The sequence below is a fragment of the Rhodamnia argentea genome, chromosome 5 (genome assembly GCF_020921035.1).
Source record: "Rhodamnia argentea isolate NSW1041297 chromosome 5, ASM2092103v1, whole genome shotgun sequence".
Classification (NCBI taxonomy): domain Eukaryota; kingdom Viridiplantae; phylum Streptophyta; class Magnoliopsida; order Myrtales; family Myrtaceae; genus Rhodamnia; species Rhodamnia argentea.
In genome coordinates this window covers 11,355,290-11,427,079 of record NC_063154.1, presented here as the reverse complement: position 1 = coordinate 11,427,079, position 71,790 = coordinate 11,355,290, and the positions used below count along the sequence as shown (strand labels likewise).

General features: G+C 39.5%; 5 protein-coding genes across 8 annotated transcripts; 1 reads left to right on the top strand and 4 right to left on the bottom strand.

Annotated features, from left to right (window-relative positions):
* The first annotated feature begins 5,960 nt into the window (after positions 1-5,960).
* LOC115726948 (protein NLP2-like) lies at positions 5,961-10,836 on the top strand. Of its 4 annotated transcripts, none has more exons than XM_030657045.2 (5): positions 5,961-6,004; positions 6,358-7,361; positions 7,891-7,938; positions 8,010-8,979; positions 9,845-10,836. In XM_030657045.2, the coding sequence occupies exons 2-5, from the start codon at positions 6,465-6,467 to the stop codon at positions 10,714-10,716; spliced, it is 2,787 nt and encodes a 928-aa protein (XP_030512905.2). In that variant the 5' UTR covers positions 5,961-6,004; positions 6,358-6,464; the 3' UTR covers positions 10,717-10,836. The 4 variants fall into 4 exon arrangements, with proteins under 4 accessions (XP_030512905.2, XP_030512906.2, XP_030512907.2 ...); XM_030657046.2 differs by having other exon boundaries at positions 5,974-6,000; XM_030657047.2 differs by lacking the exon at positions 5,961-6,004 and adding an exon at positions 6,061-6,187.
* Positions 10,837-17,637: 6,801 nt separating this feature from the next.
* LOC115726958 (probable serine/threonine-protein kinase PIX13) lies at positions 17,638-20,967 on the bottom strand. The gene is made up of 6 exons (XM_030657061.2): positions 20,476-20,967; positions 19,773-20,098; positions 19,073-19,208; positions 18,803-18,945; positions 18,528-18,651; positions 17,638-18,441 (listed from the first exon to the last, which is right to left on the bottom strand). Exons 1-6 carry the CDS (start codon positions 20,540-20,542, stop codon positions 17,993-17,995), a joined length of 1,245 nt encoding a protein of 414 aa, XP_030512921.2. The 5' UTR covers positions 20,543-20,967; the 3' UTR covers positions 17,638-17,992.
* An 8,537-nt stretch (positions 20,968-29,504) lies between these two features.
* LOC115730512 (metallothionein-like protein 4B) lies at positions 29,505-30,352 on the bottom strand. The gene is given in 2 exon segments (XM_030661135.2): positions 29,505-29,799; positions 30,023-30,352. Coding segments are annotated over 2 exon segments (258 nt in total). The 5' UTR covers positions 30,106-30,352; the 3' UTR covers positions 29,505-29,624.
* Positions 30,353-39,514: 9,162 nt separating this feature from the next.
* Positions 39,515-40,736, bottom strand: LOC115729220 (protein EXORDIUM-like 5). The gene has a single exon (XM_030659696.2). It carries the CDS (start codon positions 40,678-40,680, stop codon positions 39,571-39,573), a length of 1,110 nt encoding a protein of 369 aa, XP_030515556.1. The 5' UTR covers positions 40,681-40,736; the 3' UTR covers positions 39,515-39,570.
* A 26,736-nt stretch (positions 40,737-67,472) lies between these two features.
* On the bottom strand, positions 67,473-68,509 carry LOC125315073 (germin-like protein subfamily 1 member 7). Its single transcript, XM_048279036.1, has 2 exons — positions 68,348-68,509; positions 67,473-68,225 (listed from the first exon to the last, which is right to left on the bottom strand). Exons 1-2 carry the CDS (start codon positions 68,457-68,459, stop codon positions 67,672-67,674), a joined length of 666 nt encoding a protein of 221 aa, XP_048134993.1. The 5' UTR covers positions 68,460-68,509; the 3' UTR covers positions 67,473-67,671.
* Between the last annotated feature and the right edge of the window lie 3,281 nt (positions 68,510-71,790).

The following is a 71,790-nucleotide window of genomic DNA, read 5'->3' as shown; positions in this document are numbered from 1 at the left end:
GGCCCGAGGAACATGCGTATAACACAAACACCCAAAAAATTTTAAATTCTTTACATAGGGTTTAACACCATACCAGGCTTCAAAAGGTGTTGACCTCTCTAAGGCCTTTGTGGGCAATCTGTTCAACAAGAACACTGAAGTATTAGTTGCCTTAGCCCAAAACTTCTTAGGTAACATCTTCTCCTACATCATATGTCTAGCCATTTCCATAATGCCTTTGTTTTTCCTCTCACCGACCCCATTCTATTGAGGTGAATAGGGGGCAGTGAATTGCTGCATAATGCCTTCTTCCTCATAGTTTAACTTAAACTTGTGAGTAGTATACTTAGAACTATTATTAGACCCGAGCATTTGGATTTTCTTCCCACTCTAATTCTCATCTAAGGCGTTGAACTTCACAAACACATCAGCAACTTCAGACATGGCTTGCAGAAAGTAAATCTAGCTCATCCTAGTCATGTCATCTGTGAAAGTAATGAAATACCTGCTACCATTAAGAGATGACTCAGACATAGGTCCACATAAGTCCATGGGGACTAATTACAGCTTCTCACATGCTCTTCAACCTCCTCCTTTGAAAGGAAATATGGCTTGCTTGCCAAGAAGACAAGATCTGCACCGTGGAAATTCCTCCTCCAAACTTGGCAAGTCATCCGCCAAGCTATTCCTCTACATAAACCACATGTTCTTCCAGTGAACATGTCCAAGCCTTTTATGCCATAGCTCTACATTTTCTTCTTTGCACTTCAAAGTCATTTGTTGCATTTCTTGTGGCTTGAACAGAAGCACTTGTCCTTCATTGGCATTCTAAGCACTTTCTTGCTATCTGCATTATCAATAAGGCATTCCTTTCCTTCAAACTTCACCTTACAACCCCTCTCAACTAATTGGCCAACACTCAACGGATTCTAGTCAATTTTTGGCACAAAGAGAACATCACTCATCAGCTTCACCTCCTAGTTTCCTTCAATAGCCACTGTACCCTTCCCTTGCACTTCGATATATTGTCCATTGCCAATTTTGACTTTGGACCTAACCGACCTGTTTAGACTCCTAAACAACTTCAAATTGCCACTCATATGATTGGTACAGCCACTATCCACCAGCCATGCATCATTCTCAACAGGAGAACCAAAATAGGAAGTCACAAACAAGCATTCTTCCTCGGTCTCATTCACCGCTATCTGTGCTTCTCCCGCTTGCTGGTGATTGTTCTCTTTGCAGATTGCTTCCATGTGACCCATCTTGTGACATCTTCTGCACTTAGCATTAGGTTTCCTCCAGTATCTAAAGGACTGATGAGTAGTTCCACCACAGTGTTGACAAGGCTTCTTGTTCTTCTTCCATTTGCCGGACCCACTAGAAGTTCCTTCTTTCGCTTCAAACTTGGAGTCACCTGCATTTCCTTTGGATTGATTCCATTTCTTCCCTTTGCCTCCATCATTGAACTTCACTTTAGCTTGTAGTGCACCCTCTACCGGCTCTTCTCTTCTCATTAATCTTCTTTGCTCCTATGCCTGCAAGGCATTTAACAATTCTGCAAGCTATATGTCGCCTAAATCTTTTGCATTTTCCAGAGAAGCTATGGTGGCTTCAAACTTCTTTGGAAGAGACACTAGGATCTTCCGAACCAGCCTTTCATCCTTCAAGTCAGTCCCTAAAACTCTAATCTTTTTAGCTATCTCAATCAGCCTATCGTAGTATTCCTTCATTTATTCCGAATCCTTCATTTGTTGTCTCTCAAACTCCCTTAAGAGATTCAGCACCTTCATGCTTCTTATCTTCTCATCTCCCTCGTATTCATCCTTCAAGCAATCCCATATTGCCTTTGCAAAATCACATTTCATGATCCTTGTGAAGATAGGGGGTGAGACAGAAAGATACAGGCAAGACTTTGCCTTGGCCTTCCTTGTGGTTCTCTCTTTATGGAACTTTATATGATTCAAGGTCGGATTGTTTGCAAGTGGAGGAATCTCATAATCATTCTCCACAGCCTCCTATAGATCATGGCCCTCCAAGAATGCTGTCATCTTGATAGCCCAAGCTTGATAATTTTCCCCAAGAAAGACCGGAGTAGCCATTGCAGAGAATCCACCCGATCCCGCCTCCATCAACTTTGTCTTTGCGGGCTTGCTTACCCTCACCTCACGGTTTGCGGGCTCACTTACCCTCACTTCACAGTCCCTTAAGATCCCACAAAGGCTCTAATACCACTCTTAATGCTGATGAATAATCAGCTATCACAATTTTCTGATTGCACACAGAGAGATGGAATAGAAGACAAAAAAACATTTTTTTTTTAAACTATCAAGTACAAGCTTAATAGGAACCTGTTTTGAACTACCCACAAACATGCAAAAACTGACTTGTTCCACTTCCTAGAAAATAGCTAACAAACTAACTACCTAACAAATCAAACTTGACTGCAAAACAAAAAAGACTAAAAATGACAAGAAAAACAACAGCAGCACTGGGACACAGCTCCCACAAAATCATCTCCAAGGTGTATTGGCTGGCATTTGAAAGGAGCTACATTTTCTTGGTTATGCATCTCGACGAAGTATGCATGGCCTGCTGTGCATTGAACACAGGATGTTATCATGTCAGTTTACGAGGTAAGTTTTGAAATGTGGATGAAAGAAAAGTGCAGTCCGCAAAGAACACAATCTTCGTTATTATCATGTCAGATTTAATCCTTTTCCTACTTGAACGGTTAAAGAGACTTTCAGATGTAGTCAAGATTTTTTTGATCGCCTTATGCTTTGTCAACAGTTCCATTGCTACTAGCCTACTACCGCCACTAGCTCCATGCCTTTATCGATCGATAAGGTTAGATCTATTGGGAACAACCAAAAGTATCCTTTGAACAACTTGTGCTATGTACCCCTGTTTCTCAGGCATGTCCTTTCGGTTTCCTCTACGTACATCTGAGGATAGATCGACTCGCGCATTCACAACTGCCATTGCAGAACAAGGCAACTAGATTCAAGTGGAATAGGTGAGAGCATTCAAACTAAAAGCTCTCCGGCTTAGGCTTCCAATATGTCAATTGCCAACGTCCACAAGAAGCAGCGATTGATCGAGAATCAAACTTGGTGTTATAACAAATGCGCAAAGCAAACACAGAATACAAGAATTTACGTAGTTCGATCAAGGTGACCTACGTCTACGGGCGAGGCAAAACAAGATTCCACTATAATCAAAGAGAGTACAGATTACGTAAGTCGGTCTTATAAATTGAACAAAAGTATACGGCTCACTAGTCTCTCACATAAGAAAAATCCTCAATGCCGAACGAAAAAAAAAAAACCCTAGTCGCAGTATAGATAGAGCCCAAATTTTTTTTCTCGGGGGCATTGCCCCCGAACCCTATAGAGATCTATTCGCACCACAATAGAGATTTGTTTGCTTACTCCAAGTTGGGTTGGGCCTATCGGCCCAATTCTCCGCGTCACGAACTAAATCTCAATTTTTTCTCCATTTTTGGGCCGCACAAAAATATGTTGGGTCGGATGATGAATCGGACCGGATACATAAAATTCAAGACATATTTAACACTTGGAATGCGCAAGTGGGACACGTAGCCTCAGAATAATCATCCTTGACCACAGTATAATGCAAGAACAATCACGCTCCAGTTTTCTGTGGAGCACGTAAGGGCCAATTCATTACTCTATAATCATCATCTATAAACTAATTGCAATCCAAGTCATTCCCCCTTATTTAAATAGAAGCACACACTCAACAAAACATCAGCTGACATATACAGGCAAGAGAAGTAACAAAAGGCCCGATTCTCTTAATCATTTAGTGTAAAATATGTTGTCATTGGTTCGCTATTAGCTTTCGCTGAATCCGAAGCCCTCCAAATTTTCATGAATATTAGGATGAGATTGTGTTGTGTGGGCTATTGAAACCAAATCAGACCTCAAGGCGCTTCTTTTTGATATTGTCATCTTCGGTTTAGGTACAGAGTGATGGGGTCACGGTCTAATCATCTTGTCAGCAAGATTTGTTCGAAATTTTCACTCACGAACCTAATTGCTAAGAGCATCACTTGAGCCTATAATTGCTCAGCTTTAAAATGGAAATGGGTTTGTCAGTTTGGCAACTTCCTCTTACCAGGAAGGCCGAAGCAGTGGCTCACCGACTAGACTTACACAAAAGCAAATGGATTATGTGCACTTTGCTGAGGACTACCAGAATTTGCTATTATACTGATCAATCAGTAGTATTAGCTTAAGCAGCATCAATTCATTTCTATCAGTTTAGTATTAGTGCTTCCTCATAAGAAACACCTGGTAGGACCTCCCTGCTTGGCATGCTCTTGAACTTATCAAACTTCGGGCTGACCTGGCTTCTTCGTGCTCAGATTTCAGGAGCATAAGCAAGCATCTTCAATCATGTTCGTCATGTGCGGTAAGTTGAGATGTGGGATTTCTCTGAAAACAGTCAAAAAGATGATTGACCTTGAGCTCGACCAGAAGATCCTAATGATCCAGTATATATGTGAGATATGGAATAATCTTAAGGGCCGGATGCATCCGACCAGTCCAGTTGGAAGTCGGGTTAGCGGGCTGGCGGGCGGGTGGGCGTCGCCAAATGACGATGCAGCTATGACCAATAAGAAGGAAAAGAAAAAAAGCCATCTTTAGGTGTGCTAGGGACAAGTAAGACAGATAAAATAATAAGAAGGGTGGCTAAGGCCATGTGCTTGAAGATGCGGCAACTCGGGCAAGAGAAGTTGAAGAAGAGGCCTTTGGCCTCCCAAGCAATTTGAGAGGCATATGTAATGTGGCCAGCATGCGCAGCTTGAGGAGTGACCCCTGAACCTGAATAAAAACTAAACTTTTCTTGGAGTCTGCGAATTGGTTACGGCTTCAATCTGATGCAAGTCGACAGACATGTCAAGAATTGATTGCAGAGGCCGAAAAATTTCATGAATTTGTTTTTTCGGGGCGACCACTCACGCTTCCATCGAGTCGCCGTGAATTCTTGAACCCGGTCATATCTCAATTATATTATGTTTGAAGCCAGTAATTATTCGGCTTTTTGTCGGTAATTCTTTTATTTTTAGGGGGCTTTTTCCCTAGCAAATGCTTGAGCTACAATGCATGCTCCTTTTCATTTGAGCATGTTGTTATTCCTGTCATGAGCATAGTTTATCATAGATAGCACGTGAAAAATGAAAATTCGATCAATTCTTTTTTCTTAGGGGAATTCTAAACTGATACTAATTTTCCGAAATCGTGTTCGAGAAAAGGAGAAAAGACGAGTGACACTACAATATAGGCGGATTCGTCTAGCACTTGGTGATTAATTGTTCTCGTTGCTTCTACCACAAAGAACCTCAACATGCTGAACAGAACAAACAGGAAAGGCCGCAAACCTCTGTTTCAGACAATACATTCAAAGTAAACTGATTTCACTTTTATATCTAGCCAGTGAAATGGCTTATACATGAATTTTGGTCAAAAGAAAATGTGAGGAAAAAAAAAAGATAACTCCTTTGCTGTACTTCCACTTGGACATAGCTTGCTGGGAATCTTCCCTTGAACAGCACCAGTTCGCTGAACCCGGTCGGAACCGAGGTTTCCTGTAAATCATTTTCACGTCAGAAAGAAGGAAGAAAAGCCGTAAAAGGTTGTGACTCTCACGAGGGGTGGGGGAAAACAGAGCCGTCACCAGAAACCCTCTCTCTCTCTCTCTCTCTCTCTCTCTCTCTCTCCTCTCTCTTGGACACTTTAAACAATCAATAGGAGAAGATTCTGTTGAAGCTGCGTGTTTGTTCGGTGGGTCATGACTGAGTTTAGGAGATTCCATGGCAATTGGTGATGCCATGGCATTCAATTCCAACACTTTCTGAAGAAAGCAATAGCTCTTCTCTTTCTTGCGTGTTCGTGTTTGTCTTTGGGCGACCAAAGCCCTTTGGCCTGAGACTTTCTGACTAAGCGTCTGAGTTAAGATCTTTCTTGCTGGTGGGGATGAAGATTCTTTTGGGTGGGTGAGTTTGTCTTGCTCTCGACTCGGCACTGTGTCTTTTTTTTTGTAAAGCGGCACTCTGTCTTTACGTCTCTCTTTCTTTTGATTTTGTACTTTGGAGTGTCATTTCTGGGAAAGATGTGAACTTGAGATTTCGCGTTATGACCATGGTTCATGGGATATTTCCTTCCCTGTTGTCTTTCTGGTACAGAGCTGTCTTTTTACAGACCTAACTTAATTTCTCATTGGGGATGATGAACGAAGGCTCATAGAGCTAAAATCTGGCATTCGAATTGGTAGCTTTCCTTGTATAATGCTTTTCTATCTGCAATTTCTAAGCCACTTTTGTGTACAATGTTTGTCTGGATTTAACAGATTGAGAATTGGGATTCAGGGCTAAACCCGCGGTGGAAGTTCATTCTCCATCTCCACTGTCGCCTGTAATTATTTGAGTGTCTACTTGACTCAAGGGACAAGCTACGATGGAAAATGGTCCCCCAACTCCCCAATCTCCCTTCGAGAACCTTGCTGATGTCGAAATGGACTTGGATTTCTTAGATGAATTCTTTCTTGATGGTTGCTGGGTAGAAACAGCTGATGCCTTCAGCCTCTGCCCTCGGAGTCCGACTTCTGCTGCTCCAAATGAAGCCCCGAACCCTTCGTTCTCAGAGGAGACACATACTAGTAATCCAAATACCGACTCATATCAGAACGTATTTCAAGACGAAACTAGAGGAAATGACTCGTCTGGTATTCCACCTTCAGCCGATCCCCAAACTGGCGAACTCGTGGAACTTCGCACTCAAGATGCGTGTTGTGTCAGAAATGCCACATCTCTGGGCCAAGTTCAAGGTACCGAAGTGAGTAAAAGATTGTGGATTGCGCCGAAGAGCAGTCCGGGTTTATCTTCATCTATAAAGCTGAGACTAATGCAGGCTATCAGTCACTTGAGCAAATCCATCAAAGACAAAGATATGCTTATCCAGATATGGGTGCCGGTTAGGAAAGAAGGCAGGCGGGTGCTTACTACAGATAACCAGCCCTTTTCGCTGGGTCTCAGCTCAAGAAGCCTCGAGATATACAGAAGTGTGTCTAAATCATACCAATTCTCAGCTGAAGATGATTCGAAAGACCACCTTGGATTGCCGGGCCTTGTTTTTCTAGGAAAGCTTCCTGAGTGGACTCCTGATGTCCGTTTCTTCAGTACCGAAGAATACCCCCGCATTAATTATGCGCGGAAGTACGATGTTCGAGGGTCTCTTGCGGTTCCTGTCTTTGAACACGGGAGCGGGACGTGCCTGGGTGTTGTTGAGGTCGTGATGACGTCTCAAAAGATCAATTACCGTCGTGATCTGGAGAATGTTTGTAAAGCTTTGGAGGTTGCTTCCTTTCTCCTAGTCTACGTTATCTTGAAGTTCTCAAAGTTCGGCAGAGGAAAATTGTGGTAATGGTATCTATTTGTCGAAGGTCGAATAATACTAAAACGAGAAGGATATGAGAAAGCTAAAATCTGCATAGATAAAACTGATCAAACCGTCTTTCCTCCGACATTTTTATTTATCTGCATTTCATGGTAACTTCAAATTTCTGATGCCAAGGTTTTTGTGGTGGTTATTATTACATCAGACCTCAGTATGTACATATTTTAGTCAACAAAACAAAAGATAATAGTTTCTTGTATGTCTCATTTTGCAATTCTCCTTTGAGGAAGAGTCGTTATTTTGGTACTATAATTCATTAGGGTGAGTCAGTTATCCCTCATGGTTTCTTTTAAAAAGTACGAAACCTTTCAAAACCACCAAAAGGTCATGCATAACTCTACCCATTTATAATATTAAGTTGTCAGTTGTCACCTGTGAAGTTAAATAAGAACTTACCTTCTTGGCCTCACAATATTTATATTCGCAGGCTGTTGATCTTAGAAGTACCCAAAGCTTCAACCCCTCTACTGTGAAGGTACAGAAAATTTCTACCTTCCTAAAGCCCGGAATTCTGTTTCCATTTCTCACAGGTGGTTTACCTTTTAGGTCGATGTGTTGTACGAAGCAGTAATACCACGAAGTCTAGAGGTTTTGAAGTCTGTGAGCAAGACATACAATTTGCCACTAGCCTTGACTTGGGCCTCGTGCGTCAAGCAAGGCAAAGAAGGATGCCGGCATTCGGACGAGAATTATTCTCTCTGCCTCTCCCCCATGGACTCCGCTTGCTTGGCAGCAGATCTTGAAATGCTTGGCTTTCATGAGGCATGCTCTGAGCATCACCTTCTAAAGGGCCAAGGAATTGTTGGAAAAGCATTCACAACAGATAAACCCTGTTTCTCGAATGATATAACTGCCTTTGGCCATACCGAGTATCCACTCTCACACCATGCTAAATTTTTCGGGTTGCAATCTGCCTTGGCTATTCCCGTGATAAACATTTACACGGGATTGGCTGAATTTGTACTGGAGCTTTTCTTGCCGAAGGATTTTGGAGACATGGACCAGGGAAAGCAGACACTGAACTTGCTGTGTGCTGACATACATCAAACATTTCAGAATTCTCAGTTTATGACTGAGAAAGAACTTTGTGGGGCAATCGTTTTGCCTGTTAGAGAGATAGGAGTTGCCACGGAGATGGGACTTCAGAAGAAAGAAACCGAGATAGTGTCCTCTTCTAGGAAACAAACCTCTTCGGAAGAGTCATCCTGGATTGCTCACATGGTGGAGACTCAGACGAAGGGCAATGAAGTCTCCATTTCACCAACTTATGACACGGGAACCAAAGAAGCATTCAACATAACGACGGAACATCAGGAGTTCTGGCACCTTCAGCAGAATTCTGAGCACATCACTAGTGTTGAGGGCAGGAGCAATTCTTTATCTTTGAGCCGGCACTCAAGAGGTAGTGGAAAAGCTGGTGAGAAGAGACGAACTAAGATGGAGAAGACTATTAGCATGGATGTCCTCCGTCAATACTTTGCTGGAAGCCTCAAAGATGCTGCAGAAAAAATAGGAGGTAGCATTTTTCTGTCTCTCTAAACTGCAAGCTTCAAAATCTTGTTTAGATTCTGTCGAGATGAATAAGTTTAACCACTCAATTAAGTACTTTAAAACGGCTGATTCATAAATTGCTCGAGCGTGCATTATCCTTAGCAGGAAACTGTATCCTTCTTTAGAACCTGAACTGGTAGTCTCAAATCCACCAAATATCAATTTAACTGAGCTCCAGTGCCACTATTCCAGGAAAAATAAATGGTTAGGTAAAAGCAATTTCTGGGGTAGTTTCACGTTAGGGTTTCCCTTATATAATTTATCCCAAGAACATACAGATATCAACGGAGATTCTCAAGTTCCAGATTTCACTTGACTTTTCTCTTTGAAACTTATGCCCTAGCAATGCGCCAGTATCGATGTTGCAAATGTCACATGACCCTACAAATCAGTTGCTTACTTCCCACTATCCTCCTCATTCAAATTTGGTTTTTCTTCTACCATTTCTTCTGATAAGCAGCAATACTCTTTGCAGCATTTGTTCATGTCGTGAGCTCAAGGAGAGAAACATCTGCGAATATCCTCAGTCATCTCAATCACCCTAACTATCTAATAAAATCTTGAGCAAAATTTACTGTTTACTCCATCGTGCTTGATCTCCATATAAGATCCTTCGAACTTATTAACCATACAATTGCTCTTTTGGGTCTTTTCTCTTCTACCGGGTGCAAATCCTCAGCAGTTTCCATTTCCAGGAATTGTTGACTTTGGAGCAGCAATAATAATTCTGGTGACAGTGGATGGCAATAAGCAGCTTGTTCATTTCTTTAATAGAGATATGTGCTCTTCCTTACTGTCGCTCCTTAACCATTTCAGTTTATGTCATGCAGTGTGTCCAACAACTCTCAAAAGGATATGTCGGCAGCATGGAATAACCCGGTGGCCTTCACGAAAGATCAAGAAGGTAAATCATTCCTTAAAGAAACTTCAGCATGTAATTGACTCAGTCCAAGGAGCCGAGGGTACTATCAAGCTTGGGTCCTTTTATGCAAGCTTCCCTGAACAAAGTCCCAAGATCACCGGATATGGATCCAGCTCATCAAAGCAGAGTGGTCCTCCAAAAGAAACAGATCATCAGCCTGATATTAACATAGATAGTTCTGCTGCCACTACTTCGAAATCTCCGTCCACGTCATGCAGTCAGAGCTCCACTTCTTGCTCCAGCGGAGAAATTATGCATTCTACCACCATTGTAGCCTCAAGCGCTAGAGATGGTCAAATGATTGAAGACCCTTTAAACCTTCTAAAGAGCACTGGCAGTCATCCAGAATTACATGTTCCACCAACAAATGAACCCAAGATTCCCGTGACACCCCACAGCCACAAATCATTTGGCCAGCATCCCTTACCAAACTTTCAGGGGCAGCATCTTCAGGATGGGCTAATTTTCAAAGTGAAAGCCACATTTGGGGAAGAAAAAATCCGGTTGGCCTTGCAACCAACATGGGGTTTTGCAGATCTGCGACAAGAGATTGCAAAGCGTTTCAGGATAGATGATGTTGGTGAAATCGACCTAAAATATTTGGATGACGACACGGAATGGGTTCTTTTGACATGTGATGCTGACCTCGAAGAGTGCATGGATGTTTATAGAGCATCCGAAGGCCACACCATCCGTATATCCGTCCATCCGGTTTCCCATTCACACAAAAATTCATTTGAAAGCAGTGGGAACACTGGCCACCACAAGCATTTTCTATGAGATGAGGTTTCCATGTATTTCTTCCACAAGATCGCATTGACTTTCAAAAATCTGGGCATGCCACTCAATGTACAGTGCAAGCAGATAGAACAATTATAAGAACAAGTATGTTCTCTCTTCCGGTGACTAGTATAACAGTGTTGAAATTGTTGTTGTCTCACATCCATTGTGAATGGGTTCTGTATGCTTTTTATATTCATATGGTCTCCCTCCACCTATCAGCTTAAACTTTTAAGTTAGACTTTCTAACATGATATCCAAACCAGTGTTATTCCTTTTCGCTTATGTAGGCCCATCCCCATTAGTCAATTTTTACGTGCCGCTCGTAATCTTACTTGCATATAAAAGGGAGTGTTGAAGTTATTGTTGTCCCATATCCATTATGAATGGGTCTTATATGCTTTTTATATTCATGTGATCTCCCTCCGCCTATCGGCTTAAGAAACCTTGTAAATCAAAACGATGTTAGTGAATGAGGAACTCCCTTATAGTTTAACGTTTGGCAATATGCAGACATACCTTCAATAGTTTCAGTTAAATACATTGTCTAGTCATGGTGGATAAGTTAAATCATCATAAATATTATGCTAAGACAAAGTGATTGCCAGACATGAATGAGTAGATTCCCACTGTTTGAACGAGGAAGCTTCAGTTCTCGTGCTTTTTCTGCCTCTTGAATCTTTGTTGTGAGGTCTGAGAATACGATTAATAGGGTAAGAGTCCAAGCCTCTGATTGGAAATAGCAATGCCAAGGCGTTTCCGTTTGTATATAAGCTGGGCATGCCACAGCAAATTGTCGTTACACCAAGCTCCCATCTCCTCTAGTTCATGTTCAGTTCCCAGACATAAGCTAAGTCAACTAGATTCCACTGTTGCCACTTACAATCGCATTTAACCATCTTTGAAAAAATTCAACAGGATATGCATAAGCTAGCAATTTTCCATCCTTCAAATAAAAAAGTTCCATGTTTGTACTAGCAAGAACACAACCTTTTCACGGAACTTGAACAAGAAGAAGCGCAAAAATGGTCATTTCCGAAAGAGCTACTTTTGACACAAAGGAGACCCATGATAAACATAAAGGGAGAATGTACAGAGAGATTCGAGTATGTAATATTGCCCTTCCATTGGGTTCAAGCAGAAAGTGCAGAAGAGCCTCCAAAATGCTCCAAAAAGCACTAGGGGCTGTACTAGTCCGCCCATATTCTTCTGCTAACTGATGGGAGAAAGAAGAAAGAACCAGAGGGATACAACCGAGCATACTAAACGGGGGGACGATAGTGCAACCTCTAGAGCTTCAGTGAAGAGTTGAGAATCGAGTGCTGTATATTAGGTATCATAACAGAAGAAAAATGACGAGTGAAGAGATTATAGAAGGTAGAAACTGATCTTTATGTGGTCTCTGGCAGTGAAGGATTCCATTATCAACATTTTTATGCTTAGAGAAAACAACAACAAACACAAGATTTTCATACTATTCAGACCTTCCAGTTTCGACCAAATATTAGGCAAAGCTTATCAATTCATGCATGCAGAATATTAATCAATTGCGTGGGAACGATGATTTGGAATAGAGAGTTAAAGCGAGACTAGCTAACCATACCCGAAAACGTTAGATGAGTACCCCTCCAAGTGTTCAAAGTGTGTAGTATGCTGTCGACTGAAAACAGGACTTGGAATATATCTCAGATGACCATTTTGCCGCTCCCACTCTAGAAATTACTTCATACATACTGCCGCTATCCTAAGAATTTCCTTCTGGAGATTTCAGCAGTAACAATTACTGCATCATCCTCCTCCTCTTAAACATCGCACATCTTCCGATCAGGCTTCCTACTCTATTCTCCTTGTGGCCAAGGAAGTTCTCTTCTATCAAGGCATTCAGCTTGACGTTTTATTTGTCAGGTGCAGCTTCACGGGAAACCATAGTCTGCGAGTTGCTTTCGCCATACCTGGCTGTCATAGATCGCATCCCCTGCAGTTATGCACCATTATTGTAACCATGTCCAATGAGTTCTAGCAGATCTCCGGGTAACCCAAAGATCGCATTATGGTTCCATTTTTCCCGTAGAGCAATCCGTGTGATTCCTACCAATTATCCTAGGAATGTTGCCTCCACTCTCCAACATGTAGTCCTCACGCAACCCGCAAGCGTGACCCCTTGACCCCTCCGTATAAAATGCCACAGGCGAGTAAATCTGTTTAATGCATCTTCGAATTTGCCAGTTTATCATCAAGCCCTGAAACAGAAATTGTTGGGAACAGATCTTGTTCCAAGTTTCAAAGTATGCATGATAGGTTATAGGTTCTAAAACTTAGAGAACATGTTCCGATGGGTTGGTTTTAGACTCCAGGTAGGTGAAATCTAAAACCTATAACCCGTAACAAGTTTTTGTGTTTTTCTTGGTTTTATATCTTTGCGCAATTCTCCGGTATTCCATGTCGTACGATGACGAGTATGTAATTTGAAACCACTAGTTTGAACTTCTATTTCTAGTAATATTTATTGACTAAAACTTTTACTTTGTTAATATTTCATATTTATCCGTGTTACTAATTATGAGTTGTGGTCAATAGATTATAGCAACAAATGGTGATCATTAAAGGTAATGATTCACTACAATCGTTCAATTAAAAATACAAGTGAAATCTAAATAGAACTTGGAACCGACTCTAAAACCTGTGACGGGATAGGTTCCAGATTTCAAGGTATGCATGGTAGATTTCAAGTGCCAAAAATAAAGAACATGTTCCGATGGATAGGTTCCATATTTCAAGTAGAAACCTGTACGGAACCCGAAACCGCTCACCTCTATTTTATTCCATCCCCAATAGAGACAAAACAGTAGGAAGGAGAACCCATTTCTTTGAGCTCGTTGTTGCAATTTCTTTTTCTTTCCTTCTCAGGTTATTTCAAGAACTTGAGAAGACATTTTAAGATGCCCCGGAACCTAAAACCACTCGCTCCCATTTTATTCCATCCTCAACAGAGACAAAACAATAGAAAGGAGAACCCATTTCTTTGAGCTCGCTGTTGCAATTTCTTTTTCTTTCCGTCTTAGGTTATTTCAGGAACTTGAGAAGACATTTCAAATGGAACCTATACGAAACCCGAAATCGCTCACCTCCATTCTATTACATCCCCAACAGAGACAAAACAATAGGAAGGAGAACCCATTTCTTTGAGCTTGTTGTTGCAGTTTCTTCTTCTTTCCTTCTCAGGTTATTTCAAGAACTTGAGAAGACATTTTAAGATGCCCCGGCCCAAAAGAAAGGGACGATCATGGATCACTAGAAAGGAACGAGTAATCCCGTTTATCATCTGAGTAGGATTCTCGTCGGCCTCCCAAGATCCTCCGAATTTGGCAAAGACTGTACCTACGATTTAAATAAGTGATCAACCGCTTGCTTCCTTTTTCCGGCCGACAGACATCAAACAAGGCCAGATGGTGAATGCTCCTCAGTCCAATTATGGATCCACGACTCGAGCATTGCTCACAATTTTCAACCGCATACCGAGGAATTTTGAGCTGCACCATAAGTTGGCTCGACAAAAAGCAAGTCACGGCGACTTTCTATTGTTCATCAAATCTGGATTTCTCCCCATTGAACTGGCTACTAGCAAAACCAGTGATGTTCAGACCCAATATGAAAGCGGGCAACGAGGGACTCTTCCAGCAACTTGTGCATAGATGCAGACTTCCTCCTACTTATCCACCAGCTTGAATTCCCCAACCGAACTGCATATGATGTCCAATCGCGGCATTAAATGACATCCTCTTCAGAAATGCATCAATTACTCCAAACACTGAAGCGACTGAGCAAGCGTACCTTATGATGCCTGTCCACCAATCCCAAAAAGTGCTTTAATCATTGGGTAAATGGCACAAATGATCCCTCAATTTTGACCCAACGTGCAATATGATCCTTAAATTTGTTAAATTTATTCAATTATGATCCTGGACTTTTGGTTCATGTTCAACTTAGTCCCTAAACTGTATGAAAATATTCTATATTGTCCCCGAACTTGTCCTTCAATTAATTTAAGTTCAAGGACAACATTAAATATCTTCATAGAGTCCGGGGATTAAATTAAACATATACCAAAAATCCAATGACCGTATTAAAAGTTCAAGGGCGACATTGTAGATGAAGTTATGTTTAGAGATCACATCGCAAATTAAGTTCAAAGTTCATAGACCATCCGTATCATTATCCCTTTAATCATTCATAGTCCACATTTGGAGTCTTGGCAAATTCAACACTATGAATGTGCATTGACTCTAACAAAAATTTTCTAACATATATGGTCACATTACTATTTTTCTTTTTTCTGCTCTGGTCCTATTCTATTTTACCGTGTATGCTATGTGTGTGCGCAGGTTGCAAAACCATACTCCCTTCTCACCCGTCGCCACCCCAACTCCCCCCGAAAATGGGAATTTGAACCCCTCACCTCCCCCTTCTCAAGTAAGAAGAGTAGACACTAGGGCAAACCCTCCGTGGTTGATCACGTGGCTAGTTAGAGAGGCCAAACATGTCATATATTATTAAGTGACAGAAATAGAAGGAGGTACCCAAAAAAATTATTCAAGAAAGATGTGCCTTTATGGGAGAATAACTTTTTCCTTTTTTAGCAACACAACTTTCCCTTTTTGCAACAATCCAGAGAACCCGAATCTTATCCGGTTCAACTGAAATGGTCAGATCGGTCTGGGCAGTTTTTGACCCCTAACGGTATGAGAAAAAAAAACGTTAAGTTAAGGAGTAAAATGGTCCCTTTTTGGGATTGTGAACCGGAACGAAGGCCTGACTGGTACGCGGTCGAACCTATTAAACCAATCAGTCGGGGTTTTCAAATCATTAATGAGGAGCGTTTTCCTTGCATTTTGTCGAGCATATTGAATAAGAAATTGTTCAATTTTTTAATCGATTAGTCACATTGATAATTTATAAATTCTTCTTAATACGGCCATTTAATGAGTATCGAAGGGACATTATATAGGTCATTGTGGGCATAAGGACACTCCAAATGCCAATATTTATATACGGTGCTCACTTTGGTGCCAAATTTTTTTTGAATCGCTTAAGTGCCAAATTGAAGAAAAAACGATTACTCAAAGAAATTCGCACCGGAGTTGTCACCTAAATAATCGTTTTTCAAAAAATTTGACACTTAAGTGATAATAAAAAATTAGCAACAAAGTGAGTGCTATACATAAATATTAGCACTCGAGATGTCCTTTTGCCGGTCATCGATAAAGTTGTTAGATACTTCAACTTGTATTGCATTTTCACAAAAGGGTCATAATTCTATCTTGAGAATAATTACCAAAAAAGTGTTAAATTTATTATAATTATGTCAATTCAGTCCTTTTTTTTTATCAATCAAGTCATAAACATTTTGCATTTGTGTCAATTCAATCTATCCGGCCAATTTTGATAGGAAATCTCTAGCACAGACGACGATTATTCTACGTGGCGCGATCTACACCGACTTACACAATTTTCAATTATAATTCAATATTTTTTAAAATTTCTTATTTTTTTCCTTTTATCTCTCTCTCTCTCTCTCTCTCTCTCTCTAACCGATTAATGGACCTCGACGACCGGCCGCAGTCGACCCCATGACCCCGGCAAAGCTCGCCCTAGCCGGCCACAAGCGAGGGCAAGCCTCACTAGCCCCTGGCGAGGCTTGACCTCACCCTCACCTATGGCCGGTCCTTGAAGACCGGCAACCAACCAAAGGAAGAAGCAAGGGAAAAAAGAGAGAAAAAAATAAAATTAGAAAAATATTAAATTGTTATTAAAGATTTTCCACATTGTGAGATTGTTTCTAAAGGGAATTTAGCTGACAAGGGGACCCGCTGGCTTTGCTATTTAACTAAGGAACTGTTTTTAAGGGAAAATGTTACATAAAGTCCACGCCCATCTTTAAAATGTCCTTAACCCTGGGGCCAATTTCTTAGAAGTAAATTTTTCGCAAAGGTCCTTGTACTTTTTCACCACGGTCAGAGAAAGTGGCCTCAGCTTATCCCCAAACACCAACAACGGCGTGGGTGTGAATTAAGTACACTAGGATCATGTGAGGCGAGATCACATTCATCGTTATACCAAATGGATCTCACATGAAACTCGCCTCATCCGACGATGTTCATCAGTTGGGTTCACATGTACTGGACGCACCTAAAGATTCCGAAATTGATCAACACATCTCACCAAGTATTTGCGGTCATTATATCTTCTTCTTCTTCTTTTCATTTGTGTCGAGTTTAAAGAATCCGTCAGGCATCAATCTCTCGCATCTCAACTCAAATTTAGGTGTCTATATGAGTATTGCATATCTACTAGGACTCAACTCACATGGACAAAACGATCCTGCTCAGAGACGAGCTTCGAAATGGAGAGCAAGTCTTTTCAAGGAGGAAAGGCAATGGTGATTGACATGAATGGCCTGTCCCTTCCAAACTTTCAAAAAGAAGCTGAAAAATGTCAACCTTTCCTTAGTGCTCTCAAAAAGGACCAGACCAGACCCAGAACGAGGAGGTTGAAACATGTGAGTCAATGCATCCCCTCAATTCCAACCCCAAAATAGGAGCCACCACAGTGGAAAAAGGATCATGATGCCCAAACCAAAGTTTTCCGAGAGGTTCCATGGGGCCAGAAAATCGTACTCCCATTGGAATGTCAGATTCATCTTCGATCTCGAGCGTTGGTTCTATTCGCCGTGGAATAGGATGTTCTTTGAAAGAGCACCAGTGTCTTGCCACACGACCGATTTCTTGATTATGGGATGACTATGTGGAAGAGCGATTTCCGCGATCTTCAAATGTTGTGCATACTATTGCCTGTGAGAACCACAGATGTATTCTTTCGACTTCGTGACAGAACGACACGAGCAGCATTCACTAATTCTCTTCCAGGACACGAGACACACGTTAAAAAGAAATAAGGGAATGTACATTTTTCCACCCGCAACTTCACCACTAGGATTACAATAATGCAGCTCTCAGACTCTTCTTTTTCCCAGGAGACAGGGGAAAACCTCCATGTCTCCAATGAAGTCTCGCTACAGTGGTACAACAATTGGCAAACAGAGCCTTTTCGAGGGACTACTGAATGGGGACGACACCCTCTCGTGCGAAAATTTTGGTACAAACCTATCTCCATAGGATCAAACAATCACTGTTCTCTCCAACATATCAACACATCACTTGAATAGAGTTGAAGAAAGTCTTCACCGATCGATGACATGATTCTTGGGTTCATAACAGTTTTACCTTGCCAGAGGCGAATGTTGGTTGGCTTGGCCCTTTTCCTGCCTCTGGTGCAGAGGGGACCGGTGGTGCAAGGGCTCTTGGCCACGCCGATGAGCCAGAGGATGAGAGGAATGAGCCCTGGGCTCGATTGCTCTCTCGCTAGAAGCTTTGAGCTGTTCTAGTGTCTCCACAACTTCTTTCATAGATGGACGGCATTTCGGCTCAGGGCCAAGGCAACGTAAGGCGAGCTGAGCCACTTGGAATACGGTTTTTGCAGGATATTTTCCCTCCAGGTTAGAGTCCATAAGGGATTTCAGCTTACGCCTATCAGCTAAATATGGCTTGACCCAGTCCACGAGATTATGTCTTCCACTTGGGCGATTGGGATCGAGCGCCCGCAACCCCGTGAGTATCTCCGCCAATACCACGCCAAATCCATACACATCGCTCTTGACATACAGATGCCCTGCAATTTAATCAATCCACACAGGGTAAGATCACGTTGCTCGGACAATGGTCAAGCATTCGTTTGATCATAAATTTATCAATTACCTGTGGCCATATACTCTGGCGCAGCATACCCGTATGTTCCCATGACACGAGTAGTCACATGAGATTGACTAGCAGAAGGACCCAACTTCGCCAATCCAAAGTCCGATAACTTGGCATTATAGGACTGAAAAGAAGGAAAAAAACTTAGTCAAGTGAGAACATGTCTGACAAAATTTGTCATGGGTAAGTACTTTATTGCCAATGCATCGCTGAGGGAGTTTTTGACGACTCGCTGATGGGTTTTCGCATCTAGTTCAAGATAACATTGTTCTTACCCCGTCGAGGAGTATATTTGAGGCCTTGAAGTCTCTGTATATCACTTTCTTGTCCGATGTATGTAGAAATGCAAGGCCTCGAGCAGCTCCGAGGGCGATTTTGATCCTTATTTCCATTGGAAGAGGCTGAACAGCCGAGCCCCCTACAAAGATAATTCCCATGGTCAACTAAAAGACCGAAAATTACCTGTGGTTTATCAAAACAACATAATGTCCTCATTAAGCTGACTTTGCAGCGCCACAAAGCTTTCTACTTTAAGAGGTGCTTACTTCCGAATAGATGGTTCTCTAAGCTGCCCTTCTGCATGAATTCATACACAAGGAGCAGCTCTTTGTCTTCATAGCAGTATCCCAATAACTTCACGAGGTTCGGATGAGAAAGCCGTCCTAAGAAATGTATCTCGGACTGCACAGCAAAACAACCAAAATTTATAAGGAACGATACCAGTTGCACCTATGAGCAAGAAATAAATGAGGGCCACAAAATTTTTCTTGTTTACTTGATAAACTAGTTTGATTAGCTCACTCTACCATAAACATGTTATCCTATTCTGCAACTGAATTTTGTGAAGACAATGAATTGAGTTGAATCGGCGACACGCCCAAGAAGGCAGAACCCTCCCACATGTTAGCAACTCCGGTCCTAAGTCTTTTACCTCCTTAATTTTGTTCCGGAATCAATTAAGAAGTGCAATTTTTTAGTACAGAAACAGCCTTATGTTTGTACATAAAAGGCCAAAAGGGCGTGAACAACTTCGGAGAATTTAAAGGTACACTCCACCCACCGGGTCCATAATATAATAAGTACGCGAAGCAATGAAATCTTACAATGAGACCAAGTGACATTAACAAACTATGCGAAAAGATAACAACAAAGAAGCACAATCTGAAAGACCACAGGAAAAATAGCATCTAAATCATCATAGAACATAAAGATTCCACATTGTCTTTCTGAGTTTTGGAGATTAACCTGCCATTCCTCAACACCCTGCAGGCTTTCGGAGTTCAATTTCTTCACCGCGATCACAGATCCGGTGCCGCTTCTTGATGAGGGCTTCTCTTCGAGCCAACCTTTGTACACTTTGCCGAATCCTCCTTCACCGAGCACCATATCGACTCTGAAATTCTTGGTTGCCACCTTCAACTGCGAGAAAGTGTAGATCTTCAGACTCGGGTGCGCCAAGATCTGCCCATTAGGAAAAGCCTCATCCCCGCTTGACGCGGAGAACCGGCTGTTCCGAGAGAGATTGCTGCCTCCTGAGGATGTGGTATTACTGGTTGTCTGGGAGATGACCTCTACAAGCACACAAGCCCAAGCAAGAACACCAAAGATAATTAGAAAGTCAAGAAAGACTGGTGGCATCATTATGAATTGAGACAACTAAGAATGAGTAAAGACAACCAAATCAGCCCAACTGCTGGCTAAGGAAGGACATTTAAGAAAACTACAGGGACAAGAACCACAAGCACAGTAAAATTGAACAGATGTTGGCACAAATAAGTCGCTTGAAACGGGATAATGAACATGGTCTGACCAACGAAAAACAGAGAGAAAGTACAAACCCTCAAATCATAGGGTGAAGCAGAAGAAACCCAGATGAAAGATAATTGGATAGACCAATCAAATTCACACAGACAACAAAAGATTAGCCGCAGTAATCGTCGGTGGGCACCTGAAGTGAAATGATCAGGAGTCACAGAGGCTGGCTCTTCAGCTGGAGAGCCACAGCAATTCCCCATCTGAACCTACTTATTCTATTCCTCCCTTCCTTCCTTCTTCTTCTTCTTCGGGATCTTATGCAGACTGCGAGCCGAAACGAACCTTCTCGTATCCAGGTTCAAGCAAAAGAGGAAAGCTCAAACTCACAGAGAAAGAGCAAAGCAGCAACCTCCTCAGAGCAACAGGGTCTTCTTCTTCTTCAACCAATTGATCTCTCTCTCTCTCTCTCTCTGGTCTTGCTTCCTTTTCAATACTCTACGTGCCTAATTCACCGTTGACTCGAACCCCTCCTCCCTCTTTCCATTACCACTCACCTCCGGGTCCATCTCCACGCCACTGTGGTTTTTTTTTTTGTTTTTTAAATTACCATCTTGGTGTAAGAAGAACCCATTTCACATTCAGCAGTTTCCTAACTCCTGCAGCTAAAACCAAGACCGAGTCTTTTGTTTCTTGTGGCATTAAAATAGTGGCAAAATGAAGAATAAAAGAGAGCGGTGTCGGGGTTGAAGTTGAAGAAGGGGGTGGTCCGCTCTTCCGCCGGGGAGAGGTGGTGAGGAGGTTTCGAGTCCAAGTCAACTTGCCGTGTCCGAGAAATTTCGCCCGGTCAAACTTGACAAAATTTCAAGCCGCAAGAAAGCGACACTGCGAAAATGAAATTCCAACAAACAAAAATGAAGTTAATATTGGCGGGCCAGCTGAAGCATCGAATGGAAATTGGGAACCTGCCCGGATATTCCGCTTTCATATATTTTTTTATTTTTTTGCCTTTCTTTTTTCTCTTTTTTTTTCCTTTATTTTTTACTCACAGTCCAAATCTAAAGTTGTGTTAGCGTTCCAAGTGACTAGTAGAATACTCAAAGATATTCATTCCCACCAAAAAAAAAAAAAAAAGTACTCAAAAATATTTGCATGATGAGCGAGTCTTGAATTAAGAAGGAATGAGTGCACTAGTAATCCTAAAACTTATCACGAAAGTGGAATTAAGTACAAAAATTTTCAAAAAGCATAATTAAGTCCTAAAACTTGTCGAAAAGTGCAGTTGAGTCCTAAAACATTAAAAAAAAATACAATCAAGCCCTAAAACTTGTCGGATTAGTGAAATCAAGTCATTCTCGCGATATTGCACTATTTGAAAGTTTTAGAATTCTATTGCATTTTCGCGATAAATTTTAGGGCTTAATTACACCTTTTGAAAGTTTTAAAACTCATATTGCACTTTGGTGATATATTTTAGGATTTGATTGCACTTTTTAAAAGTTTTAGGGATTGATTGCACTTTCATGACAAATTTTAGGATTTTTAGTGCACTTATCCTAATTAAGAAAGGAAATTTTTGAAGATATGTATGTAATTATGTAAAATGAATTTAAGAGTCCTTGTAATAAATCTTGTATGGGATTAAAGCTATTGCGTAATTTATTTTGTTATTATTCATCCGATAGGAAAATAAGTGTGTGAAGTCATGGAAACTACTGAAAATTGAGGTGTACTACTTTTCTTTATGCAGAGTACTATGTTTCGTATGATCCTAGTAGTCTACTTTTAGTATATTGATAGGTAATATGGATTGAACTTTGTTTATCTTCTTCTTGAAGCTGTCTATCTCTTTTCCCCCATACCCTAAAGCACGAAAGAAAGCTTGAACAATAAATTTTGAGTTATGAACAGATTTGACCATGCTCAAATTTGTGTATAAGGTTAATTGTCTTAATGGTATGGTAAACAATAACCATCTACATGTAAAAAAGCATTGCAAAGAGAGAGTTGTCGTCGAATTTCATGAAGAAAGAAAAAAAAATCAAATTGCATGTTTTATATACTGTGGAACCCGAACCAAGAGCACCGACACACAACACACACGACACGAACGACAGCGATACGTCATTTTTCAAAAAATAGAAAATTTCGATGCATTGAGACATGTTGCATATTAAATGTATATTTTTCTATGTACATGACAAATTACCACATATATATAAAAATACCAGCATTGAGTTTCTTCTTCTTTTTTTCTTCTGCGTCTATTAGGGATTCACGATTAAGTTTTTTTTTTTTTTTCTAACCGGGTATATTAAATTTGGGGCGGCTATGTATACGACTCAAGTAAGTATATATTTTTTATAAATTTACATTTTGACCCATAATTTATCGAAAATGCTTAAGATTGATCACGTGCTTGTTGAAATGGCGTCTTAGAATGCCGGACTTGCATGCCGCTGGCATGTCCGGAGAGCTAACCACGTGTCAACTGCAATGTTTTTAAAGATAATTTCAGAAAAAAATAAAAAAAAACAATGAGAAAGTTCTTATCAGTCAAATGCAACCGAAAATGCTCCCTAAAACATTATTATATATAATACTATCTTTGCCTTGATTGCATGTATAAGTAGCTATTGAAAAAACATTATGGCAATTGTAATGGCATTATAAGACAACCCATAAAAACCATTTACAAACGCATATTTTGTCAATTTTAAAGCATGATAATTTTCATAGAATCATTAATGAAAAGAAAATTATCCACTGCAGTAATAACAAGCTGTAACAAGAGATATTGTCCGTTCAGCTGCTTGGCTCCCTTTAAAAAAAGTTACTCTTTCAAAAAAAAAAAATAATTGTGCTTGAATTAGACAATAAAATTTTTCCACTATATTAAAAAGAGAGTCATATTCACTAAAATCATCTATATATCAAGGCATAAGTTTCAATGTTTAGTGCAAGAAGCTCCAAATGACTAGTTGACATGATTGATTGTTGTTTTATCATCAATAGTTACATTTAAGCAATTTGGATCCTCATCAATATTGTTTTCCATTGTGACTACACTACAAAAAACAATATAATGCCTTCATCAACCCCAATATTCAATCTTTGAGTAACTTCTCGTAAATTTGTACCGAAAATTGAAGTTGAAAAATCCACGATCATGACGGCTATCCAGGGAAATAAGGTTAATAATTGGCCAAATAGCTCATGTCTAAATATTTTCGTGAACGATAAAAATATTTTCATCCATTTATTTTTATAAGCATTATAAGAGATCTTTTTTTGGAAAGATATTTTTCGAGAAACAAACCAAACCTAAAATAGTTCACTTTCTGCATATTTGTGAACATTGCAACGTCATTGACTGACCTAGATACGTACGAAATCACACAATGCAATAACACTTTAAAGTCTCTTGACTCGAGCTAAGTAGTTTGGTGTAGTTTCCGACTAATTCATGTCGGGCCATCATTCAGTTTCTATCTAACCGCTTTTTTTTTTTTTTTTTTTGGGTCAAATCTATCTATCCAATTGGTGTTTAGCAATTAAGTTAATGTTTTCTGAAAGATTATCGACATGAAAGATGTTAAAACCTAGTTTATCCTAAGAAAGTTGCTGAAGGAAGCTTTTTGCTACGCAAGCTACTCTATGATCAAGATACCGTGTATTTGCTTCGATGCTGAATAGCACTCGTGCCGTGTGCAGTCAATGTAACTCCAAACCACCAACACAAAGAAGTGTTTCTAGTGACAGATTACCTAATTAGATAAAGCTTTTGCAGCAAATGAATCGTCATAAGGTCTCTTTCAATACCAATTCAATCATACACCATTGTAGAAAATTGCCATGCAGCCCTTTCAGCAACTTTTTATTGGAAATCACTAACACGGCAATTCAGTTATAGCCGACTGTTCCCTTTATAGAACTATAGCTAAGTTTATTTGATAATTCTCCGTGGCGAATAAAGTGTAACGCTGTGATCTATTCTGCGACCGCTTTTTTCCGCATTCGAGACGTGCTCGATGGAAAAACTTGGTCGACCGGGCTTGGTTTGTACGATTGAAGCCGGTGATGAACGGACTTGAATTGTCAATTCAAGGACCAGGGATTATACAAATCATGGCACGGAAGTTACGTCGCCTTCCAGGCATTTTAATGGATAAAGGTACCACCATTCAAGGTTGAGAAAAGTCAAGAGAGGAGAGGAGCTTCTGAGACATTGAAGAAAAAAGGGTGGACCCAAACTCAACCCCGAAAAGAAAGTCCACGGTCAAATTTGGCTAGTACGGGGAGGGCCAATGAATTCAACCCAACTGATAAGTTTGCCGCCTCCAAGAATGAATCGAAAACCCTAACCAAAGGTTACATGCATTAATCTGCTATTATTATAGCAACAACGACGACGACAATGATCATGAAAATGACGATTATTTCGCGAATAAATACTTCAGAGGCATTTGTTTTAAACAACCGATTAAAAAAATCTACAATTTCTAAAGCTTTCTCAGCTTATGCACGACCCGAGTCATTTTTTGATGTTTGAATTATTCTGAATTAAGTACGGAAAAAATTACCGAAAAATTCCTAAACCTATTGTTATTGTGTTAAGTCAATCTTAAATTTTTTAATTGTATTAATTGAATCTTAAACATTTTCACATTTTGTTAATTGAGTTCATTCGGCCAATTTTGTCCGCAAATTGATGATATAGACATTGGCTATTCACAAGCCTTTCTACATGGCACTGCCGACGTTGACGTGAAACTTTTATAATTTTTTAGAATTGTTGTTAACTTTTATGTATTTTCCTTTTCTTTTTATTGTTAAAGGGCCAACGAGATGTCGCATGCCACCACCCGAGGTTCGGTGATCTCCGTTGGCCAATGGGCTAAGGCGAGGGGACCCTCGCCCAAATATGAGGAAGGGCCATGAGCCCTTGCCGGAGACTAGGTGAGGGCTGCGAGTCCTTCCTAGTCGTGGCGAGGGGCATGGCCCTTGCCCACCCGGGAGCGAGGGCCATGAGCCCTCGCATGCCACTAGAGGAGGGCTCACGGATCTCGTCAACCAAGTGCGAGGGCAACGAGCCCTCATTCACAGTTGGGTGAGGGCCACGACCCTCGCCAATAGGGTCCTCGCCTCGCCCTTGCCCTCGCCCAACGGCGAACAAAGGTCACTAGGCCTCAATCGATGGTCGACAACCTCATATTGGCCCTTAAAAATTTTCACATAAGCGCAAATCATGCTACATTGAACGGTTGATATCCATGCCATCAATTTCTAGCCGGATAGATTCAATTGAAAAAATGTAAAAAAAGTTTAGCATTGAATTGATACAATTAATAAATTTATGACTTTTTTTTTATAATTTCTCCCATTAAGTGTGCTCTAGCAGATTTTTGGAACATCACCGGATCACCCTAACAATAGTTATAATAATAGTAATAAAGATGCTAGTGTTGATATTGCAGAGAAGACAGACGAGATTGAAATATGAGAGCCCTTGTGTCGGTCGAAGAAGACCTTGTTAGTCAATTACTCAATTAGCAGTCTGAAAACGTTTATGACCCTGAAATTTCGTGTCGTGATGACGAAGTTACTCCCACAAAGAAATGAGCTCATCCAAGCATGGAGCGAAATAAGTCAAGGAAAAACATAAATAAGTCAAGAACAATATTTTCTATCCTTAAATAAAAAAACAACACTCAAAAGTGAAGAAAGATATTTTTTTCTTTTCAAAAAGAGAAAAATATTTTTCCTCACGTTTACTCTCTTCACTCTTTCACATTTATTTTTTTAATTATTTTAAATAAAATTCTGAGTATTTAATTATTTTTACTTTATTAATTTTCTTTCCATTATTTTTTTCTTTCTTTTTTTGCTTTTTCCCATTTGTTTTTCCTTTATTCTTCTGCCGGTTGCCTGCTAGAGGCGAGGACGAACCTCGCTGGCCTCGAGCGACGATCCACCTTGCTAGATTTGGTGAGCTTGATCTTGCCCGCCTCGCCAGATCTGGCGAGCTCGACCTCGACGTGGGCAAGCTTGCCTCGTCAAGAACCCTGAGAACATCAACCCCGCCAGAGCCAGCACGATGCAGGCCTGCTCCAAGACCGGAATATTCGGTGCGGGTAGTCCTCGTTCTAGCCGAACACGGATGGGCCCAACAGAATTCCACCCTTCGAATTTCATTCGAAAAATAAACGTAATTTACTTCTACGTGAAAAAAAGTCAACACAGAGAGAATAAGACCATTAAACACTAACGACGATCTCGGTGATGACTTTGGGTTGGCGAAGGGGCTTGAGGAAGAAGGCAGAAGCGAGAAACGACGAGGGTGAGCTTCGTTTGGACGATGAGGAGAGGGAAGGCATAGTTGAGGGGGTTGTTGCCTCGCCAAATCTGCGAGTCTCGGCCTCACTCAAGGCTGTCGCGAGCTCGACCTCGCCAGCCTCAAGTGAGGCCGAGCCTTGCAATGGCGACGCCCGAGGCCTCGCCCAATCGGCAAGGGTCGAGTTACCAAATCAACGAGGCCCGAGGCTCCAACTCGCTAGGGGCTAGTCGCCAGCCACCGCCATGGCCGGCAATCGGCCCAAGAAAAAGGAGAATGAAAAAAAAATAAAAAGAAAAGAAAAAATTTGAAAATTAAAAGTTTGATATTTTTAAAAAAGAAGAAAGAAGAAAAAAAAAAAAAGAAAAAGAAAAAAATTAAAATGAGTGCGGAAAATAATATTCAATTTTCCACACAAACGGCGAAAAAATTTTTCAGCTCATTTTTAAATTTTAGTCAAACACCACGAAAAGTAAGCGGTTCGGAAAATATTTTTCTAAAAATATTACGAATAGAATAAGACTTACGACAAATACGTACAACCGTCAGTCAAAAGGGAAAAATGCGATACGTTCACATTTTCCTTTTTTGGATCCTCCACCTCATGTGTTGTTTTCTCTCGAGACTGATCTCTTTCCCATCAATCGATGATTGAGATGTTGGAGATACCAAAATGGGGTCGCCAAAATCGAGATAGAGAAAGCTAAACTTTATGTCCTACTTTGAAAATCAATTTACAGGGAGATGTTGACTAATTGAGCTTCAATCTTGAACTGGAAAAATCCATGATCGGATTCGCCAGGTAACTATTCAATGACTGCAAATCGTTTTGAAAAGTGGGATGACTCGGAGGAACTCGAAAGCTCTTGCCGATGGCGACTTTGGTTTTGAGGTTAATCTTAATAGTCTCATAGTTTATGTCAAGTAGTTAAGGCAAAACGCTCCCTTACCGACTTATTTTTACATCCCACAATTTCAGTAGATCGCTTAATCACAAGGCAAGCCGTAGAATGTATCGCAAGACAACCCGAGGCGGAGGGAAAAATACGAGGTACTCCCAGGAATAGATCCGGTTGAGATGGGGCGGGGCTCGTAGCTTGGAGGATTAGAGCATGAAGCACCTATACTTTAAAAAATTGCCACCAATTTTTTCAAAATTAGCAACATCAAGGCCACTTAGAGATCTATCACCAAAATTCATATCTTCATTAATATCCTCATATTCGTGCAGAACAATAGCAATCTCAGAATATTGATAATATTGAGGAAACCAGCAATGATTTTTGGACGCATGGGTAAATCTGGGACAAGAGTGAAAGTTGGAGATTTTTTCACACAAAAAGAAAAATGCATGACAGAATTAGGATTAGACCTAAAGTTGAGAATTTTTTAGGGAATTAACCGAATTTAAATTGATTTGCCCAATGTCACATGTTATAGCGGACTTAGAAATCGACCAATTCTACAAGAGCTAAAACGGGCCAAGGTCTTTCCAAAACGACATAGACCAGCGAGGTCGCTGTGCATGGTCATTGAGGCCCATACCCAAAACAAGATCGATCCAAAGTTACTAATTTGGGTTGGATTGATATCGAGATTGGTCCGATTCGGATTGATACCCTCTGAAACCAAAAATATTAAAGTCTAAGGTTAGTTTGTTTCGAAGAATATTCATGGTAAAGAAAATTGCTTTTCAAATAGTTATTTTTGAGCGACATGTTTCCCCCTTTTGGGTTAGGAAATTCATTTTCTTAACTTTAAGTATGCGGACATGTTTTCCACATTTTGGGTTAGGAAATTTGTTTTCCTAATTTTAAGTATGCATATTTCCTTTGCCCGTAAAATGATTTTTCGTTAATTGATTAACAAGTAAAAGTCTAGAAAACTATTTCGTAAACAATTCTTTCACTCTTTCATTTTATTTTTTTTTACATTTTCATGTAATTTTTTTGCTAAAATTGTCTTTTTAGGCACTTGTCTAGAAATACAGTATTTTATGTGCTTGGCACATAACAAAATACGTATAAGTTGGAGAGCACCATGTGAGAAATACAAGTCGGTGATAGGATGCATTTTTTGATCCACAATATGGTGCACTTAATATAATTTTTTTTTTTACAAAAAAATTCAAATAAGGGCCCAAAGCGCCTTTATTTTTTGAGATTAGGGCTTAAAATTGATCTTATTTCAAATAAAGGCTCGAAATGCTCTCTTTATCTCAAAGAATGGCCCGAAGTGGACATTATTTTAAATAAGGGCATGAAGTGACCATATCGGTTTCAAAAAAGGGCACAACCCATTGGTTAGAGATATTTTTGTCATTTAACATTTTTCTTTGTTTTTTACTTTTTTCTATCTTTCAAAAATTAAAAAAATTAAAATTAAAAAAACTACAGGCGCATATATTTTCTATTTTTTTGACTTTTATTTTTTTATGTTTTGATTTAATTTTACTAAAAATTAAACAAAAATTTTTTTATTTTGACGGAAATACCCTTGATCGGCGAGCTCCTCATGCCATTATTTGAGATCATTAGGGCACTTCAAGCCTTTATTTGAAACCAATACCACTTCAAACCCTTTGGTATTTCAAATTCTTATTTCCTTTTTTTTTTTTTTTTTTTTTTTGCATTCATGAGTTGCCAATTCTGAAGATGAAGTATTTCATAGTACCGCATAAAAAAATAGTTATCAATTTTGCGGTAATTTGGCATCTCTCGAATAAACTATGTCTATACTTCCACGCTTATCGGTTTTTGCCCTAAAACCGATAAATATGTGAACTCATCCTATATTCATCGTTTCCTCCTTTCTAGAATGTTTGTTACGAGGTTTTTCATAATACATCATTTCATTTATCTATAAAAAAAAAAAAAGGAAGGTTAGACTTATTAGAGCCTGGCCTCGTTTTATTCTTGTGGAAAATATTTACAATCAACAAACACAGCCCCCAGACACTGAAAAGGTACCCTCTCCCAAAAAAAAAAAAAAAAGGAAAAGCTCATCCAAACTCAGGCGGCGCACGTGGGGCACGTGCAGCCATTGCCGCAGCGGCAGTAGCGCCTGTCGGTGCCGGTGGCGGCCTCCGTCTTGGTGCATGCACAAGGGTTTCAGCTGCAGTGCTAGCCGCACGTGCACCGCTTGTGAGCATCGTCCCCGGCCGAGGCTTCACTGATCGACGTGCACCTGTTCAAATCAAATGAACAATCATTTTATCCACGAGGATGCGTAGTTCAATTCAACTCAGGATTAAAAGGGCATCGACGTTAACGCGTAATTAAGGCATCACAATTTATTATACTGTATACCTAACTCATACATGATCCCATCGATCCACAATATGTAAGTGTAGTTAATGCATGGCATTAAGTACCACGAAAGACAAAGCAAAAATTCTAATGAGGCGCACCTGCAAGCACCGCCGCCAGGACAGGGGTCAGGACAGCCGCACCGGTCGTTGCAGCCGGCGGTGGTTCTGCTCCGATCTGCCATCTTTCTCAGCTCTTTCTTTCTTTTCCCTTTGTGGCCGCGAAGGACAGAGTAACAGCAAATGCAGTCATGGAAGTGAAGCCCTTCCCGGAATTTTATAGAAGGGTAGGGTTTCCCGGTTCTTCTGCATGCTTCCTCGTCCCACGGAATGCCAAGTGTCTCGAGATCTATCGGCGAGCTCGACACGTGGCGGATTCCGGCGTCAATGGCGGTTGCAGAGTTCAGATTATATAGGACCTTGACCAAGCGGATGAAGTACACGGAATTGGATAAGCTTTGCAGTTGTTTCTAGCTGGTCAATATATTCGGTTTAACCAGATGATTGGTCGCGCGAGAAACTAGTTTATATATCACATGGATTGTTGAAAATGTCCAAAAAAATGCCTAAAAATTGCAATTATTTTACTCATTTTATTGTCTCTCGCCTTGCTATAATTAATAAGAAAGTACTCGACTTTCAAAGCAATAACAAAAACATATAACAAAAGAACCAATGCATAAAAATTACAATATTTTCTCAATTTTTTATTAAATAGGTGTCAATTGAGGCCACAGTTTAGTAAAATCTTATAATGTTAATCCACAAAATTGTGCGAGTTTTTTTATGCTAACAAAGAAGGATGAGAGGGGACGGATGGCGTAAGTGCCTAACATCGGATGTTACTGTTGAAAAAAATATCGGAGGAAATAAAGTAACAATGTAGTCGGACTTTGAGACGGGTAATCACTCTATTTTAGGATTAATTTGCCCCACAAAATTACTATAGGTTTCTGGCAAATTCCCTTCAAAATACAACAAAGTCACGGTGAGAATACCGATAGCAATTCCAGTAAATCCCCTAAAATTCTCTTCGAAATAATGGAAAGATGTATGTTTCTCTTTTGAAGGAAAACAAAAAAAGAAATGAACAGAAAATGATCCATTATATAATATGAATAGAACACACCTCTTGGTATCCAAACTACTCATACGGACACACCTATTCATATCCGAAAAATTGCAATTCGGACATAATTATTCGTATGTGAAAACCATCATTCGGACACAACCATTCATGTTCGAACAGTCATAATTAAAAAAAAATAATGAAATAAACTTATAGAATAATTAATTTTGAAATTAAAAAAATTACTGATTATGGCTTATTTTCGTCCACGGCGATTTAAAAAAGGCATGATGAGGTCTAGCCCACCCATCCATTTCTTCATTTAAAAGGATATAATAACCTTTTCATATTTAAAGTATTTTGCACTCTCTCATCCATCCTATGTGGGACAAGGAAAATGCCTTATTTGTTTGTTTTACAAACAAACACCAACCGTTACCGCTAGGGACCTCGACAACCTACGACGACAGAATGTGTGGCTAGCAGTTGTATTAGATTATCTTCCCTAATGGACCATTGCACACAATACTCAAAGGTTGACCTCCGAAAGTGCCAAACGAACACGAGCCCGTGTTAACTCACAAAGTAAGCCCTAGCCCGTGTTAACACACGGTACTCAAACTCACAAAAGTTCGGAGTCTCGACCACTTGAAAGTAAGCCCTAACCCACGTAAGCCATCACCTTCATGGTTGTGACTTGTAAGGTTAGGTGTTATCCAACCACATCCATAATTGGTTACATTTCATTGTCAGGATAAAGGGCTGGATAAGATAGAATATATTCTATCTTGTGTTTGATTTTTGCCCAAAACAAAATAAAGTCGGACATAAATGCAGATATAGCCGTGGAAAAAATATCCTATAGGGAAGGTAGGATAACAGTGGATATGATTTCTTATATCCGTGGTATAAAAGATATTTCTCTCGAATATCAAACTTCTTGAATTCATAAAAAAAAAATAACAGTTAAGTATAAATAATAGTTGAACTCCAACATAAAAAAAAATAAAATTCAAAATAACAAAAAATTACAATATTTTTTATTTTATTTATTCCTTTTTTTATTTATATAGTTGAATTTCTTTCTAGTCTAATAATATAAAATATTTTAGGTATTCAATACTATTTATATAAAAAAAAACAAGTAAATAAAATCAAATTAGAATAACTCAGATTTTAAATGAACAAATTCAAACTTGAAAAGGCTTTATCTAATTATCAAAGAGTGAGGAGAATTGAGATTTCTAAAACACAAACACCTTCTCCATCTCCTTCGACTCTGTCTCTTTAGTTCATGTTAAGGATTCACACTCCTTAGTTTTTTAGTTCATGTCAAAGCTCCATGAAAATGATGAGAGTCGAACCTTTTCTCCTTCTTAGCTCTTTGGTTCACGTCAAAAGTCCACAAAAGCATCAAGAGAGTCAAAGTTCCTTGTCCTTTGTAACTCTGTGATTTGCGTTGAAGTTTCATGAAAATAGTGAAAGAGTCGAGGCACTATACTTTTCGGAATTGTGAAGGCAAAAGGCAAAATAATTGTGTTCTCTCTATCTCTCTTACCAGATTTTGCATTCACTAGCTAATCTACCTCGTTGAGGTTGCTGTAATTCATTTACATTTCTTGTCATAGTCGAACCTATAGCTCTGGAATGCTTTAATGAGCTACTTCGTTGTTTAATATCTACATCACACAACAGTAATTGATTGATTGATGGAGGTCGTCTTCATTTACGCATTTATGGATTCTTTAGCAGTGAATCACGAGAAATTTTTACAATCTCTATTTATGCATTTTCTAGTTTATTTACATTGATATGCCGTTCAAAGCAAACAATGTACAAATTAATATATAATAATATTTAGATTTATCACTGCGATTCACCGGATAGAATATAGCCAAATCATTAGATTTCATATCTTATCTTATACGGATTATAAATCTAGACGATCAAACACAGTATAATAGAATTGATATATGATGGGTTAGGCAAATAGAATTGCGAAAAAGCACAAATATCTTAAATGTGATCTAAAGCAAGAGGAAGAGCATTTTGAACTTTCTTGACACTGCCCACGAGTCGAATGCATCTTTCCTCTTTATGAGTATTTCCTCCATGTGGGTTCGATGCACATGTCTTCTTACTTTTCTTAGCAAAGGCCAAGCGGGGCATTGTTAGCGTTAGGACGATGGATGAGGAAAATGCGAGCAAAAACTACCTTTCATACAAATTATCCTTAGTCTTTGAATATCTCCAAATGATACCCATAACACATTTATCAGAATATAATATTTTTCTCACAAAATATTGCAAACTGATGCTTGTAACACATTTTCTACAAAACTATATCGTTTCAGAAAAAAAAAATCTCAAACCGGTACCACCGAAATTTATCCTCCACATCGGATCCTAAACTACTAACATATGTCAGATTTAAATTGAGGGTACTATTGACACCTTAAATTTTGACTAATCTTTTTCAGTTCATTTTCTACATAAAAAATTAGAACTACTTTTAGTTCTAAACAAAAATAATCAAATCAAATTTTTTATGTTTATTTCTCGCATTCATGCATTGCATTGGCATACAATTGAACTAGCAGAGCATTTGAGCTTAATTTGATGGGTGTTTGGACTAGACATTGGGTGAAAAATGCATCAAGAAGGTTTGGATTTGAAAGAAATATTTCCTCGGGGACTAGATTGCAAATACTTAGAATTTCGGGGACCGAAATGCAAATACTTAAAGCTTGAGGGTCTATTTGCAAATAACCAAGAGAAGGGAAGATGATGAAGAGAGGATGGAGAAATTTGGATATAAAAGAGGGAGAGTTCTTGAGATTGGAGGAGAGTTTTGGTGATGGAAAAATTGGAGAGTTCTTGAGAGAATTTTCGTGAGATAGAGAGGTGATTATCCGGAGTTCCAATCATGTCGGTAGCCTGGAGCGGTTTCATGCCAATTGATCTTACGTTGCCATTTGTACTCCGATATACTCATTTCAAGTACCACGAGGTTCAGCATTCGACCATCTATCACTAGCCTCTAACGGTGCGTCAATCCGATGTCTAGAGCTTCCCGTCCAAGCCTTTGAAGTTGTCCCTCTTGCTACCCGTTTCAACCTACTGTCCGCTAGTTTTGAGCTGCTATCCAGCCGCTGTTTAGCCTTGATTCATGGGTAATCACCCTCCATTTTCATTTCATTTGAGGAACTAACATTGCTATTATGTGTGATAGATCAATTGAAAGTGGTATCTAGTGAATTGGCCTCCGAAAAGTGATAGTTTTGGGCGAAAATTCCAGCTTGTGCACGTGCAAATTTTTTGCTTAAAAAAAAAAGAAAAATAAACTTCAATGGCTACCCCTCGGAACTCACAGAGTTTTTTTTTTTTTCAAGCAAAAAATCTGCATGTGCACAAGTTGAAATTTTCTCCCAAAACTAGCACTTTTCAAAGCCCGATTAACTAGAGACCACTTCCAATTGATCTATCACACATAATAGCAATGTTAGATCCTCAAATGAAATGAAAATGGAGGGTGATTATCCATGAATCAAGGCTTAATAGCGACTAGACAGTAGCTCAAAACTGGCGGACAATAGGCTGAAATGGGGATAGTAGAAAGGGTAACTTCGGAGACTTAGATAGGAAGCTCTAAACATCGGATTGACATAACATCAATGGCCAATGATGGATCGTCGAATGCTAAACGTCGTGGTACCCGGCACGAGTCGATTGGAGCATAGATGGCGATGTAAGATCAATTGGCGTGAAACTGCTCTAGGCTACCAATGAGATTGAAACTTCGGATGATCACCTCTCGATCTCACAAAAATTCTCTCAAGAACTTTCCAATTTTTCTATCACCAAACTCCCCTCCAATCTCAAGAATTCTCACTCTTTTATAACCAAACTTCTCTATCCTTTCTTCATCATCTTCCCTTCTCCATCTTCCTTTCTCCATCTTCTCTCCATCATCTTCCCTTCTCTATCTTCTCTTCCATCATCTTCCCTTTTTTTGTTATTTGCAAAATAGACCATCAAGCTTTAAGTATTTACATTTCGATCTCTGAAGTTTTAAGTATTTGCAATCCAGTCCCTGAAGTTCTAAAGATTTGCAATACAGTCCTTGAGAAAAATATTTCTTTCAAGTCCAAACCTTCTTGGTGCATTTTTCACCCCATGTCTAAGCTCAAATGCTCTACCGGTCCAATTATATGCCAATGCAATGCATGAATGCCATAAATAAACATGAAAAATTTGATTTGATTATTTTTGTTTAGAACTAAAAGTAGCTCTAATTTTTTATGCAAAAATGACTGAAAAAGATTTGTCAAAATTTATGTGTCAATAGGTACCGATTAAAGAATTTCCGTTATATGAAATTAAATTGCAGTAAAGGTGTCATGGGGTACCGATTTGGGATTATTCATGAAATTAAAATTAGTTTGGGACCAATGTGTCACCGAGTACCAGTTTGAAATTTTTAATTGTATTAATCTTTTTATAAAGAAGATTAATTGTTTTATCATTTTTTTTACCCCTGAATTTTCATTCCTCACTTTTTACCCCGCTCCCAAACACAACGAGTTCTCCAGCTCAAAGGGAAAGTGAAAGCCAGGACCACCCCTTCTTTCCTCTTCTCCAGTTAAAGGACCGATTAGTGGGCCCCATCTCACATGGAACAGTGAATGAAAGCACCAAGATGTCCGGTTTAGATATTGGACAACTACATTCATGTGTCCATCGAAAGCTGGAATCAGTGTTCCTAACATTGTAACATTATAATAAATAGGGAAAATGACGCAAATTGTCTCAAAATTTTGACTCAATATGCAATGCGACCTCTAAACTTTTAATCCCAATATGATCTCTAAACCTTAGCCCAATGTGCAATGTGGCTCATGAACTTTTAATTTATTCAATGTGATTTATATACTTTTGGTACATTTTCAATTTAGCCTCCGAAATATATAAAAATATTTAAGGTTATCCCTAAACTTAAATTAACGGAATGGCAACATTAAACATTTTTATAAAGTTTCGGGACTAAATTGAACATGTACCAAAAGTTCATGGATCATAATACACAATGGGCTAAAGTTCATGGATCGCATTAAACTAATTAAAAGTCTAAGGATCACATTGCATATTGTGCCAAAATTCTGAGACAATTTGTGTCATTATCCTTAATAGGTAGAAAACATACATAATAAGTGTGATATCACTCCTTTTGCCCATTAGCGACAGAACGTAGTATACATGCTGATTTTGTTTTATTTTTAAGTGTGAATATATAATAGAGATTAACACGATTCCTAAAAAATTATGACATAGCAATACTAGTCTTTCATTTCGATTTTTTCTTGTGCTTTTTGCTGCTTCTTCTTCTTCTTCTTCTTCTTCTTCTTCTTTCAATTTTCTAGAAACATTGGTTATTACATTCGCCCTGTGTACGAGAAATTTGTTGATTACCCCTCCTTTGTGCAGGGAGTACCAATGCCAACGAAAATAACTTTCCTGGCGAAACAAGTACACGGATGCAAATTCTCCGAGAATCGAATGCTATTTTCCCATGCGATTGACATTTCGCTCTAATCAAAATTCCTATAGCCATGGCAACATGCCGTATGTTGTTGTCTTTTGATTGCTCGGAATCCACGACTGATTATTTCATCAATCAATGTTGTGACAATCGGTGGTCAATCCTAATTCCGAAAGGGTTCATAATTTCGATGCGCATAGGTTATGACTAATTTAAAGTTAGGGATTATTATACAAATGGTTCATGAACTTCGGCTGAATATACAATATGATCCCTTAACATTTAATTTGCTAACCGTTGTTTCTAAACTTTGGTCCAACGTGCGGTGTGATCTCCCTAAATTTTTAATTTATTCGACGTGGTCCCCGAACTTTTATATAAATGTTCAATCTAGTTCCTGAATTGTTATATTTACGGATTCAGTATAGTCCTTTGAGTTACTGAGCGTGTACAAAAAAATTAGGAATTACACCGAATAAGATCACATTATATATTAAGGTGGTTCGATGTCCAACCTTTCAAAATTTGCACTCTCTTCTGTCCTATCTATCCTCTTCACGGAGGCAACAGTTGCCCTCCAACCAAAGAAGGGACCCCACCCCAAACCAGAAACCAACACCTTTTTTCCAACCCCTTGGCTATGGACTGTAAAAAGTGATAGCAATCAATCATCCTGGTCAAGTAGCTCTTGTGGGGCCCTCGCTTACATTAGCTGTTGATCACTTGAATTTGTCCCCCGGGCATCAAGCATCCTGATTGAAGTTCAAGTCGCCCTTTGATGCTCTTCAATCATGGTGCCCACCTTCCTTCGTCCTTTAGGCTTCTGGATTTGAACAATGGAGAGGCAAGTGGAGGTCAAGGTCACCCTTGGAGTTCAATTGAGTCCCCCCTAGCTTGGTGGGTTTTGTTGCTTGTGATAAAAATTGTAGCGATTGCTTGACTTCACTTGATGATCAAAAAGACGATTTCAAGCCTCCATGCGAGCTCGATCCTGACTTGCCGATTCATCTTTGATTTTGGAGTGGATGGATTGAGTTTGGATTTATTTATTTGAGCTCGAACCATTTATGGGTATGCTTAGCTTATTTATGCCTGGCTCACAAAGATGGGAGAGCAAAAAAATGGACGGAAAATTCACATGATTATCATGATAGTAACAATTCAACTTTTTTTTTTCTAGATGGAGCCTACCTTTTGCTCTCTTTTGACTTTGGTGTTAGAGTTGAGAATGGCAATGTACAAGTATTACTATTGCTTAATGCATTATATAATTCACACCCATATCAAGGGTTTTGGACTCATATGCAATACCTTAATACTGATTATGAGTAGCTTTTATTTAGGCGCGTGCAGATATTTTTATATGAAGGATTCTTTTCATCAATAAACATAAATTTATTACCAAAAGAAATCCCAAAAAAAAATCACAATTTGAGAATTAATTATATGTGAAGAAGGAAAGGAAGAAAGACTACCATTATCATGAACCCCATATAGACACGTATATCGAAATTGGCAATCCATGGTTATTCTTGCACTTGTTTGTTAGCAAAATTTATTGCAAGAGCATTACGCTTTTGCGCTTTTATAGTCACTTTTCTAAATCAAATTTAATTGTAGGGACAAATTTAGAGATGAAAAGTGAGACATCGAATTCAAATACGAGAACACACCCTCACAAAATGTAGGATGTTTGTTGGGCAATCACCAGAAGGCAACATTGAACTTTGACAATCAATTATATCTAATTTTTCCTTTACTTTTTTTTTTATGTCAGCCTAAGAGTGCTTTAATTCTCTAAAAAAAAAAAAAATGGATACCGAATTTGACAACAGGCTTTATATGTATGGTTAATACCACAAAAATCTCAAGCCTGGTATACCTATGATAATGTTACGCCAAACTAATGCCGATACATCCGACAAATTTATCATCCGTTAAATTTTACTTTTAAATTGCCGAATTAGATGACACGTGATAATTGACTGGCGTGTTAATTTGGGGGTTTTATCCTCTATTTGTCACAAGTGTACTAATTTGAAATTTTTTATTATATGAACCAAATTTAAGAAAAACTAATTGTTACATATGTATCAGTTTGGGATTCTTGATAGTCAAAAAATTAATTTGAAAAAAAAATTATGATAAGTATATCGATTTGAAATTTTTTATGTTAAAAAAATTAATTTTGGATAAGTTTGTTGTAAGTATATAAATTTTAAATTTTTTGTGGTATTAACTCCGGCATTAAATGTAGAACTTTTCACTGCACCAAATATATATATATATATATATATATATATATATATATATATATAACTTTTCAAACACGTTTCCTAAAAATGGTTTTTGTTACCATGAAAAAGAAAATCCAAAAGACTAATAAAATCCCGAGAAAAGATCCTGCCGACCAGATGATCCAGATCCGTGGGTTTTAGATTTTGACCATGCTTGCAACCGAATTGGGTTAAGACCAATCGACTTAAAATAGCAAAAGAATGGACTGGCATACGACCCTTGTCAATTCTTGTCTTAGTAAATCCAAATTGCCCGTGAAGGCATAGTACTGACTAGATTAACAACTTTAACGAGTGCTTTACCACTAATTAATTGCTGACAAATTTTTTTCATTATCTCTAACTCTAGTCTGACAAAGACTCTTTAAGACTCTAGACAGACGAGGGCAAGAATCGAATCCCGCAGTCCTGATACTAGCGTTTCCACCCTTTCAATCCTTTTACTAGCAGTACGGCATGCCCGATCAAAAAATGTTATCATGAACTTTTTGTTTACATCTAAGTAAAAATTCTAGGCGAAATTGGAAGAAAAAAAAAACACGGGGATAAAGAAAAATAGAGATCATCTCATCTCCTATCTTCTTCAAGCTTCTAGTCCTCCAGCCTCCTCCATGATGTCCTTCCTCCAATCTCCCCAAACCCATTTTCTTTTTATCTCCGAAAAAACCCCCAAGAAAATTAAATAAAAAAAAGATTAAAAAAAATCGCTTTGCAGAAAAAGAAAATTTGAAAATTAAAAATTAAATTAGTCCAAAGCATTTGGACCGGCACAAGCCTTCAGCACGGGGCTCCACAGCCACTGCACCAAGAACCTCCGCCCGCTCCGCCCGTTCATGTTGAAGCTCCGCCCTCCTCCGTCCCTCATCACCTGCCCGATGTACCCGCCGCCGCCGCCCGTCCCGTAGAGACCCTCGCAGAGATCCCCGATCTCCGTCGGCGCCGTCGGGTCCTCCCCGGCGTACCACGCGTTCACCAGCGGGTTCGACGACAGCTCCGCCAGCTCGTGCCCGATCACGCTGATCATGCCGTCCACGCCGACGTCCCCGTTCGGCGGCGACAGAGGCTTCGGCCCCCCGGCGGCGGCGCCGCCCATGTAGCCGGGGATGGCGAAGGGGTAGGCGCAGACCTCCGGGCACTGGCGGCCGGAGTTGCCGACCCAGGCGTAGGGGAGGGTGTAGCCCACCATGGAGGGGAAGGTGAAGTAGTGGAAGCCGCAGACGGCGCGGCAGAAGTCCTGCATCGTGACGTCCTCGGCGGTGAGGACGAGGTAGACGCCGTTGCGGTGGTCGACGGGGAATCGGGCGGCCCGCGCGGCGGTGGCGATGACCTGCTGGACAGAGAGCCGCGTGAGGGAGCGGCCGTGGGAGCAGGCGACGTCCTCGTGCTCGCCGGCGACGACGACGGCGCGGGACACGTTGGCGCCCGTCTGGTCGGTGTAGAGGGAGGCGGTGCGCCACCACTCGGCCACGGAGGGGGACGGCGGCTGGGCCGCGGCGGAGGAGGAGCGGCGGCCGGAGGCGGCGGAGATGGAGAGGAGGAAGTCCTTGATGAGGAGCTTCTGCGGGGAGGCCCAGCGGCCGTACCAGATGAGGTAGAGGTTGATGGGGGAGTTGGAGAGGACGGGGCCCATGTGGTAGCGGAGCTGGACGAGGTCCGACGAGCCCTCGAATTTCTTGGAGGAGGCGAGGGAGAGGGATCGCGGCGGGAGCTTCGGGTTGTGGTACTGAATTTGCGGGTGGGGGGTGGTTTTCAAGCTCAAGGTCTGGTCCTGTTGAGGACGAGGAACGAGAGATGCATTGGAGGGGCGGAGAAGGAGGACGAGGAGGAGAGAGACAGTGAACTGGGTGGGCGACATTTTTTCCCGTTTGGCCGGTGTCGGCGGCGGCGGCGGCGGCGGCGGAGACGGTGGTGGTGGTGGTGGCGAGGAGGAGGATGGGGAGTGGGGGGTATATAAAGAGGGAGTGAGAGAGCGAGTGAAGAAGAAAAGGGGGGCGTTTGGGAGGGAAATGGGCTGGAGACAGCTGCGACGCGTGGGCACCCCCCTCCCTATTTTCGTTGAGAAGTGAGTCATGTACGAACTACGTGTGCTCAGTTTCTTTTCAGTTAAACCCCTATGTATTTAAGCTAAATTCATCATCTACCTTACTTTCTTATTTTTTTTATGAAATTATCTTTAGCACATGTACTATTTAGAGTTAATGCCATAAAAAACTTCAAATTGATACACTAAAATAAATTTAACCTCTATTAATTTTTATTAAATCAAGTTAATATCAGAAAAAAATGTCAAATTGGTATACTGGTTACAAACGGAGAGTATTACAAATGAAGAGTGAAAATCCCAAACTAGCACATCTGTCAATATTTTATGTTATTCAACTCAATAACTTGATAGCAAAATTTGACGAAAATTAACAAGGGTAAATTTATCACGGTTGTACCGGTTTGAAGGTTTTTTTAGTCAAAAAAATTAATTTTATTAAATTTATCATATGCGTATCGGTTTGGATTTTTCATACTATTAATCCTAATTTTTATTCATGGGGTGACCACTTATTTTCCTTCCATGCGTGTAAATCCTCTCAATATGTTTATCAATTTGTTTCGTAAGCGGTGCATTATGATTTAAAAACAGTGCATAATATTTCTCGACTTATTCCTCAAATGTATCTCAATAAATTTAGCAAATAGAGTTTACATTATCGTCTGAAAAATAGCCCCACTCGTGTAACGCATGAGCGTGAGAAATAATATTTCCTATTTCTTTTCGAGTTCTTGATGAGTAGTTTTTTTTTTTTTTTGTTAGAAGGTACTTGATGAGCAATTTAAGAATAAATAAAAAAATTTATTTTTTAACTCCCTTATCAATGTCATTCAAGTTTCACGAAATTAGAAAAAATTATATGTAAATTTACGTATCAACATTTATGTGTTACCAACATTCGGGAGTTTCAGATTTAAAAGATGCCACATGAATTTTCCGTCCGCTTAAAACTAACGAGCTTAACTAGAAGGATTCAAGTGCATTGAACTTGTAAGGTTTTTAACTTAATACGAAAAAAAAAGTTTCAAGACTTAATTATATAATCATGACAAGTTTTAAAAGTTACCCAAGATCCGAGATCTCCCGCCATAAAGGTATGGGTGACATTAAGGGATCCGGTCTGTCCATTTCAAAATAGACGGCCCGGATTCATCCACGTCACCTTTTAAAAAGGGGGAAATTTTTTTATGGGAAATTTCGAAATTTTAAAAAAAGTGATGTGGATCAATTTGGGTCGTCCATTTTTTATTTGGATGGCCCGGATCGATCATGTCACCCCTAATATTGCTTGTTAGGGGATCCGGTTCCCTCCTCCCTCCTCTATTGTTGTCGTCAATGGAGTGTTTGGTCGGCACGGATCGTTGCGAACTCGCTCGCTTGTCGCTTATTTTTGTGACCCGAAAAATGGGGAATCTAGTTGTCTTTTAGCTTTGGGGGTCGGTCCGATTTGAATGTGGGAGCGACCCGATTGGCCCTCTTCTCTGGTTGCTTTTTGAAAAACGGACCGTTTTGGGGTTGGACGGTTGGTGCTTTTCCTTGCTAATTAGTTTAAGTTCGGTTATTACTTGCAGGCTTTTACCGTTTCCTAAGCTTGTCTTGATTAGAGTGCCAATGAGACGATTAATCCAAGATTAGCAATTGTTAATCTTCAGAAGATTAGTCACCGATAGGTACTTGTACGTTACCTTTACAATAGGTCTCTCTAGATAACAAATGTCTTTGAAATAATCGAAGAGCGTTGATCAAGACTTTCGCGAAACCCGGATCATTTGGCCCATGATCAATCGACTGCCCAAATAGGAATTTTTTTTTTTTTTTTGCGTTAATGAAGATTTTTCAATAATGGGTTAGTCCTTAAAAGTTCTTCTTCAGTGCAAAAATGGTGTTGGTGTAGGCTTTGGCAATTTTTTCTAGGATTAATACAACAAAAAACTTCAAAAAGGTACACATCTAAAAAATTTAGCCAAAATATCTTGGTCATAAAAAAATTCAAACCGATATACATGTGACAAAGTTTACTTTCCGTTAGATTTCGTTAAATTTTACGGTCAAATTGCTGAATTGGAAGACATATGTCACCTGATAGGTGTACCGGTTTATAGTTTTTACCTTGCGTTTGTCATAGGTGTATTGGTTTGGGATTTTTCGTGATATTAAGCTAATTTAACGGAAACTAACGGAGGATAAACTTGTTACAGATCTACCAGTTTGGGGTTTTCAATGGTTAAAAAGTTAGTTTGGATAAATTTATTATAGGTGTACTAATTTGGGTTAAAAGCATAATGTTTATGGTGGGGTGCTAACATGGAGGCAAAATGGCTCTTGGGATGTTTTGGATGTTTTTTGTCGCTCATTTCTACGGTTGCCGAACAAGCAGAACCGTTTCGAGTAGTCTGGCAGATTTCATTTTTTTTTTAAACCTAAATTTTTGTAACTTAGTTTAATTTTTTTACCCGAGAACTTTATTGCTGACTATAAAAAGACATTGACCACCCAGAAAAGAAAGCTGAGAAGGAAGAGCAGGGCTCCTAAAACAAAACCCTAATTCGAGGCGATGTTCTCGGTCTCCTCGCACGTGGATCGTGGACAAGACAAAGAAACGAGAGAACCAAGATTTGTCCAGATCATGTCACATGGACCTCCCTAGATTAAAGTTTAAATTACACATTAAACTAGGAGAACAAAAACTCTTATTATAAATTATTTAAGGCCTTCTCTGAAATACTTCCATAGCACTAGAAAAACCAAAATATAAATACTGGAATTTTCAACGGTTTGAATTTTTTTGAATTGAGCAGACCCAACATCAGATTGGATCTGGCAATCAGCAAGGGGAGCTCGAGCAGGTGAAAGGGAAAGCCATTAATTGTTCTTGAATTCATGAGTCCAACATCTTTGGTTTCATTCAATTTGAACATAAATATAAGTGCCCATTTATTTGGTTTTTGAGTTAGGTAGGGGATTTTATTTTGGTGGCAGAGAATTTATGGAGGAGCTAAGGATATATATATATATATATATATGATTTCTTTATTTAACACATAAGATATTTTACCGGAAGTTTCATCCACAAGATATTTATGGTGGGTGGTCAATGAAATCATTGAATTCTAGGCATGGGAGTCAGCTCAATGGAGTGCTGCATTAGTTGACTTTTTCTCGGATTGATTGGGGAGGCCGATGATTCCGGTGCATGGTGGAGTGGAGTCCACTAGTACGTAGAGAAGCATAGTAATAGCATAGGATAGCATAGCATAGTATAGTATAGTAAAATGTGTTGTCCATAATTTTTGTGTCCATGTTTTCTTGGTCTTGGTCAACAGTTCATCCGCGAATTGACTCGTCGAACGATATCTTCATATTTTTGTAAAGCTTTTCTTCTTCTTTTAAATATGAGGAGAGGTTTTATTAGTTTCATTGAGCTCACCCAAGAGTTTAAGCCGAATTAGTTCAAACATAAAATTTCATGCTTTCTAGAGAAAGTGGAATTTTCGTCACTTCACCCTCCCAATTCGTCCTCGTCTACAATGAATATCCTAGTTAGGGTTTTAAGTGAGTGAGTCTTAGATATTGTACTTTGATTTCCATCCAATAGCTATATAGATATGTGGAGATATACGTATGAGTTGTGGTAGAAAAGTCGTACATTGGAGATTTCGTGTGGTGTGAATCAATTAATATATTTTAGTTAGCCCGCAACTTATGACTTAAACTTTTGAATAAAAATGAATCCAATTGAATATGTTGATGGACTTTGGTTTTCACTCTTGGCGATCTTCTTGGTTAAAGTATTTTATCTAGTCCTCGAAGTTAGGGTTGAAGTCACAAAAAATGTTGAACTGGTACATCTATGATAAATTTACCCAAAATTATTTTTTTGACCATGAAAAACATTAAACTAGTACACCCGTAATAAATTTATCCCAAATTATTTTTTAAACCATCAAGAATCCTAAACTGATACACCCGTGACAAATTTACTCCAAACCGATCTACTTATGATAAATTTATCATCCGTTAGTCTTCGTTAAATTTTACCGTCAAATTGTTAAGTTGAATAACAAGTGGCGGTCAACGGTTGTACTCATTTGGGGTTTTTATCATTTGTTTGTCACATGTGTCAATTTGAGATTTTTCGTGATATTAACTCAATTTAACAGAAATTAATGGAAGGTAAATTTGTTATAAGTGTACCGATTTATCGCAGGTGTACCAATTTAGGATTTTTTATAGTAAAAAAAATAATTTGAAATAAATTTGTTATAAGTATACCATTTTGGGGTTTTACGTGATTAACAACAATAATTTAGAATAAATTTATTATATGTGTATTAATTTGAAATTTTTCGTAGTATTAACTCTTCAAGGTAATAGGGGTATTTTGTAAGTTGGAGTTTATCTAGCGCGGTGGGCCTCAATGAGAATGGGGCCCACTTGTACGGCCCCTTGTTGTGACTTCTCTTGGTTGTTGATTGTAAGTTCGTTGTCCATATTGCAATTTTCTTTATCACATATAGTCATCCGAGGAAAAAAAAAATTTGTAGACATAAAAATATAAAATAGCAAACCACCTCAAAGGATTATCTTCATTGATGACACACAGGACTCTAAATAATAGGTAAAATCTTTCTTCTTACTATTATCTACTTAATTCCTAAGTCGAATATTGACTTTATTTGTATTTTTCACATTAAAACCCGAGATTTAAACAGGTAAAAGTTGCCATACGTGCCTTCCCTCCTTTGATCGCTGAGGTTTGAGAATATTTTGAGTGATGCCGCCTAATTCAGGATTTTTTTTTGGTTGAGGACTTCGAGAAAACGTGCCAATTTCATGGAAAAAGTACATTGCAAATGCCATAACTTTCGTATGGCTGCTCGCTTGAGGGTCAGAATCGTTTTTGACCACTCAAGTGTCGTAGCTTAAAAAAAAATGTTCACTTGAGTGCCGTAATTTTAAATCGATCACATAAGTATTAATTTTTTTAACCGGTCACTCAAGTGCCGTAAATCTGACATGACATAGCACTTGTGATGGATGTTTTTGAAAAAGTTATAATACTCAAGTGATCGAAAAAAAATTATGGCACTTAAATTATTGAATAAAAATTATGGCATTTCAGTGAACGCCGTACAAAAATTATAACACTTGTGATGTTCCTATCTCTAATTTTATAGGGATGTGCAGTATTTTTGCAAATGAAAATAACCCCTTTTTTCAAAAATTGAAATTCAACCTTTATTTTGAATACATTTTTCCCATCAAAGCAAGCCACGACTGTAAAGAGAGGATAAATGGTCGTCCTAGAAATTTGGTCGCATGAATACCATGATGGCCCATCACTTTCTATATCGTCATCATCCTCCTCGATTTATCGTGGTGTCTGTCCACAGGCCATTTTCGTCGTGAAAGGGGTCAAAATAGTCCCAGCTCATGATTTGCGTGATGGTCCCCAAAAAAAAAAAAAAAAATGGAAAAATCCACGTCCGACAGTTCACACGTCCACCTGGCGCCGACGTGTCGGAATGCGATTGCATGCCCAAAGACAAGAGATTGAAAGGGAACAAACCAGCTGGGTTTTGGGGTGGTGAGCTGTCTGTCCCCCCTCCTCTTCTTTTGTCACCGCGCGAGGATTTCGTGATGATGCCCGAGCTTTGTGGCAGGGCTCTTGCGTACATGGCCACTAAAATTGAGCTCGGCCATAGAGCTCCCTTGGCCATAACTGCCATAGCCAAGCTCTGTTGTGGAGCTTACGCGGCTAGTCGTGTGTTTTCCTTTGGCTAGTTTACCTTCTACTAGGTGGGGAGCTGCTCGAGGGCAGCCCATCGGAGTGCCTCCTCCTTGTCGCCGCTGCACAGTCTCTGGCCGAGGAGGCAATGAGGGCGAAGATGGTCTCATCCGCGTTCCACGTTCAAGCAAAAAAAAAAAAAAAAAAAAAAAAACAAATAAAAAGTAAAAGAAAGGCAGAGACGTTAAATATGTTGTCTTAAATGGTTTGAAATGGGTTCACAAAGGATCCATTTACGACCCACTTATTTTGGCTTCTTAAATGGATTGTCTTATATGTTGGTCTGCTAAGTTTGTTATAATCTATTTATGACCCATTTAAATGCTTGCGAGTTATTAAATGGATTTTGGACCCATTTTAACAGGTTTAGTTCTCAATTTTTTGATAGCCAACTTTGTTAACACTGGGATTGGACCTACATCGCTAGGTTCCAGTGTCAACCCAAGAGCTGACCGAAGCATATGTCATATATGAATACAATTCTTTCTATTCGAGGATATTATGTCAAATCTATTCAATTTCAACAAGTATTTTCTATCATTTAGAAAGAAAAATAAAGAGTAAAAGAATTTACCTTGGCACAAGGACAAAGGCGTTTAATATTATGTCAAATCTATTCAATTTCAACAAACATTTTCTATCTTTTAGAAAGAAAAAGAAAGAGTAAAAGAATTTACCTTGGAACAGGGATAAAGGCGTTTACTATTATGTCAAATCTATTCAATTTCAACTAGTATTTTCTATCTTGGTTTAGTTCCAAGTACCTAGGTAAACCAAGTTGGTTCAAGGCATGTAATCGGGAACTGAATCGATCAATGCCGGTTCCTAGTTGTTGAAATTGGAAACTGGACTGGTCCCCTTGTGAAAGGTTGGTTCCTACTTGTTGGAGCTCGAAATTAGATCGGTCCCCTGGTTCACAAGGGGTCCGTTCCAGTTGCTCCTTCCTAATACACATATATGAGAAATTTAAATATTTTTTAGGACAAATTAATCAAACATGATTAAACCGACATTAATGGTTAACTTGAAAATTTCAGTTACATAATAACTTGATGCTGATGATCCTCATTGCGAGAGCGTAATAAAAATAAATAACGACTTGAACAAAAGGGGTTATGCTAAACTTGATATTTTGGATGATGCATTTGCAAACGATGAGTAGTAACTTAATGCTATTTATAAAATAGTTTTAAATAACACCAAAAGAGGAAGCAATAGAATATTTAATCCAAAAAGATATTGACACTTTTAAGATTTTTTTTCCTATGTTTATTTTTTTGGTCAGAGTTTCTGCTTTCGCTTGAGAAAGTAGAAAGATTGTGGGCATGTTGAAAAAGGGCCATTAGTGGGCTGGGAGAGCCCAAGCATGTAAAGAGGATTTTCATGTTTGTTGGGCTCATCCCTATAAATGACTCAGCAGTGTTTATTTTTAATCTTTGTATGTAAATTGTCTAGACCAGCTTTCACTAGATCCACATCAATTGTACCACGTACTGGTTGACATTAACGGGTTCTAAATCGTTTCTTAGATTAACTTGAATCCGATCTATCATCTAGGAAAAAATATTTCAGGAAAAGCACGTAGAAATCGAGAATCTATTAGGGAATTATTCTTTGAAAGTTAGACTTAAGCGAATGATGCAATTTAGCTAGGCTTATAAGGATTTCGAAAGGACATGAAAAAGTGAAGCTAGTATAATGAGCTGGTAAGGGTCGTAGAGCAAACATATATCGAAGTTAAATGAAGCATGGGCCAATCACACTGTTCGTATGACATGCATCTCTACCCATTTCTATTGGAATTGAATTCAATTACCAATGATTAGCTTGATTCTCCACGTGTCATTACCATGTGACACATCGGACGCACAAGCACCTTCTCGAATCATGCGATATTTCATATGATGTGTCACAAAAATTTAGTTGGACATAAGAGTTAACCAACAATTGAAGCACCACAGAAAGTTGTAGCAAACTAGTTGTGCTTGGTAGGCTAAGTTTATTTTACATTTGAGCGACAAAGTTCGTCGTGGTTCTCTACCTCTCAGTGGCTGCCATCTCGATCCTCGTGCTGCTGGCCGAAACCGTGAATCGGTAGGTTTGCCGCCACACCATTTAGGACAACACTTCCATCCTCACCCTCTTGGTGAAGGATCGGTGGCTCGCAATCTACATTGTGGGACGCAGTGCTCATGTTCTTCGTGGTCTCCTTTGATATGTTTTACTACGAGGGGATTGGGACATATGCGCTTAATTAGGGTTTTGGAGAGGTGTCCTCTGATTGAGTCCTTTCTCTATGTAATGTGACTCTTGATTGGAGTTTCAGTTGTAGCAAATTGCTTAGTCCAAATTAGGGTTTGAAGGATTTGGAAATGGTTTGATTTTTTTCGAATTTGGGTTTCTATTTGAGGAAAAACATGTAGACAACGTCCTTTAGAGCTACTAATGCTGACTAGGCACGCTAGCATGCCATGTTGATTTGGGAAATTGATTAAAGATTGCTATATCTCATTTTTAGCTTTTCAAATCCGAGTTGACACTTAATTGATGGTTTTTTTTCTTTAAAGTGTAACTTAAATGATTGACCAAAAGTTTTGGCACCAAGTGAGTATCGTATGAAGATTATAGCACTTTCAGCGTTCTTTTTCCCGTTCAAAAGATATGAAGAACATGAAGGATTGTCATGCATACTTTAATGACAATGTGAGATAATAGTCGAGCGGATATCTTGTCGAATCCCGAATTTTCGCTAATTAAATTTGTTGCGCGGAACAAGCGATCGAACAATAAATAGACAGAACAAGAAAATAAATCGGACACCGGATGTACGTGGTTCGGTCGTAGAGACCTACGTCCACGATGAGAGCAGCAACGAATTTCACTATAGATCGAGCGATACACGGAGATTACAGATCACACTCGAGTTACTCAAACGCTCACGGTGTTTTCCAAGCCTCAATTACATTCAAGAACGCACATAGTGTTTAGCCCCCAATTTCTAGCGAAATAATCTCTTAATCTCGTAAAGAAATTAACACAAATCTAACCTCAAGATTTTATCGGTTTCGACACTTGAATTCTCGATGTAATTCTGCGAATGAAATACACGAAGAAAACCCTTGCCAGGCACTCGACGAACAGCGCTTCTTCAAGACCTCGTTCAAGACGTGACCACCGACTTCAATAGGAAACACATATATATAATGTCCATGTTGACTTTTCCTCCGAACGTGACTTTCACAAGAAGAGATAATATTTGTATTATCCAATTACATTTAAAAGATTTCTTTATCTAACTGACTTTCCTCTTCTGGTTCTTTTTCATGGTCGAAGTCCAACAAATCTCCGGACCCCACCCATGAATATCGCAATGGACTTCAACACCGAATAACTTCCGTTCTTGATCGAGACTTGGATAATACCAAAAAGAAATATGATTTCTACGACAAGCGTCCATAAGTATTCAACTTTATCTTTAGTCGGGTTTAATTCGCAAGCTCAAACTCGAGGCATATTTTCAACAATCTCCACCTTGGCTCGATGTTTAAGCTAAGTCCAATCGCTTTGCTAGTGTCCGAACTTCACCTGCTACTACTCTCTCAACGGCCCCAATGGGCTCAACCGCCACGTACATCATCCAAGTCCAAGTTGCGCTTGAACTTCGCCATAACCGTGGACTTCATCAGAATACCAACCGAACATGCACCTTTAATCGCTCCACAAGAACTTTCTGATACAAGCTCCTTAACCACGGATAAAGCAAAACCTTTATCACATCCATATTTGTCGGGAGATCGAATACGTACCTTGTCAATATCAGCAGATACAGCAACCATTGGCTCTACAGGCTCCACCTCGCTACCAGCACCATCTCTGTCGGTTACCATGTTAGTACTCGCTACCTCGGGAGTTTCGGGTTGCAACTCCACCTCAAGCCGAACACCGTCCGTATTCGTATTAACAACGCCACAAACACTCCTAGCCTGAAGTACTGGAGACTCGTCAAAGGTAACTTTTCTGCTGCGAACAGGTGAATTTATATTTGAGCACCACAACTTATAGCCCCACTCACCTCGTGCATAGCCATGGAATATGCACCTTGCCCTCATATCGAGCTTACCATCACTTACTCGATAATAACACGGGCAACCAAACATTCTAAAAGTAGAATAATTAACAACGTTACCTTACCACACTTCTTCGAGAGTCCGAAATCCGATTGCGATCGATGGAGATCTGTTCACCAAGTAGCTCACCATACTAAACGCATCTGCTAGAACTCTTCTAGCCATACCAAGACTAGAGATCATTTTACTAGCCATCTCTAGTAATGTTCTGCTCATCAATTCCGCAAACCGTTGTGGTCTATTGGCACTAGTGCGGTGTTTCACTATGCCCTTTATCATGCAAAATTTATTTACCAGCTTCAAGCGAGACTCCATGCTACTGTCGGTTCTCACATGCTTGATCGACTTAGCAGTCTCCACCTCGATCAAAGCTCTCGATCGCATATTCCCGACAACAGTATCAAACTTGTGCTTCGGCACGCTCACCCAAGTCTTCCTCGAGCGGTCGTTAGACCCTTGAACGTATACCGACGTCTCCGGAGCGAAACCCGTCAATGTCTCACCTTGAAGTTCATATAGGCTCCCATGCTTGATTCCTTTCATTATCACCAAAGCACCTCGAACAACCTTCATAACTCCACCTTGTGAAGAATACCCGCATCTAGCTGAATCTAGGGCACCCAAGGAAATTAAATTCGTTTTCAATTCGGGAACATGTCTTACTCCGATCAATGTCCTCACAATACCATCATGCATCCTGATTTTAACATCACCAACACCCACAACATTGCATTCAGCGTTGTTCCCCAACCGCACTTTACTACTATCCGTGCACCGATAAGTAGCAAACCAGCTCCTGTTTGGTGTAGCATGAAAAGAACAACCAGAATCCATAATCCATCCATCAAATGACGAATTCTCAGTGACGTACAAGACCCTATCGACACCATCAGAATCATCGGCTACATCTGCAACATCATCTGTAGATTCAACTCTAATTCCTTTACCCGTTTCGTTTTTCAACTTTAAGCAATTCCTTCTAAGATGCCCTCTCTTGCCACAATTCCAATAGACAGCACCACTAGTCCTAGATCGATCGCGTCTATTCGAGTTCATACTACTTCTACTACCACGAGTATCGCTTCTTCCTCTATTTTCACCTACTAAAGCAATAGATATATATTCGCCAGATTCTTTTCTACGGATGTCCTCACTTAAAATCAAATCTCGAATACCATCGAACGTCAAACTTGTCGACCCGGAGGAATTACTAACAGCAGTAACAGTAGTATTCCAACTATCGGGCAATGAGGATAATAAAATCAAGGCACATACCTCATCTTCAAAGTCAATATCAACTGAACTCAATTGACTAACAATCACATTGAATTCATTGATATGATTAGCAAATGACGCACCTTCGCTCATCTTCAAATTAAACGGACGTCGCATCAAATAGACCTTGTTGATCGCAGAGGGCTTCTCGTACATATCCGACAAGGCTTTCATTAAACCCGCAGTGGTCTTCTCTTTGACTATATTAAACGCGACGTTACGAGACAACGTCGGTCGAATAACACCCAGCGCTCGTCTATCCAGCAATTCCCAATTAGCTTGCTTCATCGTCTCTGGTTTCTCCCCGGACAGGGGCAAGTGCAGCTTCATCCGATATAGATAGTCTTCAATCTACATCTTCCGAAAACCAAACTCCTTCCCCTCAAATCAGTCGATTTTCACTTTTACTTCTTCCGTCGCTATCGATTCGCTTCAACTCGACAAACCTTGCTCTGATACTAATTGTTGCGCGTAACAAGCGACCGAACAATAAATAGACAGAACAAGAAAATAAATCGGACACCGGATGTACGTGGTTCGGTGTAGAGACCTACGTCCACGGGGAGAGCAGCAACGAATTTCACTATAGATCGAGCGATACACGGAGATTACAGATCACACTCGAGTTACTCAAACACTCACGGTGTTTCCCAAGCCCCAATTACATTCAAGAACGCACATAGTGTTTAGCCTCCAATTTCTAGCGAAATAATCTTTTAATCGCTCAAAGAAATTAACACAAATCTAACCTCAAGATTTAATCGGTTTCGACACTTGAATTCTCGATGTAATTCTGCAAATGAAATACACGAAGAAAACCCTTGCCGGGCACTCGACGAACAGCGCTTCTTCAAGACCTCGTTCAAGACGTGACCACCGACTTCAATAGGAAACACATATATATAATGTCCATGTTGACTTTTCCTCCGAACGTGACTTTCACAAGAAGAGATAATATTTGTATTATCCAATTACATTTAAAAGATTTCTTTCTCTAACTGACTTTCCTCTTCTTGTTCTTTTTCATGGTCGAAGTCCAACAAATCTCCGGACCCCACCCATGAATATCGCAACGGATTTCAACACGGAATAACTTCCATTCTTGATCGAGACTTGGATAATACCAAAAAGAAATATGATTTCTACGACAAGCGTCCATAAGTATTCAACTTTATCTTTAGTCGGGTTTAATTCGCAAGCCCAAACTCGAGACATATTTTCAACAAAATTAACGAGTCCGAGATCCTCATTTTAGCCACCACCGCTCCACCATTGAGTCAACGGCCGCTCCTCCCTACCCGTGCGATGCCTAGAACAAGGAAGGGTCACCCACAGTCATTTCTTCATTGTTTTAGCTCCCGTTTCTTCATACGCACTCCTCGGGCAAGTAATTTACTAACCCTTCCTACTAAATTCCCTATTGTAACCGTCCGGCGTGAAATGGAGTTGTTTGAGCTAAATTAGAGTGAAACCACGGGCGTTCTTGCGAGATGGAGTAAACCACCTTGCATGTGTAATCTGCTTGCTGATCTAGAATCCTTGAGAGATGAGTAACGGCAAAAGGACACATGGAGTACCAATATTTATGTGTGGCGCTCACTTTAGTGCCAATATTTTTATTGGATCACTTAAGTGCCAAATCGGAGAAAAAATGGTCATTTAAGTGTCAATTCCGGCAAAAAATGACCACTTAAGTGCCAATTCTGGCTAAATAGTGCATGTGGCATTTTTATTAATTTTTTAATATTATGTGAAATTTTTTAAAAAGTCTGTCCACATGGCGTCCACGTGGCAATTTTTCTTTTAAAATTCAATCCACTTGGACGCCACGTGGACTTTTAAACTAAAAATTAAGTTAATTTTTTTAAAAAAATTTAAAGTAAAAAGAAAAATAACTTGAAAAATAAAAAAACTTGCGATTGCAGCAGTGAGGGCCGTGAGCCCTCGCCGCCGCCCATAATTATCGGCATGGCTGGCGATGGGTGGTGGAGTGGCCAATGGGGTCACCGATCCTCGTGAACTCCGCCGAGGCCTCACTAGGGGTCAGCAAGGCCTCGCAGACCCACCGCGAGGCTCGACCTCGCCTAGATCCGGACAATTCTGGCACGTGAAGTACACTATAATCGCTTCGTGTGGTCGGGTTGGGTGATTCTGGCCTTGCCCACCTATGGCAAGGCAATTCCGGCCTCGCCTAGCCATGGCAAGGCCATTTCGGCCTCGCCCAAATTTGGGTGAGGTCGAGCCTCGTCATGGGGTCTACGAGGCCTTAGCCGGGCCTCACCCCCACCACTAGCGATGCCTTGGCGGGGGTTCGAGCCACGCCGACCCCTAGCAACGCCTTGGCGGGCGTCGGCGGGGCTTGGCAACCGCCCGGGCACTCCCCCACCCATCGCCGGCTGGCGATGGTGGGTGGCGGCGGTGAGGATTCACAGCCCTTGCCTCTGCAACTTTAACTTATTTATTTATTTATTTTATAGCTTTTTTTTAATTTATTTTTAGTTTTTTAATATTACGTGGATTTTTTTTACTGTTTTTTATTTTTTTGCTGATTAGGATGCTCCGGCAAGCTACGTATGCTTTTCGAGATGCTCACCAGAGTTGACATTGAAATAACCGTTTAAAAAAATTGGCATTTAAGTGATTAAAAAAAAAATATTGGCACTAAAGTGAACGCTATACATAAATATTAATATTTTAGGTATCCTTTTGTGGATGGGTAATGGTGCTTGTCGAATCCACCAAATATAATTCCTACTCTCCAAATTGCAAATCAATTGTACTTAGGGTGAGCAGAGTCGAATCCACAGAGACCGACAAATTGTTAATTCTTTGAAGATCAAGTAGACAATAAAAGTGAAATTAAAAAAGGGGGTTTATGCAGAATATACTTAAATACTGCAAAAATTAAGAAGGAGAATTAAGTTTAGATCTCACAACTTGAATGAACTTGAACCTTGATCGACCTTTGCTAGATTAAAGAGGAGTTAGCCACGCATGGCAAAAGAGAAAAACAATATGCTTCTGAATTTTCTAGAGTAAAGTCTGTCTTCTCCTCTTGCGTTCAATCTCTTAAATAATAAAAAAGAAAGCCTAGAAAAAAGAAATTCTATCCAACGCGGAAAGAGAGAAAAAGTAGGCAAAAACTTCTCCCTAATATCCCTAATTAAGAGTTCTATTTAAGTACAAAAATCCTCCGCAATCAGATTTGGAAAATATTGAAATAAATAGCCAAATCACGTCTCCAAATTCTGCACCAGCTTTGCATCCGCGCGACCTTAAGCCGTGGGCATGGCTTTTGCACAAAATCTGGAAAATGGATCTTTTATATGCAGAATCCCAACCAACAGCTCAAAATCACATCAAAAGCGTCCAAAATCTTCATGATTGCATCATTCACCATTACCTAACCGCAATGCATAAAAACAAATAAATTCCACTCTATTTATTCAAATACTTGTCCAAAATACCATCAAATATAATCAAAATATAAGTCAAATATATGCATCATCAAACTCCCCCACACTTACCCAATGCTTGTCCTCAAGCATAACCCAAATCTGTCAACCAACAACATCCAGCCATCACTCGCACAAATCCCTCATTAATCCATGATTCAACATACTAAAAGACATAATAAACTCAACATAACCAACAAGTCTCAATTTCTCAAGCAATAAATAACCGATTTTAATAATTCTTGTCATCATAAAACATAAGGCTCGAACATTTTTAGAATATTCACACAAATGAGTTCCATATAAGTTAAGTCAATGCATAAAGAATCATCCCTCAACCTGCCAAGTCACAAACCTCACACAAATTCAAATAAACCGGACATTGAGGTGCTTTTAAATTATTGCAACACTTTTAGGCTTACCTAGGGTGTCATAGACCTTTTGACGCGAAAGTAGACTGGTTTTGGTGGTTACCCCTCGTTACTCAGCCCATCACGACCCTAAGTGGCTACTAGCATTGCTCATATTATGCTAGTTTTTTTTTTTGGCCTGAGTGTCAACATGGGGCGCATGAAGACCCCTGGTTACTTAACTAGAGCAGAACAGTGGAGCAAACATAATCAAACATAATGCTTTTCTCCAGTTTTTTTTTTGAACTTTTGCAGCAACCTCATTTCCATCACATATTCACATATGAATAATTATGTGACTAGACAAGTTTAGTGAAAATTCCGTATGCATATGACGTAGATTTAAATCAAGCAAGTTAAGCATATTTCACTTCATTAATCCAAGCCTCATATTTTATGATAAGAAGAACGACCAAAATCAACCATTTATTCCACGAAAAATTAAGAATAAATCTGGTTATATTAAGTTTATTACATAATCCAGCATATTTTATCAATTCAAGACAAGAAGAGTTGCACAAATTCAAACTAGAAGTTAATGATTTAACTAGATAAAGGCTGTGGTCAAGGACAAACAAAGTGATAAGCAAATTTTCCACAAAAAGAATCAGTCAAAATCAAAAAGGTTCTCTCAAAACATCACAACATCAGAAAGAATTCTCCTCAAGTAGCAACCATACCAAATTCAGCATCAAAACCCAACTATTTACGCAAAGCCAATCAAGATAAAGCATCTTCTTCATCAAACCTCCCCCACACTTAATAGACACGTTGTCCTCAATGTGTAGGAAAAAGAAAAGCACAAATAGAAAAGAAAGAGGAGTCTAACTTCCCCGAATGGTGGAGGATATAGAATCACGGTAGTCTAACATGGGTAGTTGAAGACTTGAAGTGGACGGGGAAACCATGCCCTCGTCGAGAGCTCGAGCAAAGGCTCGTTCCCGTGGGAAAATCGGATAAGGCATGATGGGCTATCTTTAAAGAGCGTTATACCTGGCCCGGTGGGATGTATCTTCAAATCGTAGGGTACTTTGAAGCGCTTCTACTTGTTGAGACGGGCTCTGACTTTACGTTGGGGGCCGGTAGGTGGTGATGTTGATGGAGAAGCACAAGAAGACATGTATGAGGGTAAATAAAAGAACAGAAAATTAGGGTAAATTATTGGAGAAGATAACAGTAAATAAAATAAAATGAACTGAAAATGAATTAGAAATAAGGCGTGGGCACGCCTTAAACTTGGGCTGCCTCCTTAAAGCGCCCTTGTTTAACGTCCTAGGCTAGACGACTTGCATTTTCATTCTCCCACATTAACCCCGTCTAGGATTATTTCCTCTTTCCTATGAGCCCGAAACCCTTCATAAAATGGCTTGAGACGATGTCCATTCACTTTAAAAACTTTGTTTGTCTCTAGGCTCAGTATCTCCACCGCACCATAAGAAAAGACATCAAGAACAATAAAAGGACCAATCCACTTGGACCTTAGTTTTCCAGGAAATAATTTTAAACGGGAATGATAAAGTAGAACTTTTTGTCCAATTGAAAATTGTTTCCTAGAAATTATTTGGTCATGAAATTTCTTTGTCTTTTCCTTGTAAATTTTGGAGCTCTCATATGCATCAATTCTAATCTCCTCCAACTTCTGCAACTGTAATTTCCTATGTTCACTAGCCCGATCCATCTTCATGTCGCATTGCTTGATAGCCCAATAAGCGCGGTGCTCTAGCTCCACAGGGAGGTGACAAGGCTTACCAAAAACAAGACGATATGGAGACATGCCTATAGGGGTCTTGTAGGCCGTACGATAAGCCCATATCGCGTCATCCAACCGTAAACTCCAGTCTTTTCTATTTGGATTGACTGTCTTTTCAAGTATGGATTTAATTTCTCTGTTCGACACTTCGGCTTGTCCACTCGTCCGTGGATGGTAGGCAGTGGAGGTGTGATGAGTTACGACATATTTGGTGAAGAGCGCTTCCATGATGCGATTACGTAAATGAGTCCCTCTATCACCGATAATTGCCCTTGGTGTTCCGAACCTAGCAAAGATGTGAGTTTTGACAAAATCTGCAATGGTCTTAGCATTGTCTGTTCGTGTAGCCTTGGCTTCCACCCATTTAGAAACATAATCTACAGCAAGTAGAATATAAGTATGACCAAATGAAGGTGGAAAAGGACCCATAAAATCAATACCCCATACATCAAATATTTCACAAACAAGTATATGAGTGAGTGGCGGTTGATCTCTATGTCCTAAACTACCAATTCTTGTAGGCAGTACGATAAGCCCATAGTGCATCATCCAACCGTAAACTCCAGTCTTTTCTATTTGGATTGACTGTCTTTTCAAGTATGGATTTAATTTCTCTGTTCGACACTTCGGCTTGTCCACTCGTCTGTGGATGGTAGGCAGTGGAGGTACGATGAGTTACGTCATATTTGGTGAAGAGCGCTTCCATGATGCGATTACGTAAATGAGTCCCTCTATCACCGATAATTGCCCTTAGTGTTCCGAACCTAGCAAAGATGTGAGTTTTGACAAAATCTACAACAGTCTTAGCATTGTCTGTTCGTGTAGCCTTGGCTTCCACCCATTTAGAAACATAATCTACAGCAAGCGGAATATAAGTATGACCAAATGAAGGTGGAAAAGGACCCATAAAATCAATACCCCATACATCAAATATTTCACAAAAAAGTATATGAGTGAGTGGCATTTGATCTCTATGTCCTAAACTACCAATTCTTTGACAGTTAGCACATGACTTACAGAACATATAAGCATCACGAAATAAAGAAGGCCAATACAACCCACACTCTAATACTTTGCGTGCTGTTCTCTTGGGTCCAAAATGAGCTCCACAGGCATAAGAATGACAAAATTTCAGAATTGACTCAACCTCCACCTCAGAAACACATTGCCTAATAACTTGGTCAGAACAATGTTTCCACAAATAAGGATCATCCCATGCATAATACTTAGCATCCCTCTTTATCTTATCCTTTTCGGACCTGTTTAATTCATTAGGGAAGTTACCAGCTACTAGGTAATTTACAATATCAGCATACCAGGGAGTTGTACTTCGCATAGAAAATAAATACTCATCGGGAAAGTCATCTTGCAAAGGTTGTGCTTCTTCGGCGATAGGTAATCGACTAAGATGGTCGGCAACCAGATTTTCGGACCCCCTTTTATCTCTTATCTCCAAATCGAATTCTTGTAACAAGAGAATCCATCCGATTAGCCTCGGTTTTGCCTCCTTCTTCTTGAGTAAGAATTTCAACGCTGCATGATCAGAGTAAACAATTACTTTAGTGCCCAAAAATAAGAACGGAATTTTTCTAAAGCAAATACAATAGCTAAAAGTTCTTTTTCCGTCGTGGAGTAATTGCACCGAGCACTATCCAGCATCCTTGAGGCATAGTATATGACATGTGGATTCTTCTCAATTCGCTGTCCCAAAACCGCACCCACGGCTCTATTGCTTGCGTCACATATGATCTCAAAAGGGTAATTCCAGTTTGGTGGCTGGATAATTGGTGCGAAAACCAACATCTCTTTAAGAGTATCAAAAGCCGCCTTGCGCTCCTCATTGAACTCAAATGAGATATCTTTTTGCAACAATTGACACAAGGGTTGAGTGATCTTGGAAAAATCCTTGATGAAGTGCCTATAAAAACCTGCATGTCCAAGAAAAGAACGCACCTCCCGCATACTCGCGGGGTAAGGCATGGATTTAATAACATCTATTTTAGCTTTATCTGCTTCAATTCCTTTAGCAGACACAATATGTCCCAAAATTAACCCTTGATTGACCATAAAGTGACATTTTTCATAATTCAACACAAGATTAGACTCCAAACACCTTTTCAAGACTTTTGTGAGATTAGCCAGGCACTCATCAAAAGAATTGCCATAAACAATGAAATCATCCATAAATACTTCTATGCAATTTTCAATATAATCAGAAAATATGCTAACCATACACCTTTGGAAAGTGGTCAGGGCATTACAAAGCCCGAATGGCATCCTCCGGTAAGCAAAAGTTCCAAATGGATAGATGAATGTTGTCTTTTCTTGATCTTCGGGTGCAACCGGAATTTGGTAGAAACCTGAAAATCTATCAAGACAACAATAATGAGTTCTACCAGCCAACCGTTCAAGCATTTGATCAATAAATGGAAGAGGAAAATGATCTTTTCTAATTGATGCATTTAATTTTCTATAATCTATACAAACCCGCCACCCGTTTTGAACTCGGGTGGGCACCAACTCACCATCCGTATTCTCAATCACCGTTATACCTGTTTTCTTGGGTACTACCCGAACCGGGCTCACCCATTTGCTTTCTGAAATCGGATAAATCGTACCAGCATCTAACAATTTCAAAATTTCGTTCTTTACAACTTCCATCATAGGCGGATTCAAACACCTTTGAGCCTCCCTAATAGGCTTGTTGTTTTCTTCTAATAGAACTCTATGCATGTATGTAGACGGGCTTATTCCTTTGATATCCGCAATTGTCCATCCTACAGCCCCTTTATGTTCTTTTAACACTTCAATCAACTCTTCCTCTTCCCCCTTGCTGAGTTTATTTGAGATGATCACTGGGAGGTTATCTCCTTCACCTAAAAACGCATACTTCAAATGGTTGGGCAACGGCTTTAATTCCAATTTAGGAGGCTGCAAAACAGAAGGTAAAAGAGTGGTGTGAGATGTGGGCAAGTCTATAGAAGGACTAGAACTTACCTTAGGCTTAAGTGCCTCCAATTCATACACCACTTCTTGCAATTCATCATCAATTAAAAACTTTCTTTCAACCTTACCAATGCTGTCCAGACTTATACTTTTGCAAAGCGCAACCATCAACTTATCATCCTCACTTAACCCAAATGTCTTTTGGGTTAATGGTTCAATAACGTCAATGCTGAAAACACAAGATACATCATCGGGATATTTCATGGCATCATAAACATTAAATTTAATTACCTCACCATCAAATTCCATAGTTAATGTACCATCATGCACATCGATCTTTGTTCTAGTAGTACTAAGGAAAGGTCTTCCTAGCAGAATATCAGAAGAGTTTGAGGATTTATCATCCTCCATATCTAAAACAAGGAAGTCTGCAGGAAAAATCAGACCATTGACCCGAACTAACACATCCTCTAACACACCTTTGGGGTAAACAATTGACCTATCGGCAAGTTGAATTACTATCCCGGTTTCTTTTAATGGACCGGCATTTAAAGAAGAATAAATGGACCATGGCATCACATTAATTGAAGCTCCCGGATCACACATAGCCCTTTTTATTCCAACATTCCCAATAGTGCAAGATATAGCAAACATACCTTGGTCTTTGCATTTGGGGGGTAATAATTTTTTTTGAAGAACGGCGGATACATTTTCCCCCACACTTACCTTCTCATACCCGGTCAACTTGTTCTTATTAGTGCACAACTCTTTAAGAAATTTTGCGTACCGGGGTATTTGCTTAATTACATCAAGCAAGGGTATATTTACCTCCACCTTTCGGAATGTTTCAAGAATTTCTTCCTTCTCCTTTTCCTTCTTTGATTTGGCTAACCTTTCTGGAAAAGGGGGTTTGGTCTCTAAAATTTTGGGCTCTTCAGGTATAGACTTCTCGGGCTGCTCTGTCTGTTTTTTAACTACCACCTCTGTTTCTTCCTCTAATGTCAAGCCGTGCCCACGTCATTTTCCAGCAATAGGTTCCAGCTCTTTTCCACTTCTCAAGGTAATTGCGCTCACGTTTTCTTTTGGGTTCACTATTGTTTGGGAAGGCAATTTTCCTTGAGACTCCAACTTGCTTAGGGATGTTGCCAATTGGCTAACTTGATTCTCCAAATTTTGTATGCTCGCCCTTGTCTCCTGTTGAAATTGTTGAGTGTTTGTTGCAAAAGACTTGACTATATCTTCAAGGGACATTCTTGGTTCCGAAGAATTTTGTTGCGGTAGGGCTGATGGTCTTTGCTGGAATTGTTGGAAATTTTGCGCTCTAGATCCATAACTAAAGTTAGGGTGATCTCTCCATCCCGGATTGTATATATTTGAGTATGGATCATACTTCCTTTGTGGTAGGCTAGGAAAATTCCCAACGACATCCGCTTGTTCAGGAGTATCATCTTGCAAAGTGGGACACATATCTTTAGGATGACCGGTATAAGCGCAAATTCCACACACTTTGGCTTGTTGTGCATTCCCTACAACCAAATTTTGAACCAAAGAGGTTAGTTGATTGATTTTGCTCTCAAGGGAAGATGCATTTAACTCATTAACCATTCTTGAGGGTTCTTGGCGAGACCCAAATTGCTGGGAATTGGCAGCCATGGTAGAAATTAAATCACGGGCAGCTTGGGGTGTTTTGTTGATGATGGCTCCTCCACTTGCGGCATCCATCATCTTCCTCTGCATGGATAATAATCCTTCATAAAAATACTGAATAGGGGCCCGATCTGGAATTCCATGTTTGGGACAGCTTGCACACAATCTTTTAAATCTCTCCCAATAGTCATGGAGAGTCTCCGTATCCCGTTGTTTAATCCCACAAATTCCTCTTCTAATTCCATCGGCTCGGGAGGCAGGAAAGAACTTGTCAACAAAAATATTTACCATGCCTGTCCATGAAGTAATAGTCCCAAGAGGTAGATAAAATAGCCATTCCTTGGCTGCATCGCCTAGAGAAAATGGAAAGGCTCTCGGCTTAATTTGCTCTTCCGTTACTCCTTGTGGTTTCATGGTGGAACAAACTACGTGAAATTCTTTGAGATGTTTATGAGGATCTTCATTCTCTAGTCCACGAAAAGTGGGCAGCAAGTGGATTAAACCCGATTTCAACTCGAATGGAGCCTCCAAATTTGGGTAAGTGATGCACAAAGGCTATTGATTGACTGGAGGGGCTGCTAATTCTCTCAAAGTCCTATTTTCTTCAGCCATCTTTTCTTCTTGATCAGATTCGCTAGAAGAATAAGACGGTTCAGGGGGTGATTCGCCTTTAGGCACTGAAATTGTAGATGAAAACGCTTGTTTTCTTAATTTTGCTTGTTTTCTTAACCTCTTAGCTGTCTTCTCTATCTCAGTATCGTACTAGAGTTCACCCGTACGATCAGACACGGTCATCAAAGAATAAAATCAATTAAAATCAGTCCCCGGCAACGGCGCCAAAATTGGGTGCTTGTCGAATCCATCCACCAAATATAATTCCTACTCTCCAAATTGCAAATCAATTGTACTTAGGGTGAGCAAAGTCGAATCCACAGAGACCGACAAATTGTTAATTCTTTGAAGATCAAGTAGACAATAAAAGTGAAATTAAAAAGGGGGGTTTATGCAGAATATACTTAAATAAAATAAGCAAACAGAAATAAATAAACAAAAATCAGACTATGCAACATCTAGCAAAGGTAGTCTCATTCAAGTTCGGAAGTTGATCATTGAGTCAAATGAATAATTTCAAACACTGCAATAGATTGGTTATGGTTATTGAAATGCTTCTAACAACCTAATCTTTCCTTAATATTAGATTAACCGGACACGCGCCTATGATTAATCTCTTATTAACAAATAACCCCGACACGCGCCAAGGATTCAATTCGCTAATAGCATGAAAAACGAGAAAAACCCAACCCTAGCCAATAAATCACACGCGTAACTTATTCAAGCTAGACCATATATTCTCATAATACAACCTGAAAATATGGTTTTAATCAAGTTATATTATCTGCCACTATCATTAAAACACCTAAACAATTACGGGTTTGGGTATTTCAATTGGCAACTATCACCCTGTCAATTGCACAACGAGCTCTTATTGTAACAATTAACCAAGCAATGGTAAACAATAAAACAGAGAATATATAAATACTGCAGAAATTAAGAAGGAGAATTAAGTTTAGATCTCACAACTTGAATGAACTTGAACCTTGATCAACCTTTGCTAGATTAAAGAGGAGTTAGCCACGCATGGCAAAAGAGAAAAACAATATGCTTCTGAATTTTCTAGAGTAAAGTCTGTCTTCTCCTCTTGCGTTCAATCTCTTAAATAATAAAAAAGAAAGCCTAGAAAAAAGAAATTCTATCCAACACGGAAAGAGAGAAAAAGTAGGCAAAAACTTCTCCCTAATATCCCTAATTAAGAGTTCTATTTAAGTACAAAAATCCTCCGCAATCAGATCTGGAAAATATTGAAATAAATAGCCAAATCACATCTCCAAATTCTGCACCAGCTTTGCATCTGCGCGACCTTAAGCCGTGGGCATGGCTTTTGCACAAAATCTGGAAAATGGATCTTTTATACGCAGAATCCCAACCAACAGCTCAAAATCACATCAAAAGCGTCCAAAATCTTCATGATTGCATCATTCACCATTACCTAACCGCAATGCATAAAAACAAATAAATTCCACTCTATTTATTCGAATATTTGTCCAAAATACCATCAAATATAATCAAAATATAAGTCAAATATACGCATCATCAGGTAACTAAGATTCACGAGCTGATTGTGGTGGATGTCGTTGAAAAGGGGATGAAATTGGGTTGGCACTCGAGATGGGGCGAGAGTGTCATGGGGGTCTTAGTTGTGGGCTATTGAGACTTGCAACGTGGGACTCGTCGTCTGGTTTAGAGATTTCGAGGCTTGGACTGCTAGGAGTTTCGATTCAATGTAGTCGACAACGAAGCAAATCGAGGGATGGATGTCATGGGCATTCGGCCGTGGAGCTTTAAGTTCTAATCGGGGTGATTATGATGATGTAGTGGGATGGACTTGCACTGTCGTGGAGAGGTACCCTCGATTATTCTTTGACCGCTTTGACGCCTGTGAGGCGTGACGGACTTCCTGAGCTTGTGCTTCATTAGGAAATTTAGTTGTTCGGTTCAGTGTTTTATTTGTTGAGCTTCGGCTCACCCACGTAGACCTAACCATTTTCAGGTGAATAGACAAGTTAGCGAGGCGAGGAGCAAGAATGATTAAAAGGCAAGGAAGTGGGGGTGCCGGATAGCTGAGTCGCGTATATGGATGGAGTTATAGTTAAAATGGATAATGTAATTAACCAGTTATTTGACTGTATGTGCATATATAAAATTAGTTGATGTGTATGCCTATTATAGGTAGACATGGCCGGTTCGTCCAAACCGCCGGTTCCGGTTCCTAGAAAAAGTGGAACCGTAGGTTCCGGGCCGGTTCCGGTTTGGAACCACCGGTTCCCGGGCCTAGGGACCGACGTCGCCCCAACCTCGAAACGACTCTTCTCACGGTGGCAACTGAAACCGTGCACAACACTCCGCCGCCCGAGCCTCAAAGAGGAGAGAGAGGGAGGAGAGCTGGAGGACCAGAGGGGGCGTCATCAGGAGGTGAGAGCTCGCGGGAGCCGGCGAAGGCGGAGACGCGAGCGGGATCGACCATACCCATTTCTCCCTTCGGTCCTCACCATACCCATTTCTCCCTCGGCTCGTTCTCACCATACCCATTTCTCGACACCATACCCATTTCTCCCTCTCGACATCAGACCCATTTCTCCCTCCGTTTGTCCTCACCATACCCATTTCTCCCTCGGCTCCTCCTCATCGTACCCATTTCTCCCTCTCGACATCATACCCATTCCTTCCCCCTAGGCCTCCTAGCCTTTTTTTTTTGTTAAAAAAAAATCAGTCGGAACAGGCCCTTGAGGGTCGGTTTCGGTTCCAGGCGGGTTCCGGGCCCCGATTCTATTTGACCATGTCTAGCTATAGGTTTGGAAACCCTACGACTAAGGCCGTACTTTTAAGCGTCATGCCTGCCTACATGCACATGTACTCTTTTTATTTTAGTCTTCAGCATGTGCTTATGTATGATATATAATATAATATTAAAACGGAACACGTAAGGGAACGAGTAAGGACGGCCCTTCACGAGTTGATATTGGAGCAGTGGGATCGGGGGCCGAGTCCTTACACATTTATTGCAATGTTGGAAATAACGGATAACCATATATGATTGATCGCATGTTTTTGTTTTTTTTTTTGCTGTCTCCATATGTATTTGAGGACATGGTGCATGCTACATAGGCTGCCTTGTCATTTAGTTAGTTTTTTAAGAAAGCTTTGGCCAAATTCCCTAAAAAAACCCCTCACTTTTTGGTTGAGTCGCATTTTTGCTCCATTTTTTTTCCAAAAAAAAAAAAAAAAATCACCAACATTCATTCTAGTGCGCCCAAAATGGTCATTAGTTTCTTCAAACTTATCAACATCAGACCATTTAGAGATTATTAGAACATGTTTCTTCATCAACATCCTCATCTTCATATGAAATAACAATAATCTTCTGATGCTTATAATCTTGAACAAACTAAAACTAGTGGCTAATCTTGGATGCGTGGGTAGATTTGAAAGGGTTGTGAAAGTAGGGCATTTTTTTTTAACAGAAGAAAAGTTCGAGTGGGGATACTATGTAGACCAAGAAAAATTCGAGGTAGAATTAATATCGGATCTAAAATGGAAAGTTTTTTAAAGAATTACCTATAAAGTTTTGGTACGTGTAACATTACCCATGAATTTTTTATTGGTTAATTGCTCACAATTATATCATAATCCGTGCAAATGGAGACAACAAATGACACAAACTTTAGCATAAAATGGGCCTAATTCCCTAAAAAAATCCTCAACTTTCGGTTTAGTCCCAAATCTACCTTGAACTTTTTTTTTTGTCTAAAAAAATCACAAACTTTAAGTTTAGTCCCAAATCTACCTCGGACTTTTTTTTTTATCTCAGAAAATCTCAAAATTTAAATCCAATCCCAAATCCGCCTCGAAAGGTTTTTTTTTTTATCTAAGAAAAAACCCCAAACTTTAAGTCTAGTCTCAAATCTACCCCGAACGTTTTGTGTCTCAGAAAAAAATCCCAAACTAGTTCTAGTCCCAAACCTACGCCGATTTTTTTCTGAAAAAAATAACCAATTTCCACTATAATATCAGATTTTCCCCCATTAGCTATCTGTCCAAAAGTTACCATTATTGATTCCAATTTCTACATCCTATAATGGTTTTATTTTGGAGAATTTCAACAATTTTTCATTGGGGTGGATTTATTTTTCATGTGGAAATGACATGTCGGTCCGTACCTATGGCCTCGTGACTTTGATGACGTGAATGTTTTATCGACTTGAAAATGCCACGCCAAGTTGGGACTAGATCACGTGTCAGATTTGAGAATAGACTGAAAGTTTGTAATTTTTTTCAAACAAAATAAAATTCAGGGAAGATTTGGGACTAGACCTAAGGTGGGGATCTTTTTTTTTTTCGTGACAAGAAAAAATTCGGGGTAGATTTGGGATTGGACCTAAAGTTAGGGGTTTTGATAAGACAAAAAAAGTTCGGGGTAAATTTGGGACTTAACCTAAAGTTGGGGGTCCTTTTCCAAGACAAAAAAAAGTTTGGAATAGATTTGAAACTTGACCTAAAGTTGAGGAATTTTGAGGGAATTAGGCTGCACAAAATGTGAAAAAGACCTACATGTTTGGGAGAAAGTGCAACCGCAAAATCTGTTAGAAGTAAAAGAAGAAATAAAAAACAGATGAACTTAAGCATTTCTGGTCCATATCTATCATAAAGAACGATGTTTCATTACTTCAGGCATTCATGACCAGTTACATAAAGAGCGATTCGTTTATTCGGAAGCAATTGTCAATCGAAGCAACCACGTATGGAGAATATGGGGGTAATCCGACGTCTTGGAGGTCAACGCATCCACTTAGTTGTTGTCGTACCAAAACTGCGCCTGGAGGTAGTCAATCACCTTCTTGTCCACTTGGAAGGCCTTGGTGAGAACATCCGCCGAAATGGGCGGCTTCGACCCAAAGACCGCATTAGCGATGGTAATGACTCCTGGGTTTTGGCTGCTCAGAGCGGCAAAGGCCAGTGCGGAGGTGTTTCCGATGTTCAGCTGGAAGTGAATGAGACCTATTGGGAACACAAACACATCCCCTTTGTACAGGACTTCGGTGAGGAGTGTGTTGTTCAATTGGTTGGATGTGACGAAGCCGACAAGCAGTGTGCCCTCAGCCACTACCAGAATCTCGGTCCCACGAGGGTGAGTGTGGGGAGGGTTCAGGCCACCCGGAGCGAAGTCGATGCGAGTAATGGAAATGCCGAGAGTGTTGAGTCCTGGAAATTGGTCCACAAAAGCGGGAGTGACTTTCGATCCGAGTGGGTTCGTGGTATTCCCTGGGTATCTGAACCCCTTATAGAGGAAGTCATCTGCTGTGACTTGTTTTGGGTCCTTGCAAAACTTTCCATTCACAAATACTGCACAAGAAACAGAATTCATGTCATTAGGCTCTTATCCAAGCAGAAACCCTTTTCGGAGCTAATTCCTTTAGGATCAATAGAGCAGAAATATACGAGAGACGCTATGGCAGAGCTCCAACCTTTAGGGTCATTGATGGCCACGCAGAAGTCCTGAAGAGGACTCGGGTCATAGGCAAGAGTGGTGGCGGCTGCCAGAGCAAAGAGGAGAAGGCTAATTGGAAGAAGCTTCATTGTGGTTGTGCCCCGGAGAGTTGGGGCTTTGATATCTTCTTCTGCTGTTTTCTTGAGAAAGGATTGAGATGTATCGTATGGACACATTGTCCCTTTTTATATAGATGGTGGTGTTGGCCCGGTACTAAATTTTCTTTAATAAGCAACACTTCGCAGATCTATACCAAGTCTCCTATGTGGTAGTTAATTTCTTATTCCGAGAGAGGATTTATTCCACGACTGCCACAAAAGAATGCCGCTCACTTTGACCTATCCTCTTTCCAAGAAAAGGAAAAGTATGTCATCTGATATGTAAGTGGGACTTCTTCAATCCTATTTAAATCGTCGGTTTCCTTCTATAATGTTTCGAAGCCCTGCGCGATCCAAGTTCTGTTGGATTGAGCAAGGACCAGTTCTTCTTGAGGCGATCATATGTTCAAATATTGTGTTGGCAATTCAACAAAGATGCAGGAACCAGTGTTTTCACATGCATCTCCATCTTCCACAAGGAAAACGCTTGCCGAGCTGCCGATTGACTTCCTATAAATGTCAAGTTCCCTTTCTTCTACGAAAATGTAGGGAATTCGCTACATTAATAGAAAAAAGGACACCTCAAGTGCTAATATTTGTGTACGATATTCACATTGATGTCAATATTTTTTTTTAGATCACTTAAGTGCTAATTTTTTCTTAAAGAATATTATTTAAGTGTTAACTTGGGCGAGGTCACCGAAATTTCTTGCCATTGGTATTAAAGTGATCATTTTTCTCTGTGGCACTAAAGTGATCTTTTTTGAATCACTTAAGTGTCATTTTTTTTGAAAAATGATTATTTAAGTGCTAACTCCAGTGAGGTTGCCGGAATTTCTTACCGTTGGCACTAAAGTGACCTCTTCGATTTGGCATTTAAGTGATAAAAAAAAATATTGGCATCAAAGTGAACGCCGTACACAAATATTGACATTTGAGGTGTCTTTATGCCCTACCTTAAGTGAGATTGATCATATTTAAATCGTTGGTTTCCTTGTATATTGTTGTGATGTCCTGCGCCATTCAAGTTCAGCTGGATTGAGCAAGGGCCAGTTCTTCTCGTGGCGCATCATATGGTCATATCGAGTTGTCAATTCAAGATGATGTCGGAACACTTACCAAGTTGCCGAATGGGTACAAATGGAATGAAATCAGACTTTGAGGCGTGAATTCATTTTCTTTGAGAAGTTATTTTCCCCACGACATTGCTAATGGTTACTGGCAAAAGTCCTTGGCATACAAATAAATCTCCATTGAGAATATTAGTTAATAATTTCAATATTTCTCCAAGAACTTTCAAAAGGAAATAATTGAAAAAGATGACTGTATATCTTTGAAAAGAAATGAAAATGGAAGTTGATGTTATGAATTGGTCGAACACATTCAATAATTTATAGCGAAAATCTTTGAACATACCCCGACCTTTCAAATTTGAGCAATTATATCATAACATATACAACCTTTTGAAGGTTGCATCCCTTTGAAATAACCGCAAATAAGTAACCGCTAAGTGGCAAAAGACACTTCTTCGTTTTGAAGTAGTATAAATTTGAAATTAAATAATAATAAAAATAATTGTAACTCGTTTGTGAATAGCCAACTTTTTCGCTGGGACATCACGGTTATTTTATTACTATTAAATTTGAAAGTATAAAATAATAAAAATAGCTGTAACTCCTTTGTGAATAGCGACACTATTTTGCTAGGAAATAATAGTAATTTTAATAAATAAAAAATCCATAATTGTTGATTAATGTCAAACTGAGTCCACGGCATACTTACTCTTTTTGATGTGAGACAAGGCACCTCTTAGTTTGTTTTACAAAAAAAATACCAACGATCCCCCACTTTGTTTGTATAGCAAAATCAAAAAATAAAAATTTTAAAAATATACAGCCAAATTTCCATAAGATTAATGTAAAGATCTCTTTTGATTAAACATTTATTTAGTGCAAGTATGTCAAAATTCTATAAAAGTTTAAGTAGTTGTAGCTTTAAACTTGTTACTTTAAATAAGGGAATCGAACATACCATACATATACTAGTATCTTGTTTCAACAAGAAATTCTGTAATTTGCTATACTATCTTGTCATTGTATTTGTTCCTATTTCATGAGTTATCTTTCATAAGAACAATACCATTTCTCAGCTCATTTAGGTGAAGTATTTACCACGTTTTTCTGTTACTAATAAATACATTACTTATTCGTATTATATGTCATTGATAGTATAACTTAGCCTCTAATAACGTAACGGACGATACTGACTTCTCATGTTCGGGCTAGTGTCGGTATCAAATAATCATTTTAGTAACTTGTTTTTACCCATTAAACCTTATGACTAGTGTTATACTCGTATTATGTAGGGTCACCATTACTATTGATTTTGGTGAAACGATTTCAGCCCCATTTCTTTTGAGATCATCTTTATCACATCCCTTGGTAGTGCCTTTGTAAAGGGATCGACCATATTCTTGCTTGACCTCATATAGATAATTGTTATGATACCATCTTGAACTAATTATCTCACGAACTCATGTTTTTGGCTGATATGTCCAGACTTACCATTATAAGTGCTATTATATGCCCTTGTCAAAGTAGTTTGACTGTTATAGTGAACGAAATAGGAGGCATAGAACTAGGGCCATAGTTTGATGTCCAACATCAAATTTCTTATCTATTGAGCATCTTTACTAGTTGCTGTCAAAGCAATTAATTCATATTCCACTGTTCAGTGAGTTATGCATATTTATTTCTTGCTCACTTAAGATGTAGCACATTCACCTAACACGAAGATCCATCCAAAAATGAAATTTTTGTCTCCCACACTTATAATCCAACTAGCGTCATTGTACCATTCTAATAATTATTATAGAACAATCCCTAATTTTTAGTTCTCTTAATATAACAAAAAAATCTGGTGGCAACATTCTAATCTTCTATACTTGGATTACTAGTATATCTACTCAACTTGCACATTGAAAATGTAATATATGGTTTAGTACAATTGCATCACATATATCAAAGACCCTACAGCACTCATATGTTCAAGTTATGCTATTTCTCTACCAGTATTACAATTTAATTTAATACTGAAATCAAATGGAGTACTCATTACTTTGGAATCAAGATGTTTAAATTTATTTAATACCATTTTAACGTAATCACTTTAGCTCAAAGAGTAAACCCTACTATGTTTTGATCATAAAAAAATTTAGCCAAAATATTTTGATCATAAAAAAGTTCAAACTGATACACATATGACAAAGTTTACTTTCCGTTATATTTTATTAAATTTTGCAGTCAAATTGCTCAATTGGAGG

Excerpts from the sequence above, each read along its gene's own strand:
- LOC115726948 (XM_030657045.2), top strand. The coding sequence starts at position 6,465 with ATGGAAAATGGTCCCCCAACTCCCCAATCTCCCTTCGAGAACCTTGCT. Across the intron at positions 7,939-8,009 it reads TCAACCCCTCTACTGTGAAG|GTCGATGTGTTGTACGAAGC; the intron begins GTACAGAAAATT and ends TTTACCTTTTAG. Across the intron at positions 8,980-9,844 it reads TGCTGCAGAAAAAATAGGAG|TGTGTCCAACAACTCTCAAA; the intron begins GTAGCATTTTTC and ends TATGTCATGCAG.
- LOC115726958 (XM_030657061.2), bottom strand. The coding sequence starts at position 20,542 with ATGGGGAATTGCTGTGGCTCTCCAGCTGAAGAGCCAGCCTCTGTGACT. Across the intron at positions 20,099-20,475 it reads TCCTGATCATTTCACTTCAG|AGGTCATCTCCCAGACAACC; the intron begins GTGCCCACCGAC and ends GTGTGCTTGTAG. Across the intron at positions 18,442-18,527 it reads GCCAGAGTATATGGCCACAG|GGCATCTGTATGTCAAGAGC; the intron begins GTAATTGATAAA and ends ATTAAATTGCAG.
- LOC125315073 (XM_048279036.1), bottom strand. The coding sequence starts at position 68,459 with ATGAAGCTTCTTCCAATTAGCCTTCTCCTCTTTGCTCTGGCAGCCGCC. Across the intron at positions 68,226-68,347 it reads GGCCATCAATGACCCTAAAG|TATTTGTGAATGGAAAGTTT; the intron begins GTTGGAGCTCTG and ends TTTCTTGTGCAG.
- LOC115729220 (XM_030659696.2), bottom strand. The coding sequence starts at position 40,680 with ATGTCGCCCACCCAGTTCACTGTCTCTCTCCTCCTCGTCCTCCTTCTC.